This window comes from Trichosurus vulpecula, chromosome 8, assembly GCF_011100635.1.
Source record: "Trichosurus vulpecula isolate mTriVul1 chromosome 8, mTriVul1.pri, whole genome shotgun sequence".
Lineage (NCBI taxonomy): Eukaryota > Metazoa > Chordata > Mammalia > Diprotodontia > Phalangeridae > Trichosurus > Trichosurus vulpecula.
This window is the reverse complement of record NC_050580.1, coordinates 260,872,549-260,944,637: the sequence shown is the minus strand read 5'-3', so window position 1 is coordinate 260,944,637 and position 72,089 is coordinate 260,872,549.

Sequence of the window (72,089 nt, the reverse complement as noted above, 5' to 3'; positions counted from 1 at the left end):
ACACTATGATAAGAGAGTTGTAAAATAAATGCTCTAGTATGTGCATAGGGACGGAGTCTTTACTGACTGAGCATATCAGGGAGGGCTTCATATAAATGGCAGAAGTGTTTACGATTTTGTGACATTCCAGTTTTCCTTTTTATGGGGTCTTGATGATTTTCAGTGACCCATCAATCAAAGTTTTGTACCACCTTTGGTCAGTGAATTCATCTTTCGTTGGTGAATTGCCCCAGCATTTTCTGTCTTTCTATGTCTTTTCTTCTCCACCCTTCATCATATGATCTGGAAGTTTTTTCACCAATTCTTATTTCTGTACTTGGTAAAAATGTTGTTATTCTTTCCACTTTTGCCTCTTCCAGGACTATATATTTATTGCTATTAATGGATTCAGATGACTCTCCAAAATATATCGGGAATAAGTCAATAGGAGTCTTTCATATATTCAGATGTAAGATACCATATAATCATAATTGCTTCTCATTCTTTAACTGGTAGGATGCTGAACAGTCAAGAAGTACAAGCAAAAGCAAAGGCGTGTTGCTGAGTTCTGAAATAACAAGTGTTTCTTCTAATTACAGAAAGTTGCTGCATTTTTTTCACTCAGTCCTTTTCAAACTGCTGCTGCAGTAATGATGAGTGAAGAAATTGCATGAAGGCCAGACCAGAGTCAAGAACTCCTCATTGCCTTCAGGTACAGTTTTTCTCTACATACACTCATACTGAGGTCAGAAGGGTTCAATATCTCATGACATTAAAATAAGATAATTTCGTTGTACAGATTCATGGGGGTTATGTGGCATTCAGTCGATTATGTGGGGGTGAGGGACAGGAAGGATGTTCCAGTGCATTATTGCTACATGGAGCATGTCTGACCCAATCAAAATTAAGAATTAAACCCATATAACAAAATATAAAATTATCATTCAGGTCAAAAGTACGATAAGGTGTTTATCTTGACTTTTGCTAAATGGGCTAAGAACAGTAATATTATTTCATTACCTCACAGACAATATCAATTATCTAGGAGTGAGATGGGAGAATTCTTCCCTGGAGATATCCATGACATATGGCTCTTTGCTACACAGTCTTAACTAACATCAGAACTGGGCCTTGTTATAGTTTTATTCTTTTTCTTTACTTTATGTCAAGGGATGTATGAACATCCTTTTAGCAGTTTGATGAAGCCTATGGACCCCTTTTCAAAGAGATGGTTTTAAATGCATAAATCAAAATACATAGAATGACAAAGGAAACCAATTTTATTCAAATAAAGTAATTATAGAAAAGTTTGGTCCAGGACCCTAGGTTAGGAACTTTTGTCAAATTCCCTCCCTTCAGGTCCCTATAATCAAGTAAACCTTATTGACAATGTCATTACTTAATGATGTCAAAGCCTATGCTCAAGAGCCAAAATGGCATTTTGAAGAGTATTGGAAGATATTTCAATGTGAAAGCATATTGTTCTGATAGCTTCAGCTAGTACGATATCCCTTTATTCAAACAAAATACTGGATATTAGTTTAGATTTATAGATGGAACTTTTGGCAGATAATTAGGGACATGGAAGCTTGTGGGAAGCCAAGAGAAACCTCATTACCCACAGGTAGTTGACAAAGTGCTTTACCACCTGCATATTGCCTGTTAAATTTAGATCTAGATTGACAAAATATTTTTCCTGTGGTGCTCATAACTCAAAAGCCAAAACTCTTAAGACTTCCTTGTGCCCTAGATTCACATTTTTTTCTGATAAATCTTGTTTCATAAATTACTTTGTAGTGCAAACTTTTTTTAAAAAAATGGGTGTGTGTGTTTCATGACTGTTTGGAATACTGATTCTTACTTACAGCTACATGAAAGCTTTAAGATAGAATCAAAAAAGATGTGTGGCATCAAATTGAAAATGACCTTCCAGCAGCCAGAACTGAAAAATAAAAATAAAAAAGAAATAAAAACTGTCCTTTGAATCCCGCTGGTATTTGGTCAAATCTTCCAGTCCTAAAGAGCTGCGTTTTATTGATTCTACTGCCTTTATTGTAAAAGAAATATCATCTGTGAAGGTCTATACATTAAAGTCTGATTTTTCAGTTCCCTAGTTGAGAAGAATTCTAATGTTTCATTGATAGTTTTACTAATAAATAACTAACCAAATAAAGATTCCAATTATCTGAAGAAGTGATAGTAAGAGAAATCATTTATTTCCTTTGAACATTAACTCAAGTCATTTTATATAGTGTGTGTATGTGCATGTATACATATATGTAAAGTGTGTGGTTATAGAAATGAGTGGGCATATGAAGGCCTGCTACACATTTTGTGGTTTCCCTACCCATTGTTGCGAACTCGAGGATAAATTCAGATGAATGCATAGGCAAGGCAACTGAACACAAAAGTCAGAAAATAAACAAATCCCTTGTGTGGGTCCACTTCTGCTATAATATATTGCCATATTTCATACCTAAGCTTCTAGTCACATAAGCAAGTGGCAGGAATACACATTCCTCATCCAAGAGGATAACTTTTCAACATTCTCCTCACACACAATTCAGGGTGCTGCTGGGCACAAAAATCCCAGTTTTCATCTATGCTGGTAATCAGAGATTTTTTTTGTTGTTGTTGGAAGTTCTTAGGTCACTCTACCTCATCTGGGTCACTGAGCTCAGATACAAGCAGAACAGAATGTTGTTCTTGTCCCACTGGACTATGTTTTTAGTGCATGCTGCTTTTAATATTCAGCCTCTCCCTGGAATCTAACTGGGTTACACATTGAGCCCAGCTCAACTTAGCGGACAGAATGCTCTCACTCTGGAGGATCTTATGAGCTATAATAAAATTCAGAATGGGTATAAAATTATGAGGAATTAAAGGGAATGATACAAAACACCACTATAAGAACATTTGCTATGGAGATAAATTTAACAGATACGAAGACTGCAAGAAAGTTTAGCAGTTGAAGTATCAGCAGGCCCCTGCTGTTTGATAGCACAGAATAGTAGAATGTAAGATTCTTGAAGGCAGATAGTTTTTTCTTTTATTTTTGTCTTTGAACTCCCTAGTATATAATAAATAAGGGGGGATAAATATCCATGGTAGATAGAGTCATTCTCAAAGAATGGAATATCTGAGTTCAAGTACCACCTTTGTCATATACTGGTTGTGTGACTGCAACTGATTATTTCTCAATACCGCAGCAAACATTCTAAATTAAAGCACAGTTGGTGACTGACCTTGACAGATGGTGTTTCCTAATTGATTATTATCCATACCAGTAAAATCATTGATCTGGTCCAAAAATAATATAAATAAAATAAATAAACTGAGTTAGTGAGTTGGCAGTCCCAAAGGATTGGCTCTGAGAAAAGTGCTACAAGAAAGCTTTGATGCAATCATTTTGTATCTGGAGTGTTAAAAGGAGTAAAGAAAATACATCCCTAGCATAGGATACAAAAACTTTTTTTTTAATATTCTTACATTATATTTAAGGAAGAGAACTGAGAGATCATCTGGTCCAAACCCTTCATTTTGGAGATGAGAAAACTGCCACCTAAAAAGCACATGTTCAGAAGGCGGTTTGAGAATATTAATGTCAACAACCAATGTAACAATAGTCATCTCAGTAGGTGTTGGATTCAGTAATCAAATAACATTAAGCATTGGGTACATTTAAGGCAATATAGACAGCTTGACATAGTGGACTTAAGGACAAGAAGCCCTAGGTTAAAATCCTGCCTCAGACAGATACTTGTTATGTGAATCTTGACTAGTCATATAGCTTCTGTCAGCGTTAGTTCCCTTATCTGTAAAACTTGATAATAATAAAGCCCACTTCATAGGCTTATTGTGAGGGTCAAACTAGATAGGTGAAGAGCAAAGTACATGAAGTAGTTTATAAACCTTATAAACATAAATGCAAATCTTGAGTGGTTTGATACTTATCTTCATCCTCCTCCTCTTCTTCCTCCTCATCCTCCTCCTCGTTACCACTATCATCATTATAATTATTAGTAACAGACCTTAGATCAGTAAAAGTCATGCTGAGGTCCAATCTCTAACAAACATTAGCTGTGTTAACTCTTGTCAGGTCATCTCAGTGCCTTAAACTACTTTCTATGACTGAGTTGCTAAGCTTAAGTATAGAACATGTTCCTATCCCTAGAGTTCTGAAAATTGATAAAATCGTAGGCCTAGACCAAAAACAAAAACAACAGTAAAAAAGTTTAAAACTGAAAAACAAACATCCTTATATGATGATGTAGGTAATCATATGAGTACTTGGGAATGCACTTAAAGGCAAAATCCATTAACTTACCATCACAGGTCATTGCATAGAAGTGGTCTTAAGAAATTATATATTTTATCCCTCCAATATTGTTGAATACTACATTGAAAAAATATGTATTTAGGGAGAGAGAGAGAGAGAGAGAGAGAGAGAGAGAGAGAGAGAGAGACAGGGTGATACCACAACTGATTTCGGGTAGCTATTTTTGATAACCTAATGGTAAATGTTTTATCAATAAATCTATACATATTTATCAAAGTTTTCATCAACCAGAATTCTTTGTGCTGTGGTCTAAACCTATTTTGTTTTGTCCTATGGAAGAGGTTATGATAGATTATGATCTTCTGTAGTACAATTTTTCATATGTTTAAATTCATATTGGATCTGAATTATCTATTTGACCTGAGAGCTATAAATAAACAGTGATTCAGTTACAGATGTCAAATGTTCTTCAGTATCATAGTATCCCATGACAAATAAGGAATTCTGCAGGTCAGGTGTGACAAATACACTAGAGACAGTATGTCATCCAAAAAGAGTATTGGAGAGTCATCTATTAAGAATCATAGAAAATAGATAGACTGACTGCCTGCCAAACACAATGGATCTCATGAGATCCCTAACAGCCAGTCAGTTAGCAAAAATATGTTACACTGAGACAGTCATATAGCTGTTTGGACAAAAATGCAAATGGTGACCACAGAATTGTCAGTTCTGTTGCTCAGGTGATCTGTGCTCACATTATGACAAGAAGACATAGATTTAAATAGGAATATGAAAGTGACACAGAAGCAAAGTCAAGACCTCCTCTGAGTATTTCTCAGGTGTTTTGTCTAGAGGCAGACCACTTTAAAAAAAAATTCTCCTTTAAAAAACACAAATAGTCAACCAACTTCAAACTTTCTTTAAAACTGAGTCCTCAATTTATTTAATCCTTACATTCTTGGAAATCCTCCAACCATTTTCTATGACTTTATATAAACCAAAAGCAATATTTCTGATTTGTGCGTTGGAATCAAGCAGAAAGAGCTTATCACCTCCTTGTTTTAGGATGTTATGTCTCATCTCGCGCTACCCAAAATAGCATTGGCTTTAATCTCTGTTTTGTACTGTACTAATGTTAACACTGATATAATGGCTCATATCTGACTCATAGGCAATATATTTTTATTTTACCTTTATTTCAGTTATGGCCATTTAGGAAGTTATTAGCATTTGCAACATGATTTTTCACCCAAGCTAAATCCAATTAATTCTGCAAGTAAAATTAAGTGGCATATTGTACCAAAGCTTTTATTCAAGTTTAAACAAAATCCAGGCATGAATCAAATGATGTTCCTGTCATTGGTATATTATTAACTCTTATCAAAAGTTTAATTTTTTGTCATGGTTTCTTAAAAATAGCCTTATAGTGCATTCTTTATGTTTTAAAACTTCAATTGAGAGATCATCTGGTCCAAACTCTTCATTTAGGAGATGCGAAAACTCTGCCCCCTGAAAAGCACATATTCAGAAGTCAGTTTGAGAATATTAGTGTCAATAACCAACGTAATAATAGTCATCTCAGTAGCCGTTGGATTCAGCAGTCAAATAACATTAAGCATTGGGTATGTTTAAGGCAATATAGACAGCTTGACGTAGTGGACTTAAGGACAAGGAGGTCTAGGTTAAAATCCTGCCTCGGACAGATACTTGTTATGTGAATCTTGACTAGTCATATAGCTTCTGTCAGCATTACTTCCCTTATCTGTAACACTGGAATAATAATAAAGGCCACTTCATAGGCTTATTGTGGGGGTCAAACTAGATAAGTGAAGAGCAAAATACATGAAGTAGTTTACAAACCTTATAAACATAAATGCAAATCTTGAGTGGTTTTATACTTATCTTCATCAAACACATTTATACGTTTAGTGATTTATGGAAGATTAACAGTTTCTGAATCCTTTTCCTACCCTTTTTTGAGAGAACCAGGACCACATGTAATTATGATCTTGTTGCCCCATGGTTTACACCACTAGTCTCGCCTCAAACATATGCTCAAACAAGTAAATGTTTAAGGAGAAAGCTTAAATGAACAGTAGAGTTATAGGCATTGGGTTTTGCCACTGAATAATGTAGTTGTAACGTTCTCACTCACTCTTTCGGAGTCAGATGGCCACATATGCTCTTCAGGATCTAAGGGATTCTGAGATGGTTTAGGAGGCATCTTTTCTACTGACATTGGCTCAAGGCCCCATCAGCTCTAATCACCATGTATTGGATACTAGTAACTAGTTTGCTAGTTCCATTTAACCTCTTAAGATCAAATTCCTTTTACAAGGGTTTTTTTACTTTGAAGTTTCAGTGAGAAAAAAATGTACGAATATTTTCCCCCAAGACTTAAGGATATATCTCTGAGATAGTTTTTACATAACATTGACCCTGCCAAGTTCATGTTCAGTTGTGAGCTGTCAGATGATTTTCACCTTCCATGTGTCTGGATCCTGAACATTACTTCAAAAGATTATTCCTTTTTCTTTGGGCACCTATGTCAGGTTGGCTGCCATACCTGGAATCTGGAATCCTAGTACACTGAGGCACTGTAACACTCCAACTTTTAGAAACTTACAAGATCTAGGATTTCAGTTCTTTCACTTAGAATGGGGAAAAACCATGTGCAGAAGTTCAAGACTAAGTCCTATTTCTCAGCAACATGTTACCTTGAGAGAGAGAAGCCCTCAAACCCTATCCTATTATGGTACTGTCTCTCACTGGACACCATGAAAGAAGTCTAAAGATGAGTAAATCCTCTGAAAGGATTGACCCCCAAAATGTAAGATGCTAGGGAACCTGCTTCTTGGAGGGTCATGATGATATGTAATAAAAGTACAGCCACATGTAAGACTGTTCCAGTCTGCTAATCACACAGTTAGTACTATCCTTTTTTGAGGGGTTATAGAGCCAGAACTGGAGGCTGCCTTTTTGAAGATGCCCCAAGTTCTATCTACAGAATCAAGTGAAAAAATGGTTCTCCTAACAGTATCATTAGCAGACTGGAAACAGTTACAGATGGTCAAAATGTGATCAAGTCTCTGCAAAGCACTTTTTTTACACAGTTCCATGACTGTCCCAGAAGCAAGCTCTCTAACATTTCCATGTGGTAAAGTTGGATTAGTAGAACACTGAGCAGATCTGCATGACCATAGAATGTATGCAGCTCTAAAAGTGAGTCCTCTCTATGGCTATTGGAAGACCAGATATAAATATTCAGATTTGCTTTCGTTTAGTGTATTGTTTGCATAGACATAGTTACACTTAAAGGAATTGTCCATTTTCAAAAAGTATTAATTCTCCCAACTACTCCAGATTTTCTTCCTATAAAAAATATTATTTACATTATTTCTATGTATATGTAAAACTCCTTCCTCTCTCCCATGGATTACAGAAAAGTAAAATTTCATCGAGCTTAAATTTGCATAATCATGAATATCAAATTGGCATTAGCATCATCGCATTAATAAGAGTTTACTAACTACATACATTGATAGGAGGCTTGTTGGCCAGTAAGTTTTCTCAGCTTCATAAATGAAGCATTTCACCAAAGCCCATTACTGTAGTACCCAGGAGCATTATGGTCAAATTTGCCAAATAGTCCCTTCTTTGTTTTGTTTTTATTCAATAGCTATTTTTGCAAGGGCTTCATTACTTTCTCATTGTCCAAATTTACAGTCTTATTAAAGACTGATGTAAATAAGGAGTCTAATTTCTCAGCCACTTTGGTGTAATTATTAATTTCCTGCCCTTCCTCATTTATTAACAGCCTGTTATCCCTGTAGGATCTTTCTGTCCTCACACTGAAATATAACTAGATCTCCTTTTCTGCTCTTAGCTGAGTGTTTCATTTTCATTTCTAAATGCCTCTCATAGGCTATTCTCACTCTATAGCTCTGTCTGAAAAGCTAAAAATCTAGGGGCTCTCAGTTGCTTAGCCTGCCAGTAGTAAGGCTGATGACCCATAAATTTGATCTCCAAGAGAGACTAAAAATGTTTCCTCCCTTTCTCCTTCTATCTCTCCCTTCATTCTTTCCTTCTTTCCTTCCTCCTTTTTGCCTTCCTTCCTTCTTTACACCCTTCTTTCCTTTCTCCCTCCCTCTCTTTCCCTTCTTCCTTCCTGTTTCATCTTTTTTTTTCTTTCTTTCTTTCTTCCTTTTCCTTCTTTACTTTCATTCTTTCCTTTTATATTCTTCACTTTCATTTCTATAAGGGACTTGAGTAAGACTGCAATATCAGGATTATCAAAGCACACACTCTATTTAATAAATCATAGTAAGTATGAGTTTCAAAAATAGAGACTTAAAATTAAACAGTCAGAGATTTCCTATCATGAACTCCTGTGCTAAGCTTGTGGATGAAAAAAATATGGATTAATAATAGTGTCCTTTTTTTGAAGATAATGCTTTTCTTCTCCAAAGCTCAAAGAATTTTTATAAGCCTTACCTCATTAATCTTCACAATGTCCCCATAAGGTAGGTGTATAAGCATGATCTCCATTTAATTTATTGTAAACCAGGGCACAACACAGCATGAAGATAGAAGGGAAAGGCATGGGTTTAGGGAATATTGAAGAGTTCAGTGTGGCTGAAACATAGAGTTTGTGAAGGAAAATAGAAATACAAGGCAGAAAAAATAGTGTGGCGCTGGCACCCCTGCTATGATAAAGTGCCTTCAGTGTTCATCAAATTTAGGAACCAAGATCTGTTTACCTTCTTTCCTGAAATAAGAACAGAATAGGGCAACCTAATGTTCTATGGTCTACAGGTCTTGCCAATATAAATGATTAGCAGGGGCAAGGTTTATGTCCTTTAAACATCATCTTTTTCTTTCTAGGATCTAGGATGTTCTTTCCGGTTATCTCCTTTATTGGTTCCACTCTCTCCCCACTCTAGCACATCATCTTCTCAGTTGTCTCCTAAAGCACAAATATGACCATGTCATCCCCTATTGAATCAACTCTACTGACTCCCTCTCACCTCAAGAATCAATAGAAAAAAAAAAAAAAACCTGTGTTTGTTTTTAAAACTCTCAATACCCTGGACCTTTCTTTCCTTTCCAGTGTTCTAACACCATACTTCTATCTGCATATATGTGATCCAGTGACATGCTCCCTCTGCCCTGTGTTTCCTCATTTTTTCCTTATTCAGAGCATTTTCACTCATTGCCACATCTGTCTTGAACTTTCTCCCTCCTCATGTCTACCTCCTAGCATCTCTGTCTTCTTTAAAGTCTCAACTAATGTCTCACATTCTGCAAAAAGTCTTTCCTAGTCCTCCTTAACCTTATCTTCATTCTAAAATAATCTTCATACGCACACATATCAGTGTGTGTGTATGTGTGTGTGTATAATATATACGTGTGTGTGTATACATACATACACACACTGATATGCATCTATGTATATGTATGTATCCTGTTTTACATAGGTGTTTGCTGTTGTCTCCTCCTTAGAATGTGAGTCCTTTGATACCTATGCTAGCCCAGGGACCAGGACCAGGCACTGTTTGGCAACTCCATTGCCCCTGTTCACTTCTAGGTCACAGTTTTAGGGTGGAAAGGACCACCTTTGGTCATGAGGGAGCAGAGGCCCTAAGGAACAATAACACTTGTGGCTGCAAGGGAACCGGGACCATTCTTAAGTAAGGACCAGAGCACAGACTGGGAAAGCAGTGACCACACCTCTGCCAGATAACATCACCTTGGAATCACTGAAAACTTCTAAGACTCAAGAACTAGCTCAGAAGATAGTAGCATAAAAAAACCTACAGCTTAGGACAGTGCCCTCCCCTATAGCCCAAGCCCAGGAAAAGAGCCCAAATTTAAGATAAAGTGCATGATCAAGAAATAGGCTGGAAAAAATTAGCAAACAATAATAAAAAAACTTGACCTTAAAAATAAACTATGGTAACAGAGACACCAAACTCAAGATACAAAATTAGGGGATAATGATGTCAAAATAACTGTAATCAGAACCTCAAAGATAAAAATGTGAATTGGACACAAGTCAAATAAAAATTCCTGGAAGAACTAAAAATTATTTTAACTTTCATTAAAGGAAATAATTTCTTAAAAGTTAGAATTGGGCAAATGGAAGCTAATAAATTCATGAGCCATTAAGAAACAATTGAGCAAAGCTGAAAGAATGAAAAAATAGAAAAAAAGTGAAACATCTCATTGGAAAATCAACTGGCCTAGAAAATAGATCAAGCAGAGATAATTTAAAAATTATTGGACTACCTAAAAGCCATGATCAAAGAAAGAACCTAGACAAATATTTCAAGAAATTTTCAAGAAAATTGCCCATATACTTTAGATCCAGAAGGTAGTAGGGAAATTGAAAAAATCTACCAATCCCCTCCCCAAAGAGATCCCAAAATGAAAACTTCCAGGATTATGATACCTAAATTCCAGAGGTCCCAGGTCAAAAAGAAAATACTTCAAGCAGACAGCAAGAAATAATTCAAATATCATGGAGCCACAATCAGGATCCCAGAAGATTTAGTGGCTTCCATATTGAAGGAGCAGAGGGTTTTGAATAAGATATTCTGAAGTACAATTCTTCAAAGGGGGTGGGGTGATGTTCAATGAAATAGAAAACTTTCAAGAATTCCTGATGTAAATACCAGAGTCAAATAAACAAATTTGACATTTAGCAGAGGACTAAAGAGAAGCATAAAAGATGAACATGAAAGAGGACATTGAGAGTGAATATAAGGGACTCTATAAAGTTAAACTGTTTACATTCATATATATAAGAAGAAGATACGTGTAACTCTTAATAAAGTTACCATTCTTAGGTCAGTTAAAAGGAGTTTACAAAGACAGAGGGCATAGGTATGAATCAATTATATTGGAATTACCACCACTCCCCCCCCCCCCGCCGCCCATGCACACACACAAAGGAAGGGTGATATAGAAGGATGCAATGGGAAGAGGGAGAAGGAAGAGAAAAAAATGGGGAAATTTTTCCCACATAAAAGAGAAGTTGAAGGAAGAAGTTTTACAGTGGAGAGGAAAATAAGGTCAGGGCAAGGCAGGAAATGCTTGAACCTTACCCTTATTGGGACTGATTCAAAGAGTGAAGAATATATACACGAAGTTGTTTATAAAGCAAAAGGAGTGATGATAAAAGGAAGGGCAGGTTAAGGCAGGCAAAGGTTAGAAGAAAATAGACTTTTGAAGAAAGATAGGATAAAAAAGAGAGAGGAAGAAACAGAAGAATATGGTTTGGAGGAAAATATGCAATTAGTAATCATAACTGTAAATGTGAATGGGGCAACTTTGCCAATAAAACTGAAACAGACATCAGAATGGATTAGAAATCAGAATCCAACAAAATGTTGTTTACAAGAGACACATTTGAAACAGCAGTGCACACAGAAAGTTAAAATAAAGGTCTGGAGCAGAATCTAATATGTTTTAGCTAAAGTAAAAAAGGCAGGGATAGCAATTGTGATCTTAGACATAGCAAAAGCAAAAATAGACCTAGTTAAAAGAGATAATCATGCAGACTATGTTATGCTAAAAGGTACTACAAACAATGAAGTAATATGAAAATTTCATAGCAAGTTTTTTTCTGATAAAGTCTTTATTTTCCAAATATATGTTGAGTATGACAGAATTAAGTAAATTTTTTTAAAAATAAGAGTCATCTCTCAATTGATAAATGGTCAAATGATATAAACAGGCCGTTTTCAGAAGAAGAAATCAAAGCTAGCTATAGTTATATAAAAACATGCTCTAACTTACTATTGATTAGAGAAATTCAAATTAAAGTTATTCTGAGAAACCACCTCATACTTAACCACACAAAAGAAAAATTAAACAATATGTGCAGAAGGGGATATGTAAAAGTATGGACATTAATACATTGTAGGTGGAGTTTAAGCTGGTCTAACCATTCTGAAAAATGATTTGGAACTATGCCTACAGGATATTCCATATCCTTTGTCACAGAAATACCACTTCTTGGTTTGTATTTCAAAAAAGATAAAAGAAGATGGAAAAAGACTGTAGGTACCAAAGTATTTATAGCAACTCTTTTTGTGGTACCAAAGAATTAGAAATTGAGGGCATGTCCATCAACAGAGGAATAGTTAAGCAGGTTGAAACATATGATTGTGATAGAGTACTCTTCTGTTATAAGAATGAGAAGCAGAATGGTTTCCAAAAAACCACAAAGACTTATATGAACTAATGCAAAATGAAAAGAGAAGAACCAGTAACAGCAATGATGATTAACAATAGAAGACAGCTACTATGATTAAGACAATTCCAAAGCACGTCATGAGCTGACGAATTCTGAGTATAGATTGAAGCATATTTTTTAATTCTCTATTTCCCTTGCTTGTTTTTGTTTTTGTTATTTTTTTTTTGCAACATGGCTGATGTGGAAATATGTTTTGCATGGCTTCACATATATAATTGATATCATATTGATTGCCATTTCGATGGATGGAGGGGGATCAAAAAGAAGGAGTGAATTTGGAAGTCAATTTTTTTTATATTTTTTTTAATTTAAATTTATTTATTTAACATATTTGGTTTTCAGCATTGATTTTCACAACAGTTTGAATTACAAATTTTCTCCCCGTTTCTACCCTCCCCCCCCACTCCAAGATGGCATATGTTCTGGTTGCCCTGTTCCCCAGTCAACCCTCCCCTCTATCACCCCCCTCCCCTCTCATCCCGTCTTCCCTTCCTTTCTTGTAGGGCAAGATAAATTTCTACGCCCCATTGCCTGTGTATCTTATTTTTTAGTTGCATGCCAAAAACTTTTTTTTTTTGAACATCTGATTTTAAAGCTTTGAGTTCCAAATTCTCTCCCCTCTTCCCTTCCCACCCACCCTCCCTAAGAAGTCGAGCAATTCAACCTAGGCCACACATGTATCATTATGTATAACCCTTCCACAATACTCATGTTGTGAAAGGCTAACTACATTTTGCTCCTTCCCAACCCATCCCGCTTTATTGAATTTTCTCCCTTGACCCTGTCCCCTTTCCAAAGTGTTTGTTTTGATTACCTCCACCCCCATCTGCCCTCCCCTCCATCATCCCCCACCCCGTTTTATTTTTTTTTTATCTTCCTCCCTCTTCTTTCCTGTGGGGTAAGATACCCAACTGAGTATGTATGGTATTCCCCCTCAGGCCAAATCTGATGAGAGCAAGGTTCACTCATTCCCCCCTCACCTGCCCTCTCCCCTCCTCCCACAGAACTGCTTCCTCTTGCCACCTTTATGTGAGATAATCCACCCCATTCTATCTCTCCCTATCTCCCTCTCTCAGTATGTTGCTCTCTCATCCCTTAATTTCATTTTATTCCTTTTAGATATCTTCCCTTCATCTTCAACTCACCCTGTGTCTGCTCTCTCTCTTTTCCACACACACACACAAACACACACACACACACATATATATATATATAAACACATATATATATATACACACATACATACACATACATACATATATACATAGATATATACATACATACACATTCACTTATATATATATACATAAACATATATATATATATATGCATATTCCCTTCAACTACCCTAATACTGAGGTCTCATGAATCATACACATCATCTTTCCATGTAGGAATGTAAACAAAACAGTTCAACTTTAGTAAGTCCCTTGCAATTTCCATTTCTTGATTACCTTTTCATGCTTCTCTTGATTCTTGTGTTTGAAAGTCAAATTTTCTATTCAGTTCTCGTCTTTTCACTGAGAAAGCTTGAAAGTCCTCTATTTTATTGAAAATCCATATTTTGCCTTGGAACATGATACTCAGTTTTGCTGGGTAGGTGATTCTAGGTTTTAATGCTAGCTCCATTGACCTCCGGAATATCGCATTCCAAGCCCTTCGATCTCTTAATGTAGAAGCTGCCAGATCTTGGGTTATTCTGATTGGGTTTCCACAATACTCAAATTGTTTCTTTCTGGCTGCTTGCAGTATTTTCTCCTTGATCTGGGAGCTCTGGAATTTGGCAACAATATTCCTAGGAGATTTCTTTTTGGGATCTATTTGAGGAGGCAGTCGATGGATTCTTTCAATTTCTATTTTGCCCTGTGGCTCTAGAATATCAGGGCAATTCTCCTTGATAATTTCTTGAAAGATGGTATCTAGGCTCTTTTTTTGATCATGGCTTTCAGGTAGTCCAATAATTTTTAAATTATCTCTCCTGGATCTATTTTCCAGGTCAGTGGTTTTTCCAAGGAGATATTTCACATTGTCTTCCATTTTTTCATTCCTTTGGTTCTGTTTTATAGTATCCTGATTTCTCATAAAGTCACTAGCTTCCACTTGCTCCAATCTAATTTTTAAAGTAGTATTTTCTTCAGTGGTCTTTTGGACCTCCATTTCCATTTGGCTAATTCTGCCTTTCAAGGCATTCTTCTCCTCATTGGCTTTTTGGAGCTCTTTTGCCATTTGAGTTAGTCTGTTTTTTAAGGTGTTGTTTTCTTCAGTGTATTTTTCAGTATTTTTGGGGTCTCCTTTAGCAAGTCATTGACTTGTTTTTCATGGTTTTCTCACATCCTTCTCATTTCTCTTCCCAATTTTTCCTCTACTTCTCTAACTTGCTTTTCCAAATCCTTTTTGAGTTCTTCTATGACCTGGGGCCAGTTCATGTTTTTCTTGGAGGCTTTTGTTGTAGGCTCTATGATTTTGTTGTCTTCTTTAGGCTGTATGTTTTGGTCTTCTTTGTCACCAAAGAAAGAATCCAAAGTCTGAGACTGAATCTGGGCATGTTTTCACTGCCTGGCCATATTCCCAACCAACTAACTTGACCCTTGAGTTTTTCAGTGGGGTATTACTGCTTGTAGACTAACAAGTTCTATGTTCCATGTTTGGGGGGGAGGTGCCAGCTCTGTCAGACCCGCACTACTCCTTCCCCAAGAACCCCCAGCCCGGGCTGGGCTTAGATCTTCAGCAGGCTGTTGCACTCCTGCTCTGATCCGCCACTTAATTCCTCCCACCAGGTGGGCCTGGGGCCAGAAGCAGCAGCAACTGTAGCTGCCCCACCTCCGCTGCCCCTGGGGCTGGAAGCCGAACCGCGAACTCCTTCCACTCCCACAGCTTTTCCCATTAACCTTCTCTGCAGTCTTTGGTGTTTGTGGGTCGAGGGGTCTGGTAACTGCCGCAGCTCACATATTCAGGGCGCTAGGGCCTCCTCCGCCTGGCTTCTGGTCTGGATGGTCCACACTGCTCAGGCTGGGCTCTGCGCCACTCCGTTCCCAGCTCCCAGCTCCCAGCTCCGTGTGGAATAGACCTCACCCAGAGACCATTCAGGCTGTCCTGGGCTGGAGCCCTGCTTTCCTCTGCTGTTCTGTGGGTTCTGCCATTCTAGAATTGGTTCAGAGCCATTTTTTATAGGTTTCTGGAGGGACTCGGTACGGAGCTCACTCTAGTCCTTGCTTACCAGCCGCCATCTTGTCTCTGCCCCTTGCTAATGGAAGTCAATTTTTAAAAAATGAATGTTAAAAATAAAGAACAGTTTGCAAAAGAATAAGGGAACATAAGTGACCGTTTAATTGTCAAGTGTGATGTTCTTTGTTATTAAGTTTTGTGCAGGTGTGTTTGTAGGTATTGCCTTATGTTTCAGATTTTTACTATTTACATTTAATCCACCATCAATTTAAGCACAAGCAAAGGAATTAAGCCATTTGAATTAAATTTGCTGTGGCTAATATGCTACATCTTTACAATAAGAATGCCATTTTGTCTACTTAAAAAACAAAAGAATGTGAGGCCCTTAAGAGCAAGGATTATCTATTGTCTTTCTTGGATGTCTAGCCCTCCACACAGTGCTAGACCTGGAGTAGGAGCTTAATAAATGCTACTTGATTTTTTTTCATATTTACTTTGAGATGATAATACTTTACATATTTCATTTTAACAGAAGAGCCATCAGCTTTCTTTTCAACCCTGAGAATGTTCTTCTTTATTCAGTAATACTGATGTTTCCTACTAGTTTTCTATGCTCATTAATTCACTGTAATCACTCAAATTTGCTCTCTGAAAACTGAACACCTATGCCATTGCCCATTAATATATTTGTAATTAATTTGGCAAGCTATCCACATGTAATGGAAACCATGTTGGCACATTCAGGATGACTGCTAGCACAGGTTCTTACATCTGCTTTACTAGGAAAGATAGCTGTTTCATTGGTCAACAATCTTCTCTAATTACATAAAATACAAACAAAGAAAATACAGAAAAGAGAAATAAAGACCAACAGACAGGGCTCTACTGCCTGAATTAAAACAATACTGATATACATACATACATATGTGTGTGTGTATATATATATATATATATATATATATATGCATATATATATGTGTGTGTGTGTATATACATATATATGTGTGTGTGTGTGTGTATATATATGTATATACACATATATATATGTATATATATGTATATATTATATATATATATATATATATATATATATATATATATATATATATTACATTCACCACTGAATTGAGAGAGCCTTTACCTCTGAGCAGTCAGTGAGCTATGAATATACAGCCACCCAGAGTCTTGACCAGGGAATCACGAGATCCTTCTTGTAACCAAGCCCCCAAAAGCTCTCTGCTCAGAATATATACTCTTTCAGCTAATAGGCTCAGAGCCAGAAGGCATCATGACCCTCCTGACTCAGTGCCTAATTAGAAATTAGCAAAAGGTGTGTAATTCTTCCTACAAGCAAGCAAGCTTCCCTTAATGGGCTCCACATGAGGCCTATTGATGGGTGGGGAAGATCTTATTCCCCATTAACCTTACACCATATCAACTGAAATCATATATACATAGACCAAAAGAGCCTCCAGAATATTTCCATTGGATCTTTTCCTGATGAGAAAGGGAAACACCAATGGGAATGCTAACTCTGGGTGTGTCAACAGATAGAGATTCTGTTCCATGATTGCTTACAAATATATATAGTGAGCTGTGTAAACTTTAATGTACTCTATAAGTGTAATAAAAATGATGGTGATGCTTTTAATTTTAATAATTATATGAAAAATCACCTCATGCTTCTTATCTTTTATTTACTTAAAATGAAAAAGGGAGAAGAACTGTCTCATGATTTTTATCTTCTATATAGTTAAAAGGAAAATGACTCCCGGAAAAGTCACCATCTTGTTATTGTACTTTCATATTTGATGTTCTTTAGACTATTATGGAGATAGGTTAAATCACTGTGTTTTGTAATAGAATAAAGATATAAAGATGTAAGTTCATCTTTTGTAGGGTCATTTAGATCACCTATGAAATAATTTTAGTCACATACGGAATAATAGACACTTTGCCCTTTTCCCAAATAATTTTCATTTCTTCTGTCAGTTTTCTATATTTCAGAAGCTTTTAATTCCACAGTAGATGAGTGTTTCAGTGGATACCTGGGAATAGAGTCAGGACCTGAGTTCAAATCTAGTCTAAAATACTTACTGTGCTTCATTTTCCTTAACTGCAAAAATTGATAATAACAGCACCTACCTCACAGGGCAGGATCAAATGAAATAAAATTTATAAAGCATAGCACAATGCCCGGTGTATAGTACATGCTAAATAAATGTTTATTCTCTACCCTTTGCTAATTTGGAAATTTTTGAGTTTCTAGTATAGCAGCATCTATTAAAAACCCAGTTTTTTTTTAATAGGAATCATTTTTATGTTCCCAAAATGATGGTAGTGGGGGTAGTGGGGGTAGTGGTGGGTGCAGTGGTAATCATTATCTGGATTCAACCTTAAAAATCGATTTTTGTTTAGAAAAAAAATGAGATGAAAGAAGACAAATCCAAAATATTTATCATAGTAAAATTTTATTTATATTTTTAAAAGTATACCCCAAAACTCTTTGCTGCCAAAATAGCAATGTTGGATTGTAGAAGACTATTTACTTTATCACTTATTTTCCAACAGAAATATATTTTAAATACTTCAAGAAAATTAAAATTTCTCCTCCAGATAAGTGGTCATCTAGAAGCTTTTTCCTCTTCCATATGTTAAAGTTGGACCATATTTTCCAACATAGTTTCACTTTTCCTGTATGTGCTTCACAATGAAGTTATCGTTTATCAGTAATACAGTGACTTGGTTTGAAGGTTCTTCTCATAGAATTTCTCTATTCCTTCATCTTCTGAAACAAATGTTAATATATTACTGCATTTATCTTCTCTCTCTCTGGCTTGAGAGAGAGCATGGCATATTGGTTAGAAGGTTGGTTTTAGAGTCGATAGCATCATTGTTCAAGTATGGTTTAAGGCCTAAAGCTGTACGACCACTGACAAGTCACTTAACCTGTCAGTACCTGCATCAATTCTATAAAACTATAACTTGCAGAGAAGTTGGAGATCTGCTTTGGTGGAGAGAGTTTCCATAAGGGGAGTTTCCCAAACCAATGAAATGAAACATATAGACATATTTGTTTAATCCTTTTGCTTCTAATTATGATGAGCATTTTAAAGTGAGAATGGCAAAGTATCTCAAAAAATGATCACGTTTCCCAAGAAATGATGTGTCTCATGCCATAGAACAGATAATCAGTTCTGAAAAAGGAAGTCTATCTCTTCTGCTGTCAAGTCAGCCCATTGTTTGGCTGTTGTCTATTGTTTGGCTATCCTTACCCTCCTCTTTTAGGAAATACCCTATTTTACTTGACTGCTCTCTACAACTCAAACTTGTACACATACTCTTCTCTTTCATTATTACCTCATCATTGGACACCTCCACACCCAACCCCCATCAAGTCCTTTCAAGCTACATGTGACTCCTGCCCAATCAGATTTCTATATTCAGTCAAATGAATCATAATACTTTTGATTCACTTGTCCTCTTTATATTGTGTCATTTAATGTCATATAATTCCTTTAGTTCTAGGACACCCACACACTTCATTCCTTCTATTCCTGCTCTACAACAGGAAAAGAAATGACATGATAGGACTATGATAAACCTGCTAAAGATTCACGAAAACTAATTTTACCAAGTCTTCACTGATCCTTAAAACTTTCTATTATCATTACATGATGATTCCATAGCGTACTACCTACAAAAGCTACAGCATAGGTATCGAGCCTAGCTTCAATTCTGAGGAGAAATAAATGTGTAAGGGTATGGTCTAAATCACTCTATCTCATTTAGTCCTGATAGACTTATCAAATAAGAAATCTCATTATTTCTACTCTAATATGTTTACAGACTTTGCTGTATACTAGGTGTGAATAAACCTTGAACACCTCCCTAGGCACAACAGAAAGTCTGTTCAGAACGACCTTGGCCATGTCCTATTTATAAAACCATTAAAGTAGTTGAAATTAACAGACTTCAGGGTTCTGGCAGCAGAGAGGAAGAAGTGGGAATATCAAAATGTGAGTCAAAATGAATCACCAGTGCAGTAGCCATTGGTGAAAGGGAAAAATTAAGATAGTACTGAGCTGGAGCAGAGAAGAGAGAGGTCTACAGGCATCTGGAAGTAGATTTGTTTCTTTCAATGACCTCCTTGTAGTATATACCCAAAGCTGAATCACTAGATGAAGAACATGGAAAATCTAGGAGCTTTCCTAATATCATTCTTGATTGATACCCAGAATACTTAAACCAATCCCCATTTCCAACAGGATATTAGTGTGCCCAACTTACCACAGTTTCTCCATCATTGACTCTTCCCATTTGTGTCATTTTGCTAATTTACATGGTAGGTAGTAAAACCTTGTAGTAATTTTAATTTCAATTTATGTTTCTATTAGTGATTTAGAGCATAAATGTCAAAAGGTCATTTTTTGCTTGTAATTATTCTTTTTTTTATATCCACTAAAGCAGGGCTTCTTAAACTTTCCACTTCCAACCCCTTTTCCTGTTTCTGTCAAAAATAAGGGTACCTTGAAGTTGCAAGATGCAACAGGGGCAGGAGCTGCCAAAAATATCTTGGATTCATTATGCATTTGATTTTGAATGGATTTTTGGTTATTGGGCTTTCAGAAACCTTTTACTGTTGCCAAATTTTTCCTGACCCCATATGGGATTGAGATGCACAGTTTAAGAAGCGCTGCACTAAAGGATATGTCTATTGACTGATAGCCCTTGGTGTGAAATCTTTCTGTCCATTTCCTTTGTAATTTTAATATCAGATTTTTTATCATATATATTTAATGCAAACACATTTTTCCATCTGACAATTTCTTTTAATGGGCTGTATTTACTGACTTTTCTTATATGTATATATATTATTAAAAACAAAACTATTTTAGTCTGTGTACTCAAAACTCTATTTTGTCTTATCTTTTTTTTTTTTTTTTGGTTTAAGAAGTAGATGTGGTGTATAGTATAAGATTGTAGATCTTATCCTTATTTCTGCCAAACTGCTTTTCAGTTTTACTAGAAGTTCTTTCTTGTCAAAAAGCAATTTTTTTTCCCACAATAATGGATGATCTCGAGGATATTAAACATGGATCTACTGTTATTAATCACCTCCTTTTCTTATTTATGTTAGTTTTTGTTACTGATTTATATTTCTGGTTTTGAGCCAGTACTGAATAGATTTGATGACCACAGTTGTAAAATATAAATTGAGCACCATTAAACCTAAGCCCTTTCTATCAAATATAATTTCTATCCTTATTTCCCTTGAAATTTGAAACTTTCTATTTTTTTCCAATGAATTCGGCTATTTTTTGCCTACTTCTATAAAATATAGCACATAGAGGCTCTGAGGCTCACTCTTCCAATATGTAATACTTTGAACATATTTGAGCCGCAAAGGGTCCCCCTTCCACATTCCGAGGGTGAACTCTAAGAGGCTGGGGTATGTCTTTCTAGTTCTAAATAGCTAATGAACTGCTCTCCCCCACTTCTTCCCCATGAGTGTGCTTCCCACTCTGATTATTGGGTATATCAATCATCTAGTATGTCAATCAAACCTCTAATTAGATTTAGAAATGAGCAGTTACTACCATGTCATAATTCTTATAATTGAAGACAACTTTGCAAAAGTCTTCAACAAACTCACACAAATACATAGACAGTACAGGAGGAAACGGGCTCAATCTTAAAGTATATATGATGAAGTAACTCATCATTCCTGAAGGTCCTTAGTCTGGAAGCTTCAAGATATCCCTTAAGGCAAGAGTTTGTACTTTATGTCCTGGACCCATTTGGAAATCTGGTGAATCTAACATATAATATTTTTTAATGCAGAAAATACATAAGATCGTAGAACAACATACTATATAGGATGTCACAATAATGCCATAAGATCACAATACCATCTTAACTCCAAGAGCTTTGGGGTTAGGACACAGATTAAAAGTCATAAAATGTAATTGATCTTATTTCACAGATGAGGAAACTAAGACCCTAACAATAAAAATGAATTACCCAGAGTTGTACAGCTAGTAAGTGGCAGAACTAGTACTCGCTCAAACCTAGATTTCTTAACTCCTAACCTTGCTACTCTTTTCTTATCTCCCAATCTATGATTCCCATAACTAGAGGGTCTAGGGTGAAAACTACAACAACATATATGCATACACACATACATATTTATGATAAAGGCAGAATTTCAATCTTGGGATTGTTATCTGAAATTAATAGAGTAAGTCATGATATGAACTGAACAAAATAACCCATTAGATTCAGTTCATTCAAAAGTTGTCAGAAACATATCTTTTTTCTGATTTACATTCTAAATATATTATAGCCCTTGTTAGCCAAACATTTTGAAAGATTTGCTACCACAAAAGATCAAGTTTGGATATCTGAAAGTGGGCCACTCCTTCAATAATTTCTGGTATGAAAGAATGTAGATAACATTTTAAGTCAGAGGGCCTTAGTTTAAATCTTGTCTATGCCATGTATTACATTTATTATGCAGATGGGAAAATATTTTACTCTTTAATTCTCTTTTCAAGCTTCCCATACCACTGTCTCCTCTTAACCCTCAAGCAGAGGATCTTGCATCATGCTTTATTGAGAAAATAGAAGTCTGGCACCACAAGTTCTCTTATACACCCTTCTCTATGTTTAAAAATTCCTGTACATCATTTCACATAATGTCTTCCTTTAATCCATATCTAGGCTTTTCTTCTTGCTAGAACCACCTCTTCCACCTTTATTCTTAATCTCATTGCCTTTCATCTTCTCAGGTAGATGCCCCCCACCCCCAACACCTCCCTCTTTCTGTAATATTTGGACTTTCCTATACAACTTATAAATATGTGCAGATCTTGTCCTTAAAAATAATCTCGATTTGAACTTATCATGCCCTCAAACAATAATCTTTTCTTTCTTCTCCCTTTGATAGCCAAACTCCTAAAAAGAGAGAGAGAAAAAAATTCTACTCTCATTGCCCCATTGCTTCTCCTTTCACACATTTGTCAAGAATTCGTAGATCAGTTTTTGATTTCAACAGGCAACTCAAATGGCTGAGTCTCAAATGATCACACATACACACAAATACATACACACACTTAATATCTCGTTTCCCCCAATTACATGTAAAACAATTTTTCCATTGATTTAGAACCTTACAGTCTTTCTTGACTTTTCACCGTCTCTGATCCTATGTATATATATATATATATATATATATATATATATATATATATATATATATATATATATATATAAAATCAATTGCAATGTCTTCTTTATGTTATCTCCCAACACATCTCTTGCAGTCCCTTTGTCCCTTTTTTTTCTATACTTTCTTTTTCTTTATCCAACTGCCTTCAGTTTCTCCCCTCACCAAATCATTTTCCACGCAACTATTGAAATGTTATTCTTAAAGCATGGGTCTGACCATGCCAATCCACTGCTCAATAAATTCTAATTGCTTCCTGTTTCTCATGCAAACTCCCCTAGTTGTCATTTAAAGTCCTTCATGACCTGGCCCTAACTCACCTTTGCAGTCATCTTCTATAATACTTCCCTTTATATACTCTATAGTTCAGCCAAACTGTTTTCTTTTTTTCCCTTCCTCATAAATTATCATCAATTTCAAACTCTGTGCTTTTGCAAAAGCTGTCTCCCAGGTCTGGAATGTACTCTTTCCTTATCTCTCCCTCTTAGGCTATCTAGTTTTCTGCAAGGCTCAGTTCAAACACCATTTTCTCTATGGCATATTTTCTGAAGCATCCAGTGCCTTATCCTAAAAATTATCTTGCCCTTATTTTGTACATTTTGCAAAGTATGCAATATGTAAATATCCTCAGGTGATAGAATGCAAGCAGGGATTACCTCATTTTAGTCATTTTATACACAGTGTCTTACATAAAATAGGCAGTTGAGTTTTTGATTGGTTAATTGATTGCTTAATTAATTGATCTCTCTGGGTCTCAGTTTCCTCATCTGTAAAAGGGCTAGGTTAGATGAGTTGATGTCTAAGATCCCTTCTGGCCGTAAATTCATGATGTTATTATTCTATAGACTTAAGAAACACTATCTAAGATTCTTTACAACTGGGGTCATGAAAACCATCCAACAAAAGCAGTAATGGGACTTGCCTTTAAGCAACCTGTCTACTCCCTTATCTACTCCCCATCCCCACAACCCCATGGATGTACTCTCTGGTCATTACTGGAATTGCTCTATGCACTTCTAAAGATTCTACGCTAAGTAAGGGAAGGATTGAGGTGCCATATATAACTCTCTGTGCAAAGTACTCATGGCAAGGTACCGATGTGGAAATCTTATCAGCTGGTAACCTATGGTTTCTCGTGACCTCATGTCTGGCTTGTGACCTGAGATACTGTCTCTTCTTCTAGAAATTACTTTTATATATACCTGTTCATCTACATGTTGCCTTCCCTTAGTAGAAGGTAAGCTCCGTGAAGGCAGAGGCTTTTTCTTTTTGTCTGGTTTTGCTAGGCCCTAGCACAGGACTTTGAACACAGTAGGTACTTAATAAATGTTCATCTAATAAAATTGCATGGAAATTATCCACTACATTGAGAAGCATGAATTCTGAGCCCAGAATAATAGTTCAGCTGAGAACACCTCTCTACCACCATCAGCTAGGCAACCTACAGCCACTCCTCTCACTTTCATGAGCCTAGTTGGTAACATCAGGAAATTTATGAGCGATTTGTCCTCATTCCCCGGTTAGGGGTTCCGTTTTGGTGATAACTGCCACCCTCACTCAATATTCTCTACTTTCTATCGTGCTCAGTCATTTTCTTAAACAATTAACTCCTACATATTCTTGTTTGATCAGAGAGCTTTGGATCAGTGGTCTTGGAAATTGGACCAAGGGTCTACTTTATTTTCTATTTGGGGGCCATTTTATAACTCAAGTTACATATCTTCACAATAAACTGCCTCCAATCTGATGAACAAACTGCCTTGACAAATCGCACCCTAAATCAATGTAGCTAATGTCATGTGTTCCACCGCCAGGAAATTTGGCTTTTATTGGTATCCATTACTGAATTTTATTTTAACAAATTTGTATGTATTTAAACCACAATATATTCCCTTTTCTAAAATATTTTCCACCAACCTTAATTAACTCTCAACTTATTTCCCTGTCAATACCCAAATATCACACAAGTGCTCTTACAATGCAACCAAATACTACCAAATAAATGTTGGATATCCAGAGAAGCTTAACCAGGTAAGAGATAAGGTACAACTACCTATAAAGTACCTCTAGCCCAGGGGCAGGGAAGCCACAGCCTCAAGGCCACATGTGGCCCTCTAGGTCCTCAAGTGTGGCCCTTTGACTGAATCCAAACTTCACAGAACAAATCCCCTATAAAACTTGGACTCAGTCAAAAAGCTGCACCTAAGGACTTAAAAGGCAACGTGTGGCTTTGAGGTCCCAGGTCCCCCACCCCTGATCTAGCTTAACTGAATCTTTTAGGAACTAAAACATAGGGCCATTAGAATTTCTTGGTTTTTTGCCCAAAGTTCCTACTTTCCATGTAGGTAGGTACACCCCAAGTTTTCCTTGTACCAGTTCTGGAAGGTACATGAAGACAGGAACCAATGCCATCCAAGTCATGGTACATGGTTAGGAGGAATTTATTTTCTGGGATAGGTTCTTTTCCTGATGTAGTGACATTAAGTTCATTACTTGAGAATGTGTTTAGGGGCTATCCTCGTACCTCCATGTGCCCAATTTAGTTGGAATATTTTAATAGCACCTAGCATAGGAATTTATTTTTAATGTGCATTCACTAGATGTTTATTGAGTTGACCTGAATTAATTCTCGGCTTAATGTAAAGAAAGAGCCATTTGACAATTAGAACTTCCCAATAAGGGGCGGAGCCAAGATGGTGGCTGGAAAGCAGGGACCAGCCTGAACTCCCTGCCGAGCCCCTCCAAAAACCTATAAAAATGGCTCTGAACCAATTCTAGAACGGCAGAACCCACAGAACAGCAGAGGGAAGCAGGGCTCCAGCCCAGGACAGCCTGGATGGTCTCTGGGTGAGGTCTATCCCGCACGGAGCTGGGAGCTGGGAACGGAGTGGAGCAGAGCCCAGCCTGAGCGACTTGGACCATCCAGACCAGAAGCCGGGCGGAGGGGGCCCTAGCGCCCTGATTCAGTGAGCTGCGGCAGTTACGAGACTTCTCAACCCACAAACACCAAAGACTGCTGAGAAGGTTAGTGGGAAAAGCTGCGGGAGTGGAAGGAGTTTGCGGTTCGGCTTCCAGCCCCAGGGACAGCAGAGGTGGGGCAGCTACGGCTGCTGCTGCTTCTGGCTCCAGGCCCACCTGGTGGGAGGAATTAAGTGGCAGATCAGAGCAGGGGTGCACAGCCTGCCGAAGATCTGAGCCCAGTTCGGGTTGGGGATCCTTGGGGAAGGAGCAGTGCTGGTGCGGCAGAGCTGGCACCTCCCCCCCATACGTGGAACATAGAACTTTGTAGGCTACAAGCAGTCATACCCCACTGAAAAACTCAAAGGTCAAGTTAGTTGGCTGGGATTATGGCCAGGCAGCGAAAACGCACCGAGATTCAGTCTCAGACTCTGCATTCTTTCTTTGCTGACAAAGAAGACCAAAACATATAGACAGAAGAAATTAATAAAGTCAAAGAGCCTACAACAGAAACCTCCAAGAAAATCAAGAACTGGTCCCAGGCCATGGAAGAGCTCAAAAAGGATTTGGAAAAGCAAGTTAGAGAAGTAGAGGAAAAATTGGGAAGAGAAATGAGAAGGATGCGAGAAAACCATGAAAAACAAGTCAATGACTTGCTAAAGGAGACCCAAAAAAATACTGAAAAATACACTGAAGAAAACAACACCTTAAAAAACAGATTAACTCAAATGGCAAAAGAGCTCCAAAAAGCCAATGAGGAGAAGAATGCCTTGAAAGGCAGAATTAGCCACATGGAAAAGGTGGTCCAAAAGACCACTGAAGAAAATACTACTTTAAAAATTAGATTGGAGCAAGTGGAAGCTAGTGACTTTATGAGACACCAGGATATTATAAAACAGAACCAAAGGAATGAAAAAATGGAAGACAATGTGAAATATCTCCTTGGAAAAACCACTGACCTGGAAAATAGATCCAGGAGAGATAATTTAAAAATTATTGGACTACCTGAAAGCCATGATCAAAAAAAGAGCCTAGATACCATCTTTCAAGAAATTATCAAGGAGAATTGCCCTGATATGCTAGAGCCACAGGGCAAAATAGAAATTGAAAGAATCCATCGACTGCCTCCTCAAATAGATCCCAAAAAGAAATCTCCTAGGAATATTGTTGCCAAATTCCAGAGCTCCCAGATCAAGGAGAAAATACTGCAAGCAGCCAGAAAGAAACAATTTGAGTATTGTGGAAACCCAATCAGAATAACCCAAGATCTGGCAGCTTCTACATTAAGAGATCGAAGGGCTTGGAATGCGATATTCCGGAGGTCAATGGAGCTAGCATTAAAACCTAGAATCACCTACCCAGCAAAACTGAGTATCATGTTCCAAGGCAAAATATGGATTTTCAATAAAATAGAGGACTTTCAAGCTTTCTCAGTGAAAAGACGAGAACTGAATAGAAAATTTGACTTTCAAACACAAGAATCAAGAGAAGCATGAAAAGGTAATCAAGAAATGGAAATTGCAAGGGACTTACTAAAGTTGAACTGTTTTGTTTACATTCCTACATGGAAAGATGATGTGTATGATTCATGAGACCTCAGTATTAGGGTAGTTGAAGGGAATATGCATATATATATATATATATATATGTTTATGTATATATATATAAGTGAATGTGTATGTATGTATATATCTATGTATATATGTATGTATGTGTATGTATGTGTATATATATATGTGTTTATATATATATATATGTGTGTGTGTGTGTTTGTGTGTGTGTGTGGAAAAGAGAGAGAGCAGACACAGGGTGAGTTGAAGATGAAGGGAAGATATCTAAAAGGAATAAAATGAAATTAAGGGATGAGAGAGCAACATACTGAGAGAGGGAGATAGGGAGAGATAGAATGGGGTGGATTATCTCACATAAAGGTGGCAAGAGGAAGCAGTTCTGTGGGAGGAGGGGAGAGGGCAGGTGAGGGGGGAATGAGTGAACCTTGCTCTCATCAGATTTGGCCTGAGGGGGAATACCATACATACTCAGTTGGGTATCTTACCCAGCAGGAAAGAAGAGGGAGGAAGATAAAAAAAAAATAAAACGGGGGGGGGGAATGATGGAGGGGAGGGCAGATGGGGGTGGAGGTAATCAAAACAAACACTTTGGAAAGGGGACAGGGTCAAGGGAGAAAATTCAATAAAGCGGGATGGGTTGGGAAGGAGCAAAATGTAGTTAGTCTTTCACAACATGAGTATTATGGAAGGGTTATACATAATGATACACATGTGGCCTAGGTTGAATTGCTCGACTTCTTAGGGAGGGTGGGTGGGAAGGGAAGAGGGGAGAGAATTTGGAACTCAAAGTTTTAAAATCAGATGTTCAAAAACAAACAAAAAAAAAGTTTTTGCATGCAATTAAAAAATAAGATACACTGGCAATGGGGCATAGAAATTTATCTTGCCCTACAAGAAAGGAAGGGAAAAGGAGATGAGAGGGGAGGGGGGTGATAGAGGGGAGGGCTGACTGGGGAACAGGGCAACCAGAATATACGCCATCTTGGAGTGGGGGGGGAGGGTAGAAATGGGGAGAAAATTTGTAATTCAAACTATTGTGAAAATCAATGCTGAAAACTAAATATGTCAAATAAATAAATTTAAATTAAAAAAAAAAAACAAAAAAAAATCAGCTTCCTTCACCAAGAGGAAGAGAGGGGAAAAAAGTTAAAAGGTTAATAAAAAAAAAAAAAAAGAACTTCCCAACTTCCAAATAAGGAGTATTTTTCCTCTGGTAGATAATAATCTTCCTGTCACCAGAGAAATCCAAACAGAGACTGAGTAACAGCTGCCAGTGTTGCTTTAGAAGAAATTCCTTCACTAAGCTGGAAAATGAAATAGATTACCATTAATGTCCAACTAATTCTTAATTCTTTGATTTTATTTTCACATTTAAATCATTTTCATCCAATTTCTTGATGTGCTCAGGTCCCCTAACCTAACATTCTTTATTATCTAGAGCTATTACCAAGTGCTTTGTTCATTGTTTTGGAAAGTTAGAAAACAGACAGTAATTGCACAGACAGTTTTGATCATATCTATCCATTCCCTTTCCTTTCCCATCCAAAAAAATGAAGGGAAAATATCCTCTTATTTCTGATGAGTATAACTATTGCCTTAAGGTGTTGTTTGAACTTGATCTCTAAAGCATATGGTACCTGTCAAAATCTCTCATTATGTGTCCCAGTCAGAGGATTGTAGGATCATTCTATGAGATGTAGATGATAATACAACTGATTTCTTGGGTGCTAAGATTCATATGCTCTGATCAGGCTTGGGAAGAGACCAAATATATGCCACCTTAAAAACAAAACCGACAAGCAAAAAGAGTCCTTTAAGATCTGAACAGGAGAAAGGTACTAAGAAAACATCTAGTTTTCTTTCCCAAGTTGTGCCATGTAAAATTGAAGACATTTGTAAGTGCCTGTGGTTTCATTACCATACAGTATTTGGGATATGCTGCTCTTTTATTAGCCAATGTGGAATCAGTCTGTTGCACAGATGTCAGCAAAAAGGAGGGTGTAATTGGTAGAAGGACAGGCACCACAATGCCAGATGACTCTGAAAACAGGTTTGTACTTTTACATAAAACACACAAATGGGTTGTATAACATTCCAAACCATCTCAAAACTAATCTATTTTTTATTCCAGTGGCAGTTCAGAGACATTAAAGATCAAGATATTCACAGAAATGAAGGAGCAAAAATTGCCATTCACATTTTGCAAGAGGAGCAAATGAGGCCCAGAACAGTTTTTCCTTTCCTGAATTTAAATTTGCCTAAGAGCGTCACAAACTCAGAAGGTTGCAAATATGCTTCCAGTTGTAAAAGTGAAGAGATTCACATAGTGATGATAACTAAATCCAGGAACTTCCCCATCCTGAGCTTGTGGAACTGTATGGGAAGACAGTGAGTTTGAGTTCTCGATGTACAATCTAAGAGGGGGAATAGAGCATTGCTTTTATTCACTGTGTGTTCGTTCATGTTTTATTGATGTACAAATTTATTTTCAATTAGAGTGGTAGGATGAGAGTGCCTGAGGCCTTTCATATGGCTTTGCCAAGCCCTGGGATTTAACTTGGTTAACAAGGCTCCACAGACATCTTAGGGTTATATGCTTGCAGATGGGATTTGAGGTTAAGGGGATAAAGTGCTGGAGTAAATAATGAACATCCCAAGTCACAATTTTCAAGATTAGTAATCGGGTGATTTGAGATTAAGTGGTAGGGCAGTTTTTTATGGCTTAGAGCAATACATTTACAGCTGAGATTTGAAAAACAAATGGATAAGGCTATAAAAGGGCTTTTTAGACAGTTTAGGGCTATACCCTGATCTTGACAGAATAAACTACAAACCCCCAATCCCAGCTGTAGTTTAGTCTGGTGGCCACCTACTGTTTTTTAGGCAATCAGTAACTCAGGGAGCAAGCTGTCATCCTATTTTAAATTTAATCCTCAGCATGTCAATTCCAGATCCATTCTGACTTAAACAATGAATATGTGTAAAAGCCCCCATTACATACTAGGTATAGGAAGTACCATGAATGTATAGGGGAAAAAATGTATACAACATAGTCTTATTACTCCAAGTAGATAGTAAACTCCTCAAGAATAGGTCAATAGAAAAAAAATAGATAATAACACAAGATAGCATACAACTAAATTTTAAATTGTGTTATCAATCGACAGACATTTAATAAGTGCTTACTATGTGCCAGGCACTGTGTAAAGCTCTGGGAATAGAAAAAGAGTTAAAAGATAATCCCTGCTCCCAGAAAGCTTATGGTCTAATAGATGAGACAACATATAAACAAATATTCACAAGATAAGCCATATACAGAGAAAACAGGAAATAATTAATAAAGGAATGACACTAAAATTAAGAGGAGTTAAAAAAAGATTCCAGCAAATGATGAGATTTTAGTTGGGACTTAAAGGAAGCTAGGGAAGTCAGTAGGTAGAGTTGAGGAAGGAGAGCATTCTAGACATACGGTACAGGCAGAGAAAATGCCCAGAGTTGAGAGGTGGAGAGTCTTGTTCCAGGACTTAAATGATTAGTGTGAGTTCAGAAGAAGGGATTCAGTGAGAACTAGTATTATTAGTGAAGGCATTCTGAACAAGGTGACAGTTGAGCTAGGCCTTCAAGGTTAAGAAGGATTTATATAGACAGAGGGGAGAGGAAAAGGCATTGCAGTAAAAGAGAATAACTCAAGCGAAGGCACAAAGGAAGGAACAAATCATGTGTTTTTGCTTATTGGTTTTGGGTTGTTGGTTTTGAAATTTCACCAGTATGGTGAATCCCCAGGAGAGACATTCCTTTGATAAAGGCTGATGAACAACTCTTCTACAATAGTTTTATAAAGCTGTATGAGTCGCAGATAGTCGAATCATCTTTCCCATGATCACACATGTAGCTTCACGTCTTCGTGATTCCAAAGCCAGTCCTCAAACCAATACGACAATCTGGCTGTCAGGTTACCATCTATTAAATATAATAGTAAACCTTTGGTGCTGCAGCTGCTGAGCTTGTAGATGGTCCAGGGGTGCAAGAGCTGATCATTACTTCCTTGTGTAATACTTCAGTAGACACGACACTCTCCTGGTGGGTAGAAAGTTGTTTCTAAGACTGAGTTCCTCCCATGGTTGAATGTTTAAAAAGGCAATTATTGACCACTAGAGCTTAATGCAAGAGATGAACAGATTTGAAAAGATCAGATTCAGAGAGCTGTATTGTTGAGAAGGTTTGTTTGTTTAAAATGCTTGTTTTATTCCATAAATTAAAAATAAATTTAATAATGAACGAAAAAGAAAGAAGACCAAATATCTCTATACTTTTTTCTTCTAAGGATGCCAAAGCTTTTACCAACTCTAACATGTAGGTAGATAGGTAGACAAATAGAGTGTATGGATTGTATAAATAGTGTATATGTATATATGTGTATGTATGCATATGTATATATTATATGTGTGTATGTACACACACACACACATATGCTTCTAAGATAAAGTGCTGTTTTTGGAGGCAGGGAGATCTGAGTTCAAATCCCACCTCAGATACTTAGTTATGTAACACTGATAGATCAACTAATCTTTCAGGCTCAAGTTCATCTTTAAGTAGGGATAATTACAGCCCCTATATACAGAATATTTGTGAGGGTCAAATGCAATATTGTTTGTAAAGCCCTCTATCCATCTAAATGTGACTATCGAATGCTGAACAGAAGATAACTCTCTATTCAGAATTGGACTTTGGAAAAATCACTTAATTTTTCTGTGACTCAGTTTCTCCCTGTGTAAAATAAGACTGTAACGTCTTTGCCTCTGTTGAGAGATCAAAATGAGATAATTTATGTGAATCCTTTCATAAATTTAAAGTGCTATTACAAGTGTAAAATTCAGAGAATGACTATCTAGCTCTGAGTTTCTTCAATCCATGGAGGAGAGGTAGGAGCCAAACATGTGGAGAGCGATCAAATAATTGTCTTTCCTGGGGAAAAGACTAAAAAAGGGGTTAAAATGTTGAGTTTCTTTAAACTAAAAGAAAGTCAAAAGAATCCATATACAGATATTTTTCAAATATCATGATAAGATTTTGTATGAATGCTGCTTGTGTAACTGTTCTCTATTTCCAAGGACTGGAGAAGCAGGAAAGGACTTAAGCTACAGTAGAAGGCATTTAAAATACATTTGAGGAAAAAAAAAATTCTTTCTGTAAAGCATTTAAAATATTGGGGAACATAGCTAGGGGTAGGTATAGATTCTCTTTTGTGAATTTTTCAGGAAAGAGTATTCAGTTGCCTTTCTTGAATTCAATGTGAAATTCTGCCTAGAAGTGGAAGAATGGTCCAAGTGTTTTTTTTTTGAAAGGTCTCTTCTATATGAACTTATCAAAACACCAAAGAATGCCTAAAGAACATGAAGACATTTCCATTGTTTATCAATATAATGGATTCCTTGTAGATATTAAATATAGCAGTCCCACTATGGTACAGTACAGGAGAGGACAGTTCCATTACATTGAAACAAGCTCCATCCAGAGTACCAGGATCACCAGTCCAATTCATACAAGTATTAAGGAAGACAGGAGAAGAGAAAGGCACAAAGGAAGAGAGGTACCTAAATCAGCCAGTTCATCAGTTCACAGCTTGAGCTGTCAGAAACTGGGCAGACACATTCTTGCTTTACTTGTTGCTAAACTAAAATTAAGAAGACTGTGAGGGAAAAGAGTTCCTCCTGTGGTTGAATGTTTAAAAGGCTATTATTGACAATGAGAGCTTAGTGCAAGAGATGAACAGATTTGAGATCAGATTCTGAGAGCCGTATTGATGAGAAGGGTCTTTGGTTTGTTTGTTTGTTTTTCTTTACAATTCAGTGTTTTTATAAAGCTGAAATGGGCTTACATCCCATGGCAAGAAAAGTTTGCTAGCATCAGTCACTCTGACAATGATTAGTTTGTTTCCAATTATCATCTTTTCTTTAGTGTCATTATCACTCATCAGCTTCTGTTCACGTAATGCACTGTCCATCTTTCTGGGCAGGTACTGTAATTATCCAATAACCACCCAATATTGATTGGAGGGCTCTGTGTTCTGGCTGGCAATCCAAATTGCTCAAAACTTGGAACTTCAGCAGACAGAGTTGTTCCTAATGTACTTCCAAATAAAATGCCTCACAAAGGAAATCTGAAGTTTCTTCTTCATCTTTGCTACAGAGAAACTCCAGAGTTCACACAACTTTGTTCTTTAAGCACATCTGAACCTACATACCGGCTGTAGGCCTAAAGCTTTATAAAGCTTTGCCAGAAACCTGCAGAGCTCAGTGGGACCCAAGTTCTATCTGAGGTTCCCAAAGTCCTTTTAATAATGCAGCTGCAGTTTACTACCAGGATACCATATTGCGAAACATCAAAACACATCACGAGCAAAGCATTATGCAGCCCTGGACAGTGCCTTGGCAATGCTCTCATCCACTCATTGACAAACCTTTCATCTTGTGCTTCAGTTTCACTGAATCATCTCTCCTCAAAGATATTTTCACTGACAGTACTGAGGGATCAAAACCAAAAACAATGTGGGGGAGGGGAAGGACCCTCAATTATGGGCACAGTGATGACAGGTTGGATCTGCCATTAGCTTCCCAAATCTTGCAGCTGCATCCTTCTTCTTCTTCTTCTTCTTCTTCTTCTTCTTCTTCTTCTTCTTCTTCTTCTGCTTCTGCTTCTGCTTCTGCTTCTGCTTCTGCTTCTTCTGCTGCTTCTGTTTCTTCTTCTTCTTCTACTTCTTCTTCTTCTTCTTCTTCTTCTTCTTCTTCTTCTTCTTCTTCTTCTTCTTCTTCTTCTTCTTCTTCTTCTTCTTCTTCTTCTTCTTCTTCTTCTGCTTCTTCTGCTTCTTCTGCTTCTTCTTCTTCTTCTTCTTCTTCTTCTTCTTCTTCTTCTTCTTCTTCTTCTTCCTCTCTCAGAAGTCAATGGGCACTTCTCCAAAATGTATTCATATTCCCACCCATGATTTATTTGAATTGAATTTGAAGGCATACCTAGCTAACTTTTTCTGCCCTTGTGAGTCTCCCCCCCTGCACTTAGTCAACAATGATCCTGAAAGAGATATACACACATACACACACACACACAGACGCACACACACACACACACACACACACACACACACATATATATATATATATATATATATATATATATATATATATATATATGTACCATTGGAGGTCAAAGTCTGAACTTTTATTCAAGTCCTCTGCTTTCTATTACAATTATCTCTTCTCTCTTCTTCCCTTCCTATCACCATCAAAGGAAAAATAAAACTTCAAGTTGTCACCAAAATCTCCTCCAGAGGATCCCAATTCCCATTGGCATTTCCCTTCTGTGGGTTTACAAGCATCTGGGTTCAGAAGTTCTCTGTAAAGTAAAGCCCAGATTCTGTTTGTAGCAATTGTTACCCCTTCCCTCTAGCCCAGTCTTGGTAGAAATGGAGGACACCTGCTCACCATCAACTCAGAGAATCATCTTTCAAATATCTCAAGCCAATGATTAAAATCCTTCTAAATTGTCTTCTAGGTGAAGGAATTGCAAAAACTTTGCAGCAGAAGTCTAGACCTGCAAGACTTCCCTCTCCCCCTGTATCTGTCCTTTGTCATTTACAACGTGTCCCTGCTGCCTGTATTCTTTTTTCAAATTTTGTTTCCCTCTGAATGGGCTATTGCGCTGATGTCTTTTGGCAGCTGCAGAGTGTTAAACCGGCATGTAAAATCAATCTGCGGGACCAGAGTCACATAACAGTACCCACTAGAAATGATTTTTTTGCAACTTCCCAGTTACTATTATATTAGAGTTTTAGTGCAATGGACAAAGACAATAATTCATTTTGTTGTATGAAAAACCTCTTTCCTTTCAACAGTCACTGCTTTGTGAGTTCTAACCACAGGTTGGTTCCATTTTAGCTTCTCCCTTGGGTTAGATACAGCTGGTCCCAGGAATTAGGCAACCTGTCTCAACTCAAATAAGGGAATGAATAAAAGCAAGGGGAAAAGCACCCCATTTGTTCCCCTTTCAATGAAGTATTGAGAGGCCATCATGTAGGGCAGTTCCTGTGAGCAAACACCGTTTGAAAAAAATGAATGAATGGATGAATGAATGAATCAATGGAGCCTCCCTGAACCACACCAACCTGATGAGGTCTATGGAACCATGTTGAGGGTTAGGGATGCTCAGGACCCTGAAATACCGATATGCTGTGTCCTGCTCAAATGACTTTCACTCAAGCCTTCTTTCAGCCAAAAAAAAACCAAAGTTTATTGACGATTCACCGTAATAGGCAGACTCTTAGAGAGCCTGAGCACTTGTGATGTGAATGCCAGCAGGGCAGACTGAATGTAAACTGAGCGCCTCCATGGAGGCAGGATGAGACTTCTATGCAGAAACATTGTGGGAGCGATCTAGGGGTGGTCAAGTAGTCTGGGGTGATGGGAGGATCTTGGGGAGGAGTCTTGATGGGACTGGGGTGACTAGAGGTCAGACTCCAGGAACCAAAAGAATAGGATTTTGATGGGATCAATGGTGGGAAGCAGCTGGAGGCAATGTAACAGAGGTAACAGAGATCTGGGCCTAGTGACAATGGAAGGCTTATGGCCTCAGGAGAAGGTCAGATCAAATGGGAAGATTCAAGGATAGTTCAAGGTGGGCTCCCAGAGTCTAAACCCCATCACTGGGGTGATGGGAGGAGGGGTTTAGGAAGGACTAGGGTGACTGGGGTGAGGTCAGACTCTGGGGTGGGAAACAACTGAAGGCTACCTGGAGATGACAGACAATAGAGGACTAGGGTAACAGACCTAGGGTATAGATATTTTGATAGAATCCAATGGAAGGCTAGGCTAGGCTATTTGGGCATGAAAAGCCAGATCAAGTAGGAAGATTAAAGGGGGTTCCCATAGTCTAAACCTCTTCAAACCCACAAGATATTTTTCTCTTCCAAAGTACCGTAGAATTGAAGTCATGAACTTCTCATTCGGTATTTATCATAGCAGTAGTAAGCAGCGGATTGCATAGAGGTAATCATTGAGTAAAAACGCACTTTGAATGATGAACTGGATCACCACCAGGCTGTAAATAGGTAGGCACTCTGAAGACCCTTATAAAGTTGGGGGAAGTCCAGAACAGTAATTTTTATCAATGTGGGGAATTGTCAAGGAATTTTACATGAACACCAAACCAGTATATTTCAGAGAGAGGATTTGAACAGAGCTCTTCCTGACTTCAGTGCTAATGATATAGCCCAGGAGTTTTGAAACAATTGCTACAAACCTCTTTAGAAAACTTTTTTAAAGACTATGGGCCCTTTCACATAATATTTTAAATACATGAAATAAAATATACATAATTAGAAAGGAAACCAATCACATTGAAATACAGCTGTCTAAATATCTCCATCTCTATCTCTAAATGTATGTATGTGTGTGTGATGTTCATAGACCCCAAGTTGAAAGTTACTGTTGAGAATCTTTTGATTAAAAATACATACAGAGAGAAGATGAGAGATGATGAAAAAATCCATTGGACTTGCTTTTCAGTCATTTCCGACTCTTTGTGAGCCCACATTGGGTTTTCTTGGCAAAGATACTAGAGTCATTTGCCCTTTCCTTTTCCAGTTCATTTTACAGATGAAGAAACTGAGGGAAACAGGGTAAAGTGACTTGTCTGTCCAGCATCTCACAGTTAGCATCCGAGGTCTAATTTGAGCTCAGGAAGATGAGTTTTCCTGACTCCAGGCCCCAGGCTTTATCCATTATTCTGGGGATACAAATAAGAAAAATGAACCAGTCCCTGCCCTCAGGGAATTTGCAGTCTACTGGGGAAAGACAATACACAAAAGGAAGCTGAAAGTGTTTGTTGGTGGGAAGCTGTGAGGTGGAAGTCCTTGGGGGAAATGAGGGGAGAGGCAACTGCAAGTAAATTGAGAAAGTTTCAAGACTGAAAACCTACTTCTATAGAACTACATGCAACAAGTAGATATTAATTTAAGTTCAGTGTTCACATTGTAGGTGAATTAGTTTATGTTCCTTTTATTCTAAATAACAGAAATATAAGAGTGAGCCTTTTAAAATACTTTTCATTCCTAACATGTGCAAAATCATAATCTAAGCTTAATCAGAGACTGAAAAACTTCATTATGGCTAAACCCCAATCTCTAGGCTAGGTTACTCTTAACTAACCTAGCCTAGCCACCCATTGTCTGCCTAGTTTCCACCCTTGATCCTATCAAAGTGCCTATGCCTAAATCCATAACCCTTCAACTAGCCTAGCCCTACACTTTATCTATGATCTCCCAGTAGCCTTCAGCTACTTTCCACCCTTAATCCCTTTCTCTTGGTTCCTGAAGTCTGACCTCACCCCATTCCTCCTTAGACTCCTCCTGAAGACCCTCCCTAAACCCCTCCTCCCATCACCCCAGGACCACCCTAGATCCCTCCCACAATCTTTGTGTATATGAGCTCCATCTTGCCTCCATGTAGGTGCTCAGATTCAATCTATCTGAGATTGGATCTGCCCTGCTTGTGAAAACGATCATCACAAATGGTGAGATTTCTTAAGACAACGCAATACGGTGAATCTGTAATAAACTTTGTTTTTCTTTGGCTATGAGAAGGCTTGAGTCGAATTAATTTAAGCAGGACCCAGTGTGTGATATTTTGGGGTCTTGAGCACCCCTAAAAACAAGTAGTTCTCTAACCTGATCAGGATGACATACTAGCTAGGTCAGCCTTGGAATCAGGAAGACAGGAGTTCAAGATTGTTGATAATACTGTACATTCATCTAGAATTTTGGGGTAAAAATGAGGAATTTACTTAAAACATCCAGGTGAGTACTATCTAGAACACAGGAGGCTCATCTCTTTCTTTTGTATTCACCAAAATAATTCAGAACAGTAGCTTCTATGCAGTAGGCATATAATAGAAAACTGCCAATTCATTCAAGGGACATGCAGCATGATAACATTTTTACACAAATGTGCCAATAAATTGACTCTGAGGCAAAGGAATTTTGCAGATAAGTACAAGTGAGCTCCACTATACCAAGGCTTATGGGACAAATAAATGGCCTTAAGGGTGGAGATAATAAGTCTGTACTTCAAGAAATGTTGCAGTAGTTCCTAGTTTATGAATCCTGAAAGTACTGAAAGGATTTTGGAATCAGGGAATTTCTCCTTGTATCAATTTCCTTGTTCCCTTTTCCAATCCCTGATGGACTACAGTTCACCAGGCATCATTCACACATTCAAGGTCAAATCCAACAATATTAAGCAGTAAGCCCCTTCTATGCATAACAGTACTTAGGTAGTAGAAATGCAAACATGAACAATGAAGCAATTTTGGCACATAAGGAATTTAAAATCATAAGACCTCAGAAACATAGAGATACAACTTAGAAGTGATCATGGGGGTTAGGGGGACAAGTAACCCAACATAACCTAACAGTAGTCTTCTTAACCAAAAACCTCACATATAGTTATCAAGACTTTGCTTGAAGGTCTCCAGTGAAAGGGAATCCTCTCCTTCCTAAGGCATCCCCCTCCACTTTAGTATAACTAATTGTGAATAAATTTTCATGGACATGAAGCCTCATTTTGCCTCTTTGCAATTTGTTTCTATCTCTGCCTTGTGGGGCCAAACAGAGAATGTCTAATCTTTCTTCCAGGATGGCTATCAGACCCCTCTTCCTCTCAAGTCTTCTATTCTCTAAACTGAACGTCTCTAGTTCCTTCAACCAAGTCTCATATTGCACAACCTCAAGGCCCTTCTTTAATATGATCACCCTAATCTGGACAGATACACCTTTTTGTTTCATGTACTTTTCATTTGTGATTTCTTGAAATGTAGCTCTGGAAAAAACCAGAAACAGGCTTGGAATTCAAGTGTATCTGCTTGACTATTCCTTTAAACCCGAATCTCTCTGGTTTTCACTAATTGGCCAATAATGGGCCCCAGCCCAAGTCTTACTTGCTCACTGTTTGGACTTGGATGGCTCCAACAGCAATTATTTTTGTTCTGGCCAAAAATTCTGAGGGTCTTCCCCTCCCAGAATGATTCTTTGTGAAGGCAAATTAGGGCATCTTTTGCCTCAATTCATACTTACCCTTTCATTACTGAATGGGTATTGCCTCGAAGAAACTGAGGCCTGGAAAGGACCTTAGCTTAAGAGGGCCAAGGTCTCCCCCTGTATTGGGGGCCATCTCCAGTCATCCTGACCTATGTCTTGCCAATGGACTCTGATGACTCTGGAGGAGAGAGTGAGGCTGATGACTGCACAGCTCTGCCTCACTTGAATCCAGTTCTCTCGCACCTGATGCCATTGATCCTCTTTGGGAATGAAGGATGAACAACAATTTGAGGTCCTTCCTTCCTGAAATACATCAGACTTTGCCTCCATCCATTTATTATCCTTCTCAAGCTCTCTATAACATGATGCCGATGACCATACTTCTCTTCCATATGCTAATTCTCAGGGCTTTTACAATACTGCTCTCCCCATTTTCCCTTCATGTTTAACCCATCCTTTTAATTCTTCTTCTCAGGATGATCATCTCAATGACTATGTGCACACTCTTAAGATCCCAGCCTGTGCTATGTGTTTTTTCTCTCCATTCTCATACTTAGTAAGGTTATTAGATTCCATGGGTCTGTTATCATTACAAAGCAGATGACTCCTGGATCTTTAAAAACTTTATTAAGCTTTTTGGGAAATTCTGTTTACCCATCCTTTGATTCTTTCCTCAGTACCAGTCTTGCATAACCTAATGCTATAGGACATTTGGAACTAGATACCTCAGAGTTATCTCAAACTCAATATATTTAAGACAGAATTCATTACGTCCCATCACCTAACCCAGTCCTCTTCTGAGCTTCCCTATTGCTGTCAAGAGTGCTGCATCCTTCTAGTCACACAAGTTCACAACGTCCTTGTCATCCATGACTCCTCATTCTCCTTTGCCTCATGTAGGTAAACTGCTGCCCAATGTTGTCAGTTTTATCTCTGCAGCCCTTCTCCTATATGTCTCCCCTGTACTTATGTAGTCATCACTATATTTTGTGTGCTTAGCTGGACTCTTATAAAAGCTTTCAGTTTTGTCCCTGCTTCAAATTTCTTTCTACTCCAATACTTCCTCTATGTAGATGGCAAAATAATTTTCTTAAAGCACTAGTTTGACTACATCATTTCCCTAGTCAGTAAACTCTAATTGTTCCTTATTGCCACTAGGATCAAATATAAACTCCTCTACTTAGCGTTCCAATCTTCTTATGCATTACTCCCCTGTATACACTCTATAATCCATTTATACTGGCCTACTTGCCATTCCTTTCCCATCTCCATGCCTTTTTTCTGGCTGGCTCCGTACCTGGAATGTACTCTGTCTTCCACTCTGCTTCTTGGAACCCCCTAGCTCAGGGGTAGGGAACCTGTATCCTGGAGGCCATGTGTGGCCCTCTAGGTCCTCAAGTGTGGCCCTTGGATTGAATCCAAACTTCACAGAACAAATCCCCTTAATAAAAGGATGTGTTCTATAAAACTTGGACTCAGTCAGAAGGCTGAACCCAAAGACCTAGAAGGCTACCTGTTGCTTTGAAGCCACAGGTTATCTACCCCTGTCCTAGCTCCACAATTATCTTCTACATAAAACCCTTCTTGATTTTCCCTCCCCCTCCAGCTGCTAATGTACTGCCTCCCCCCAAAGTATTGTGTATTTATTTATGTGTGTGTATATATGTATAGAGTAAACGTATGATGTGTCTCCTCTACTGGAATACAAGCTCCTTGAGGGCAGGTATTATTTGACTCTTCTCTTTGTATCCCCAGGACTTAACACACACAGTACTTGACTTCATTTATTAAGTAGGCACTAAGTAGATACTTCTTGATTGATGGTTTAGACATTAATTCTCTATTAATGATTTTTTTTCATTCTATCCTATCCTGTCCAAAGATTATTCTCTCTGGTAGAAAAAAAAAATAGTAAAATAGTGGTTGAGTAGCATTGGACTTTTATCATCATCTGTTTTCATTGTCAAATCCATCTCAGTTATTGGGCTTTTTCTTTTCCCTATCTGCCATGCCATAGTTCCTTTCTACTACTAAGCCATAAATGTGTATATACATATGTTTACACGTGTCTATGTGTATATATATATATATATATATATATATATATATATATACATATAATGTTTATGAATACATGCAATATGTGTCTTCTCATCTACAGGCTAAACATTCTAAATGCCTAATACAATTATCATGAATAATTTGACCTGGGTATGCTGTTGTCTTGAGGCCTTCACCGTTCTGATCTAACCTCCACTGGACATTATCCAGCTTGTTAATGATACTTTTTAAAGTTCAGTATGCAGAAATGGTTATAATACTTCAGATGTGATCTGAATGAGGTATTAGCATAATCACCTTCTGTGTTTTGGACTTATTGATGGAGCCTAGCATTGCATGAGTTTATTTTTTTTGTTTTCTTCTGCTTTTAGTAGCTATGTTGCACTGTTGATTTTGTTGAGCTTGTAATCCAACAAAATTACCAGATTTTTTTTTAAGCTGAATTGCTACCCAGCTATATACCTCTCCTATCCATCATGTAAGAAGTTCTTTTTTTTTTAATTTTCTTTTGTACCCAAGAGTAAGACTATATATTTATCTCTGCCAAATTTCACCTTAGGTTTGACACATCATTCTAACCTGTTTAGAATTTGCTCGATGACGATTGTATTGTCCAATGTACCAGCTATGCTATGCTTCCTGATTTGAGAGTCACCTGAAAATCTGCCAATTATTCCATATATCTCTTCACTCAATTCATTGAAGAAAAGATGTTTCATAGCACAGGGCCAAAAAGAGATCACAGGTAGCATGCATCAGAGGTAGCATTTGAACACACATCCTGTGACTCAAGAACCCATAGTCCTTCTGCTGAACCATTCTGCCTCCCTAGCTCTTACCTCACTAGGCAAATCATTTAACTTATCTGAAACTTACCTTTACAGTGGAAATAAGCATAGTAAATATCTAGAAATGTTGTGAAACTCAAATGAGAATGAATGCAAAATGTTTGCAAACTATGAAGTGCTGTATAAATGAACTAGTATTGCTGCATTTAATAGACTACATTATATATGGTTACTAGTAGTTGTTGCAGTCATTGCCAGTCTAGGATTAATAAGATAACAGGGCAGAATCTGGGAGAGAGTAAAGTTTCAATCTGTTTTCTTTGTTAGGGTGGCTTTTTTTTTCCCTTCGTCCTGTCAGTATCTTAAATTTCAAGGTCCTGAGCCAAACTCAAACAGATGGTATTTGGGAAAAAAAAAAGTTAATTCAATAAAACCAAATTCATGTAGTTTATAACCCACTTCCAAAGCATGAAGCATAAACCATTTTATTTTTACTCAGTGGCATCCGATCACTGTTCTGCCATAAAGGTCAGTCCAGAAGGTCAAATAACTGCACAGCCTCTTTACAAAATGACTTTGCCTTGAGTCAATACCTTTCACTTAGTGGGTAAAGAGGTGAGTACAAAAATAAAGAGTCTTGAATTATCATTCTGAAGCTTAAAGCCAAATGGTCCAAAGTGACTCTAAGGATTAAAAATGCTTGAAATAGAAGAACTAAGAGCATTTAAGGCATCCAGAGGTTAGCAGACTTCCCAAATTTTAGAGCTATTTTTACCTTGTGCTCTGTTTCTCCCCATTCTTTGCCCTAACAATGATTCTTTTCTCATTTCTCTTTCACTCCATTCAATTTCTGTCAATTAAGGACCCGGAGCATCACTCGGGTTGGATAGTTATGGTCTTCAATCAGCAACTACATTGACTTGCAGCACAGTCCCACGTTTCTTCAGGAAATATGGACTCCCCAGGTGCTAGCAGGTGGTGTTACATCCGGCAATGGCCATGAAGAGCAGGATGGATGGTTGGATAGGGAGCAAGCCAGTGCAGCTAAGTGACTTTGGAGGAGGCAAGCAGTTACAGTAACCAAAAGTTTGCTTTTATTTTTTTAAGAGAAAAAAGAAATACAAAAAATAATAGAATGTCCTTGAAAGATCAAATCCTGACCGAGGAAAACCCCATGGACAGCATTTTTTTTTTCTTTTTCTTTTAATGCTTTTAATAAAGGGGCTATTTCTTCTTCAACTTTTGTTGAGGTAGGTACATTTTAGAAAGCAAGATGTTCTGATTGATCTCAACACATGAGAATTTGAATGGCTACATTTCCTAAGACCCATTTCGGAACAGGAAGGAACAGCAACTGACGTATTTTTTATTTCTTCTGATTTGCCCAGAGACATTTGACTTATTGCAGACATGAGATGGGGCTGTTAAACTGCGATGTCTCTCTGGTTTTTCTTTCTTTTCTTATTCCAAAATTCTCAAAGACTAGGCTTGTTCACTATTTGGGGCCCTAATTGTCACTGTTCGATGAAGGACTGGAATAAATCACAACTGGGAGATACTGATGAATGGAGATAGATTTGTATAAGGAAAGAAAGGGTCAAGAAGTTAGTCACAAAGTTCATACAATATTTCAAAGTCCCATTTTACATTTTCTTATTTATTATGTATATTCTGATGTCAATTAATCTTTAAAATGGAAAACTCAATCAAACCTTTTGTTGTTGTTGTTAAAGGTAACAGGTAAAGATAATAGCAGTGTGAATGAACATGGGTTGGGGTTGGGGGTGGGTGGGAGGAAACATTACTAACATCCGCAGTATCACCAGTCAATCAGGTCAGGCTGTTTTTGAAGCTAATGGTCTCTTCTATGTTCCCCTTTCAGATGAGAACAAATCAGAGTCAATGCAATGGTTTTTCACAGGGGAAACCATAATTTTATTGATGTGCTTCAAGGTGGCTTTGTTTTCAATTCTAAGAGCAGATCGATAGACCTAATGCCAGTTATCTCATAAGATTTTTCTTTCCATGTTCATAGTTAGGAGACCTGATACCAATTTAACTGATTCAGTGCTGTGTGAACACAGTTGATGGAGGTTCTGTATTCCCTAAAGGGGAGGGAGGAATGCAGGAGCAGGGCTGGAGAGAGAAGCAAAAGGAATGACATAATGCTATACTGTTGTTGCTTTGAGACTTCATCTTGATACGGTGAAAAAAAAAACAGCATCAAAGGAAAAGAGTGAGAAGAACAAGAGAAAGAATGGCCAGTGATTTGAAAGCCAGCCATTGCATTTGGGTATTGATGGGAGAAATGATGGAATCCTGAGGAGAAAGAACAGGCTTTTGTTACAAAATGGAGAGTGAATGTTGTGTGCTGTAATTACTTCTAGGGTTCTGGAAATGTCTGTCTCTGTTCCTGGGGGGACATGGGGAATACAATTCAGTGTGTGTGTGTGTGTGTGTGTGTGTGTGTGTGTGTGTGTGAGAGAGAGAGAGAGAGAGAGAGAGAGAGAGAGAGAGTGTGTGTGTGTGTGTGTGTGTGTATGTGTGTGTGTGTGAGAGAGAGAGAGTGCGTGTGTGTGAGTGTGTGTGTATGTGAGAGTGTGTGTGTGTGTGTGTGTGTGTGTGTGTGTTTAGAGAAATGCAGAGAAAAGATAGCAAACAACTCAGGATAGATAAGCCAACAAAATTAAAGAGAGGGTGGTTAATATTTTCTACTCTGTACTCTTTTAAAGTATTTATTACCCTCACTTAAAGAAAATACTGGTGTGGTACAATGGAAAAGGAACCAGATCTGGAATTTTAACCTTGGCATCACTAGACCTGAGTTTAACTCATGGTTCTGTTACTTGGCGCCCATGTGAAACTGGCCAAATCATCTGACTTCTCCGGCCTCAATTTCCTCATCTATAAAAGAAGAAAATGACAGCATGAAGAACTTGATGAAGCCTTAGACTTGGAGCCAAGAAGATATAGGTTCAAATCCTGATTTGGATACTTACTAGCAGTATGACCTTGAGTAAGTCCCTTTCCATCTCACTGAATTCTTCTGTAAACATAAGGGGATTGGTCTCAATGACCTCCAAGACCCCGTGCAGTTTATAATCTAGGACCCTGTGATACTATGGCTAGATTCTAGATCCAGCATCCTTGTTCTTCTCCCACTCTTCTCTAACATGAACCCTCTGAGGTCACCAAACCAATCTCCTCCACCACGTGTATCATGCTCCTTCTTGGCTTAGCTCAGACAGTTTCCTGAATACAAGTCCTCCTTATCTTTACTTCCTCATATCTTTTCTCCCCAGTTCTATCACAATTCAGTGAGGAAGCAGGTTTTGGCTAATTTTCATTGCTCACCCGGCTACACAACTGTGGGACTTCCCTGACTTCTACACCGTACCCTAGCAAGCTCATTAGGGGGAAACAAAACGAACAATACAAACGACTAAAACCATCAAACAGCAACATCCCATAAGATTTGGTACTCCATCTCACCACTACCCTCTTTCCCCTTTGATTGGAAGGTAGAGCCATGAATGCCAAACCTCCACTTAAGAAGAGAGTTCATCTCGGATGTCTCCTCCTTTCTTAACCAGCCTCCACCACTTTGGGACTTCACTAACTTCTCCACCATGCCCCACACCTTTTCCTCTTTTGCTCTGAGTGTTGATCTCCCCTATCAGACTGTAAGCTCCTTGAGGGAAAGATTGTCTTTCTTTTTTATATTTTTATCTCCAACACTTGGCTATGCCTGGCCAAAGTAAGTGCTTAACAAATGTTCCTTGACTATTGACTGTTAAAAAACCACAAATGGAAAATTATTTTTCACTTTGCGTATACCATAAAATCAAGCTCTGAAATAATTCTTAAAGACTCTCTCTCTCTCTCTCTCTCTCTCTCTCTCTCTCTCTCTCTCTCTCTCTCTCTCTCTCTCTATCTATATATATATATATATATATATATATATATATATAATATACACATATGTATGTGTGTATGTACATATGTATAAATGCATTTAAACTATCTCTTTCCCTTAGAATGAATAGATAATAATTTACTTTGTTAATTTAAGGTTTTTTAAAGCACTCTCCACAACTCCCTGAGAAATTATTATCATTCGCATTTTACAGACGAGGAAACTGAGCTTGACAAAAGCCAAGCAGCATGGCCACTGCCATGTAGTCAGCATCAGAGCCAAAGATCAAACCCGAGTTTATTGATATCAATGCTAAAATTCTTTTTATTGTACCACGTTGATTCTGCATAAAATATTCCCCTTCCCACCAGTCACTGTCATCTTCATAACTCAATGAAGTTCCTATGTTTTGAGAGCCCTCTCATTTTGTCTTAATTTTCCATCTTGGCATGTACAAGTTTGCTATTGGGGATATTTTATAGGAAAATAAGTTCTGACAGTTTTTAATTAAAATCTCTTGGTGAGGAGGGTTACCGATTTGAAGATACATGAGCTCCACAAGATTATCAGTATTACTGATTGTTTGTGAAAATTATGTTCATCAAGATAGGAATATTCATCATGAATAGAAATAATAATAATTCACACTTATAGTTAATTTAATTTAATAACCACATTAGCCAATTATTATTTGCAAAGCACTCCGCTAGGCATTAAGAATTCAAAGAGAAAATAGCAGTCCCTAATTTCAATGAGTTTACACTCCACTAGTGGGTGTACACGTGTAGGGTGGGAGGAGAATGAAAGTCATAATCTGAGGTGGGCAAGATTGGGGCAAAGGAGAGCTCCAGACCAAGCCCTCTGGAGAAAGAGAAGAGGGGGAGAAAGATTTTAGTGGAGAGAAGACCAAGAACGGATTCACAGACAAGGTTAAACATCATCTGTGAAGGAAGAGGAAGATTCGACGTGATGAAGAGGAAATAATACATTCCAATCATGTGTGACATCTTGTGCTTACGATTACTAGTCAACCAGAGGGTATAAGTAGGTCAAAGCAGAAACATGTAACTAAATAGCATGACTATAGTACTAACCAAATAACATTCCTACCCATCCATACACATGGGCCTTACTATCCCACAAATACCCATGCCTTCATTGGGAAGAATGGGCATTGATAGGGATTAATTATAAAACGTGAACACATGCAGAATACATGTGGCCAGGGCACGCACTATAGGAGGGTGGGGGTTGGGGTGGGGGATGTTTTAGTTGGGAATTCTTTTTTTTCTTAGAGGACCACAGATGTTGCTATTCAGTCATTTAGTCATGTCCAACTCTTTGTGACCCCACAGACTGTACTATCCGTGGGGTTTTCATGGCAAAGATAGATACTGGAGCGATTTGTCATTTCCTTCTCTGGTGGATTAAGGGAAACATAGGTTAAATACCTTACCTTGGGTCACCTAGCAAGTAAGTGTCTGAGGCCAGATTTGAACTCAGGTCTCTCTCGCTCGAGGTCCAGGACTTTATCCACTGAGATATCTAGCTGCCTCCTGTAGGATTATAGTACTATCACATGATTCTTTCAGCCTTTTCCTAGATCCTCAGCTAATTTTCTGTCCACCATCCACTGGAGTGGGGTGGGATTGTTAGGGATGGAGTTCTGTGGTTAGTAAGCCTCTTGCCTTCAATGGAGAACCACAACTCATTGCCAATAGCTATGTACACCTTCCCCTCAAAAATGCTGCATAAGATGTTTATGAATGCCCAGGACAAAATGACATATGCTCCTAGCATTTTACTTTCCTTTTTTATCTCCTCTGATTCTTTCATCATCTGACTTATATAGTCAAAGCTCCTTTTAAGTTCTTAATTCTTAGCACATAATAATGAACAAGTATTTTTACTCAGCATTACAGTTTATCAAATGGAAAAGGAACCGAGTGAAACTGGGATGAAAAAACTGATTTTACCACCTCCACCATAATGTCCCCCAGTTCTATGCAAACCATAAAGGTTGGGCTGGTTGGTCAAGACTGGAAAGGCTAGGAATCTTCATCACAGACCTTAGAATCAAATTCCAATCTGGTTTCTCTACAGAGGAGTATTAAAACAGCACAGTCTGGCAAAGATTATATTGAAAGTAAATTCATAATCAAAGTAAATATTATCATAAGCCAAGTAATTGAGTTTATAATATTTTGACTATTGTAGAATCATATGAAACAACAGACCCAGGATTTGATACAATGAAGAAGGGTTGAATACATGTTTCAGCTTTTTTTGTGCAAAATTACCCCTACCTCCTTCTGATACGTTCTTTTTTAAGTTTCATATTTGTTTTCTTCAGGAAGATTCAATACAACCCATTTCTGATGCGAATTGTGATCTTGATTTTTACATTCATTCTTATATCCTGTTTATTAAGTCACCAAAACTAGGATTTTTAAATTCCAAATAAGAATTTTGGAATTTATGCGACCAGAGTTTCTTGGATGTAGGTAGGTGATATCTGAAGCAAAAGGTGAATGCATTTCAAAGCATTATCAGAGGTTCTCAACAGCTGTGTCCATTACAACACTGAAGGCACTCAGAATTTTTCAGCCAATGTCACAGGTTACTCACTTATATTTTCTGCATCCATTTTTTCCTTAAGTTGTATCTGTATTTCAGCTTGGAAATTTTCTAGCATGTCATCAATTTCCTTGCTATTTAGTTCTTGATTTGTCCATGAAATAAAGGTCTGCACTCCCCCAAGAACATCTTTCTACTTTCTTGATGTTGCATGTAACGCTTTGATTGTTTCTGAAATCATTCTCTGGGCCTCTGATATGGCTGTGCCACTTCTTGGCAGTCACTTTGAAAGCATTCTAGTTGAGCTAAATGTTTTCAAAAATAAATGGGCAGTAAATATGATTTCAAACCGGCCAAGCAATCACTAGTGGCTCATAGGATCATGGATTTAGAGCAAGAAGGAACCTTAGAGGCTACTGAGTCCAACCCTTTCATTTTATGGAAGGAAACTGAGGCAAATAGAGAGTAACAAACTTATCCAGAGTGAGAGTCAGTGAGTATCTGAGGCAGGATTTCAATTCATGTCCCCCTGGCTCCAAATCCCCTGCCTTCTTTATTATATCATGCTATTTTTCACAGTCCTATCTTTTAATGAATAGCTATACTTCTCCTCTCCTATTTAACTTAACATTGTCATTATTTTCACAAATAATGGACTAGATAGTTTTTTAAGGATCTTTTCTGTAAGTTTTATCCTTGTCAAGTCTGTTTCTCTAGTGACAAAAAATATTCATTCAGTCTCCATGCCAAAATATTAATTTTGTATGAGTTGAGCACAACAATTTGAATTGCAAGAGGTGAAAAACCCCTCTTCTTAGAGTCCTAGTAATCAACTCTTATCACATTTAAACTTTTTGTTAGCATCATACATCAATTTAACTAACTCTTTAAGACTACTCAGCAATTATTCTGCTTATTAATATTAAACAATAGACATGTCTCCTACATATTTAAATACACAGATCATTTGCTTCTCCACGTTGGCAAAACTCTGAAAGGCGCTGGCACATGCCGATATTCCCTATTACTGGGGAGACTTAGGCTCAGGAGTACTGAGAATGGTACAATGGAAAAAAAAAATTGTAGCCACAAGACCTCAGTTTGAATTCCCACTCTGCCACTTAATACCCAGGGGGCGTTAGGCAAGTCACTTCATTTGTATGAAACTTAATTTCCTCTGAAAAGTAACTGTTAAATTAGATGACCCCTAGTACTCTTTCTGGCTCTAGTTCTATGACCAATCTGCAGGGTATGGATTCAAATTGAAAATATGACTGCTTTATTAACATCGTAAACAAATTGGAACCCTTTTTCTTAGACCTAATAAAACATTATTTTCCCTTTCAAATTACTTATTATTATTGTGTGTGTGTGCGCGCGTGCGTGCGTGCGTGTGTGTGTGTGTGTGTGTGTGTTATATCCCTTGCTTCCTAAGGACCGAATGCAAGTCTTGCTGATCCATACACACAGCTGTGCCTAAGAAACGTTTCTTGAGTTTTTAAAATTTATTGACAAAATAATTTTGCTTCATGATATATAAATACACATTCACTGAAATTTTAAGAGTGAGTTCTTCTGTTTTTTTCAAGTCCCTATCTAACTATTATGAGTTTCATGATACTCTTAAGTATAAAGTCATGGTTTCTTGACATAAGCACAACTTTTATGAACTACGCAAAACATTATTTTTCTGCTAGCTCATTTATCTCTTAAAATTGAGTCCTTCCTCAACGATAACTTTAATTTTATGACATTCTTATTTTTAAGGTTTTTTTTAATTTCTTTATCCTAAAGATTTTCAAACAGAGATTTATTGAGAAGAAATTCCTGCTTGTTCACAGTTCTTTCTAGGTGAACTGATAGGGGGCCCATCTAACTCTAAGATTATATAATTCATCAACATTCATCTTTCCTTGTTAACATGTGAGCTAATTGAGAGCAAGGACTGCTTTTGCCTTTCTTTGTATACTCAATGCTTACTTAGCACAGTATTGGGCATAACAAGTGCTGAATAAGCAAGCCCTTGTTGACTCGAATTCTTATTGCTAGGACTCTTTTAATTGTTTTCGTCTTTCATTGTTATGAAGTTAAATTGCTTTTCCCATATATACATACACATACACACACATATATGTCATGCTCAGTATCATTTTTACTTAGTATGTTATCCATAACTTCATTGTTGTTGTTAAATCAGGACAGGGAACTGAAGGGCTAAAAGAGTACTTTGGAAGGGGATGATGTTTGAAAACTACCAAAGGAATCTGAAACCTGCAAGGTAGAAACCTAACTGGGATACATAGCAATGGATTCTTGGGACCTGCAATCAATGGCTTTACTAAATTAAGTAAAAAGAATTTTTTTGGGGAAATCCCTAGTAAGGAAGTCAATTATAAAGACTACAAAATACTCAAGTTTGGAATCTACATCCCAAGTAATTCATAGGACTCAAGAAGGCCTGACATCTGAGAAGTCAAGTCAGCAAAAATGTAAATACCTACTATGTGCTACACACTGTGCTAAGCACCGGGAAGTGAAAGGAGTAGCTGGGACACCCGTGCTGAGAGACAGAGAAAAAAGAAAAGCTAAGATCTTGTCCCAGGCTATCCAGAGTTATGAAGCATGAAGTGGAAAAGGATAGGAGAGCCTGGTGTGAAGGGTTATCTAGAAAGCAAGTGTCTGGAGTGATACGCTTTTGGGTATGGTCATGTTTAGTAGGAGCTTTTCTTGGTTCCTTAGTCCCAACTCCACTAAGTAAGATGTAAGTTCTTCGAGAACAGGGGCTATTTCATTTTTTGCCTTTGTATTACCATCCCTTTAACAAGACCTTGTACAGAGCATGTGCTTAATAAATAATTGTTGAGTGGAATCACATGGGGCCTAGCTAGATATGGTGCTCACATTCAAGTTCTGAAAAACTAGATTGTGATTTTCTTCAATTCTTTGCAACAAAACATCTTTCTATAATGATTATGCTACTTTCTTTTTCCTCCAGCTTTCTAGGGCTAAATGCACATAATGCTCACTTTTAAGGGCATAGTGCTACCCCCAATTGGCCTACCAATCTATGCAAAGGAGCTGTGATGGTTTTAGGCTTGTGTCAAGGGTATAGCAGTCAGTCTCTGTAGCTTACTTCCTCTGAAGAGAAAGAGATGAGAAATGATAATGCATGTTGCAGGGATGTAGGCATGCCTAGCAAACCCTTCTCTACATGCCTGTATACTGCATGGCCTGTTCTGACCATATAGACCAAATCCAGTCTATTGATCATGGTTCAGTGGGAAGAATGCTAGAGGTGAGGTTAGTGGATCTCAGTCTGTATTCCAGTCATACCATTTGATACCTTGGTCAAGCTGTTTTATCCTTTTGGGGTTCAGTTTCATCTGTTCGACGAAGAGGTTGGAAGAGGTGGACTCTAAGATGCCTTTAGGTTATAAATCTATGAATTATATTATAATATTATGTATGTATATATAAATTATAATTCTCCTAAAGAAATCCATTCCTTAGGCTCTCACGTTGGCTTCCTGGCCAGTACCTCAGTTCTTGGAGGTATGGGATGCTGCTTCATTCTTACCAGTCCTCTTAAGCACTGAGGTCTTGTCTACCAATCTGAAGTGCCTGTGATTGGTCCGCGCAACATAGTGTCAGATTCTTCTGATGCTACCTGTCTCTGTGGACTTCTGACTACTGCCAAACTGGGCCAGATACTTCTCTATCTAGACTTACTGTTCTTCCCATGAATCGGATCTTCCCATTCAATTTCTGTAGGTCTGTTGGCTCTTCACATTGCTTTTTTTTTTTAATTTTATTTTAGACTCAAGGTCTAGAACACAAATATAGAAGAGAGAAAAGAAATAAAACATATCATAAACTTAAATATTGAAACTTAAATACAAAATAAGAAAGAAAAAAAAGCATGCCATATGCATAGAAGAACATAAGAGAGGATTCAAAATATGTAACAATAAATTTTCATTTCAAGAAAGCCTGTATGATAAATAATACACATTGTGTTGAGAATTGTCCATCTTTTTGTGAGTTTTCTTTTGTTCTCTGCTGTGCACTTTTTTACTTGGTTCTTTTTTTCCCTCCCTCCACCCTCCCAGAAGGCTACAATAAGGTTTAGATATGCATCTCTACAGCTATAGATATATACATACACATATACATATATACATACCTATATAGACATATACTTTCCCAAACATACTCTACTCCTGATCTTTGTTTTTATGTTTGTGCATATCTCTTGTTTCCTATCCTTCTTGCTTCCTCTACCTTACTTCTACTTACTACCTTGCCCTCCTATTACTTGCCTACCCCCCTCCAAGGATCCCTCCCCTATCCTCCCATTCCTATAAATCTAAACACACTTCTATATTCCTCCCTTTTATCTATTCCCTCATTCTCCCTTCTAAAAATCCCTCCCTTGTCCTTTCTTCCCTTCTTACACCACTGCCATTTTATTTCTTCTAAATTTAGAAGACTTTTATACTTTTCTAAATATGTATGTATTGTTCCCTCTTAAATCCATTCCCAATGAAAGTAGGTTACCAGAACTACCAGCCCTTCTCCCCCGTCTCATTCCTTTGTAGCCATTCTTCCTTTGCACCTCTTTTGTATAAAAGAATTACTGTTTTAACTGTTCCTAAATGGTTTTACCTTTTAAATTCATATCATAGGTTTACCCCAATCTTTCTTATGAGCTCATCCATTATTAATAAGAATCTTAAACATGCATTTTACATATATAAAAGGTAAACAGTTGTCCTTACGAATCCCTTATAATCAATCTTTGGTATGTACCTTATGTTTCTCTTGGTTCTTGTATATTGAATCTTCTATTAAGTTCAGGATTTTTTTTAACAAAGTCTTGAAAGTCTGAGAGTTTATCAAATGTTTATCTTTTTTCATTCAAGATAATACTTAAATTTGCAAGGTATGATATTTTTGGCAGACACCCCAGGTCTTTTGCTCTTCGATATATTGTGTTCCAAGACCTGCGGTCTTTTAGTGTCTCTGCTGCTAGGTCTTGTGTAATTCTAAATGTGGCACCATCATATTTAAATTGCTTTAATCTTGATGCTTTTAATATTTTATCCTTGAGCTAGGAGTTTTAGAATTTGACTATAATATTCCTATGAGTTTTCCTCATAAGATCTCTTTTAAGTGGTGTTCGATGGACTTTTTCTATTTCTACTTCCCTGCCTTGTTCTAATCTTTCAGGACAATTTTCTTTAATTATTTCTTGTATTATTGTATCAAGATTCTTTTTTTGATCATGACTTTCAGTTACTCTGATTATTTTTATACTTTCTCTTCCTGATCTAGTCTCCAAATCTTGTTTTCCTTATAACATGTTTCACTTTCTCTTCTATTTTTTTATTATTCATATTTTGCTTAATTATTTCTTTATCTCTTATAATTTCACTGGCTTCACTTTGCCCAATTCTAATTTTCAAGGTGTCACTTTTCTCCTTGAGATTCTGGATCTCCTTTTCTAATTGGTTGACTTTTTTTTTATACCCTTCTTGTTTTTCTTGGATTATTTTTATTTTTAGTTTTTTTAGTTTTTCCTCCATCTCTGTCATTTGATTTTTTAAAATCTTCTTTAAGATCTTCTATAAGTTCTTTTTGGGCAGGTGACCATTTGACGTTACTCTTTGGGGGTTTCTTTACTTCAATATCCTCCTCTGAAGATGAACCCCGGTCATCTCTATTCCCATAATAGTTTTCTATGGTTGGATTCTTTCTCTTTTACCTGTGCATTTGTGTGTGTGTGTGTGTGTGTGTGTGTGTTAATAACTTGATTTTTGTAATCACCTCTAGCCTTGGGGTATGGGAAATGGTGCTTCTTGCCCCAGATTTTCAGTTCTTCCTTCTAGCCTGGAACCAAAGTCAAACTTCCAACTTCCTGTAAGTGCCCATAGCCAGGGGCTTTCAGCTCCACTGCTTCTGCACTCACCAGTCATGTGCTGGTTCCTTCTCACCCCCACTGTTCTTTGGAGCACAGCTGGGTCTGGCATTCCTCATCAGCAGAGGTTGCCTCAATCTTCCTGGGCTCAAATGCCCAATTCCCCTCACTGTCCTGGGGTGAAAAGTTCCTGTGGCTGGGGTGGAGGCAGCCTCTCAGAGCAACTAACCCCAGGACTTCCTGTTTAGTGGCTTGCCACTTGTTATTAAAAGGAAATCTAGCCTGGAGATGTTTTCTCTTTTTAGGGACCAAACCCAGTCCTGGGACTTTTCTTTGGATCTTCTCAAATTGTCCCAGGAAGACCCTGGGAGTATCCCTATTCTTCTTTGTCTCCACCCACACTTTGTTCTCCCTAAGGTGCTATTTTAACTCTTTTGTGGGGGAAAATCTTGAGAACTTGGAATTTTCTGACCTATTCCACCATCTTCCCAGAATCCTCTCTGCTCTCCAGACTTCTGTACATCACTAATTTCTACTAATTTTCCATCAAAGAAAGAGCTCTATTGCTAATGTTGTGGGGAAGGTGCCAGAGAAACAAAAATTGAATTCCCTATGGTTGAGGAGCTTACAATCTAGTTGGAAAAATAGTAAAGATATTCTCAATGCAACCTACCAATATATGGAAATTAAAATTATGCAAATGTAAAAGGTAGTGTGATCAGAATATTGAGGGGGTTGGAAACAAAAGGAGGTGACATTGAGATCATGCAGCTATGTGGTTGCATACTGCATAAGGCATTGGATTGGGGTGAAAGGAAGACTGGGATTTGAAATCTAAATCAGACACAAACTAGTAGGCTGACCTTAGTCAGGATCAGTCATTTGATTTCCTAATCTACAAAAGAAGAATAGGTTCATTATAGAACCTGTCACAAGTTTCTTATGAAGATTCAATGTGATAACCCATTTAACATGTTTTGCAAAGCTTAAAGCACTGTATCAACACTAGACAGTATTTTGAAGGAACTGGCATGTTCGTACTGAAGAACATAAGATGTAGGGGGGATGTGACATTTGTTTTCAGGTATTTAATGGACTGTAGAAAAGACATTATACTTGCCCTGCTTGGTCCCAGCAGGCAGAACTATTAGCAGTTGGTAAAAATTACAAGATGGAAAATTTTGCCTTGATATGAATCAAGGAAAAAGAAAGGTCATTAGAAGCACCCAAATGTAGAATGAATTGGGATGCCATGATATTGAGTTCTCCATCACTGGGCCTTTCCAAATGGAAGGTAGGCAACCACTCACTAGAGTTACAGGAGAAATATACCTGTCCAGGAATGGCTCATCCTAGAAGTCCTATGATAATCTTTCCAATAATGCTAGTCCATGATTTTAGATAAGTACAGAAGTGACTTCAAGTGAAGAAGGAACCAGAGTTAGGTAGGATTAATCTGTAATTCAATTGAATAAATAAATATGAAGCACTTACTGTATGCAAATCCCTTAGGCACAGTGGTAGGAATACAAAGACAAAATTAAAAATAGCCCAGCCCTCAAGGAATTTACAATCTGCTTTTGTTTCTGTATGCCTACTTACTCATACTCCCATCCTGTCTGGATACCCTTTCTAATCCCAACCTTCTACATGCTACCACGTAGTAACTGATTACCTTCCCAAAAGCTTTAGCGACTCTCTCTTCCCTTCCCCTCCCTTTATGATTTACTTCTGCCACCAGTAAAAGGAGAAAAGGATAGATGTTTCACTTGGTAAAGTTTGGTCCGGCCTAGGCCAATCTACATGCACTGCTTCCCTTCCTGCTTTCATCTCCTCTAGCCCTTTCACCTTTCTTTGTACAGTCATATGAAGTGACAAATTAATGACATAAGGTATGCTGTCCCCATTTTTTATGCTGGCATAGACAGGACCCATATATGTAGAATATGCAATAATTATAAACTATTATTTGGGGACTGTCAAAATCCTTCTGCTTAAATATACCATACCTGATATGCAACTCCTACCGTAATACTCAATACCTAACATATTTGTTGTCTCTAGACTTATAGAACACACCCAAACATAGCATACTATCTGGCATTATGATATGGCATACCATTCTATGTTATTCTATGCTATATTATGCTATTCTTTGCTAGGCAAACATAGGCTAGATTAGATTAGACTAAACTCAACAGGAGTTCATACTATCACGTATGGTATTTTCTTAAGAAGGCCAATGTTAAAATATGCATGTGTTATCTTTGAGTGAAGTGCAGCCCACTCCCTTTGGCATATTAGCATAAAGTAGAATATTTTAACAGATTAGGGACTTGAATGGACCAAAACATTATGTTTTAAAGCTAAAGATGGAATGCTCAGCATTCAAGTCATGTGGCAAATGTCTCTTCCCCCTCAACCTGTTACATCAAAGGACATTACCTCTAATTAGGTTCAACTATACAAAAGAACAACTCCACAAGAGATTGGAAATTTTGCCAGGATTTCTGTAGTATTCCTGAAACAGAACAAAAAAGTCTTGGAGCATAGCAATGATCCATTACTTATAATTATTTCCTGGCACTTTCCATTCAAGTACCTGCCATTTTAGGGGAAATTTGTTTCTGAAGAGTCTCTTGATTTATCTGTTTGTCCTTAAATGTCCCTTTTATCCTATGCAGGAAACAGCACATGACTTCAAAGAATCACAAGGTACTCACTTGAGTAATGATTTTGGATGTGGATCACCCTCTCTGAACTGCATACTGGTTTCCCCCCATCAGAACATAAATTCCTTGAGGGCAGGAACAATCTCACTCTTATCCTTTTATTTCCATTGTTTAACACAGAGTAATTAATACTTGTTGTTTGAGTGATCCATTGTCCAGGGACAACTTTTGTCTTTAGAAATACAAAGAATTCAGTTTTTTTATTTTTTTTCTGTTGAACTTTTATTTTACTATGGTCACTGTGTACATTGTTTTCTTAGATCCTACTTTTTTTTTTCCACTCAGGCTCAGTTTATTTAAGTCTTTGTATGAGATGGAAGAATTTTAACTTCATAATTTAAGTTGTTTTCTTAATTAAGGGGAAGAATTTCCTGATACTAAGTTTGTGAGCTGCTAGCAAAAAAAAAAAAGTAGAATCCCTTTCTCTGGAAATTTTTAAGACAGCATAGGATAAGTATCTTCCCAGAATTCTTTGAGCAGAAAACTTTCTGGAGACAGAGAGATAGACTAATATGGTCATTTAAAGTCCTCTCCAAACCCTATACTTTCATGAAAATAGACTGTACTATATCAGTGGTCTATGGACCACTTGGAAAATGACAAACAATAAAATGCCTAACAACTCAACTTTAAGGGATGAATAGTAGGTACACCACAAAGACAACTCACAGGAAACCCTTCTTAGTTTTGCCACAGAAGAGAATTTTACTACCCTTCCAAATCCCTCCATTTTGTTATACATTAGCAAAGAAACACAGATCTGCCTTTGTTTCCTTGGAAGCATGACTCAGCTTTGCCATAACAAAGAACCTATAGCGTGGAAGATGGTTAGCATGATTGAAGCCTGGATGCATTCAAATATATAGATTCATAGGATGATGGAAATCATATGGTTAGAAGACAGCTTATTGGTCATAAAAAAAAGCCTTCTCATTTTATAGATAAATAACCTGAGGCCCAAGGCATTTAACTAACTTACCTAAGGTTATAGAAGTATCCAAAGTACAATTCTAATTCCAAAAACTAGTCTGTAACCCTCTCCAGTACCCCAAGGACACACACCAGCCCCAACATTAAAAGCATTTTGTTTTCTGTCTCAGTACTTAGGCATGTCTTCAGGGGCAATCCAGCATACACTTAGATGCCCCTGGGTGGGAGGCAGTATAGAGTGAAGGATGAACAGCGGGATAAGGTGAACAGATACTCTTTTCTTTATTGCTTTGTGGGAGAGTATAAATTGGATACCAGTTGCTTTGCTTGGTCCCAAACAAGGCAGCAAATCAGGGGGAAAACAAAAGCATTCTTATTTTTCCTTTAATGTCTAAGACAAGATTCCATTATAAGTGGAAACTGTTATAGAAAGACTTGTATTTTCAATTTATTGTTTATATTCCTCTTTGGCTGCAAGTGGAGAGATAAATTTGAGCCAGCAGCAAGGGTAATAAGAATATTTGAAGCGTATGGCAAAAATCTCATATGCGGAAGCCTGATTTATCCAGAAGCGCAAAGCCTGCATTATACACCTCCCACTTACTCCAAATTGAACTGCCCACATCTTTGTGGGGCTGCCCACAAGGTGCCTAATGAGTTATATGCCAGTGCTTATTTAACAAGAAAAGAAACTAAATAGAGCGTAACTGAAACCTGGGTACATTTTGTTTTTGTTTTGTTTCACAGAGCTGTCAGATATCTCGGCCCAATCTCCAAGTTGTTGCCTCCCTTTATTACAAGCAGACTTCAGAATTTTAGTTACCTTTTGCTACAAAAGGTTTCAGTTTATGGGGTGGCAGAGAGAATGAAGATCGATGGTTGCTGGGGCTGGTTGGTCATACCAATTTGTACTGCAATCTAGGGGCTGCAATCTCTGAGATTTGAGTTTAAATGTGTGCTCGGCGGCTTTAGAGAAGAAGGATGTGGGGTGCATGCAGCTGTACATCAACTCTGCCACTTCATCTACAGGATATTGCATCCATTTTGAGAGAACTGCTCACACACACGGGATATAACACACACACTTTGGAACGGAAGGCATTATTAGGAAAGGAAAGGGAGGAAGGGAATAGGAGAGAAGAAAATAAAAGGAAGAAAGTAAGAAAGAAGGATTAAAACTCATTGATACATAATTATAGTATAGAAATAGATTAGAAATAGAAATACTGAAATGTGTACATGATGAACAAAAGCATGATCTAATGGATGGAAATTTTAAAAGCTCTCTCTGAGAACTGGGCTCTCCTGAGCATATGGAATCATGCCTTTTTTTTTTTCTCTTCTGCAATGTGGTCCCCAGTGAAATATCTGCTCTTAAGTCTTAATTCAAAAGTAGTTGTTCCTTACCACCCCACCATCACTTAGATAACTCAAATATATGTGTCATATATCATTATAGTAATCTTTGGTTAATAATATACAAATATTTCCCTAAAATGAAAAGAGAGAGCATGTTAAAGTTGATTATGGAGTTGTCCTTGGAGTTAGGAAGACCTAGTTTTGAGTCTCTGACACACACCAACTCAACTCTCAAATATCTATTTTTTTTTGTTCTTTCCCTTAATGGAGCTCACAGGGCATGTTATCTTTTGAATCTAATGATCTATTTTCAAACAACTGCTACTGACAAAATCACTAGGTTTTAAAAGTTGCAAGTGAAAATGTAGTCTAACCCTCATCTGAAGAATAAGGACTTCTTCAATATATCCTCCAAATAGTCATCTATCCTCTTCTTGAAGAGCTCCAATAAAAGGAAAACCATTACATCCTCAGTTAGCTCAAGCTATATATCCAACTGCTAGAAAGTTACTTATTTGTTTTCTGAAACTGAGATTCAATTTACTTCTTTGTAAGATCCACTGATTGTTCAAAGATCTGCCCTCTGGTGCTAACCAAAATGAGTCTTAATCCCTTTCCAACTTTTAGCCAAATGCTTGGATGCAGCTATCATACTCATTGAATCTTCTCCAGGCTAGACATCTCCAATTCTTCAAATAATCTCTATATGGCATTCACCTCCACCGTGCTGGATGCCCTCTCCTACTCATCCAAATACTTCTCCAAGTGCAGTACCTAGAACTGAACACAATGCTCTAATGTAGTCTGCCTGTGGCATACCAAAGCAAGAAATCACCTCTCATAATGTAGGTGATGGCCACGTTAATTTGCTCTGCTGCCATATCACACAGTTGACCCATATGAAGATTTTAGTCCACCCAAACTTTCAGTATCAACTCAATTTAAAGTCTAAGATTTTGATTTACCGCTCTTCAATTTCATCCTGTTAGATATAGCTAGAGAAGCTAAGTGGCATAATAGAAAGAGTGCTGGGCTTAGAATCAGGAAGACTCATCTTCATGAGTTTAAATCTGGCCTCAGACACTTACTGGCTGTGTGACCCTTTGCAAGTCACTTAATTCTGTTTGCCTTATTCCCTTATCTGTAAAAATGAGCTGGAGAAGGAAACACCAAACCCCTCCAGTGTCTTTGCCAAGAAAACCCCAAAATGGGGTCACAAAAGAGTTGGACATGACTGAAATGACCAAACAACAACAAATTTGGCCCAGTGTTCTCATCTGAGTAAACATACACACAAACACTCACATGCACATACACACACATGTGCACAGACCTGCATGCATGCATGCACAGAATGATAAATAGATTTTTTTCTGAATTATGTAAACTAGTAAGCTTGCATCATATGAAAATTTGGCACCCTTGTATCATGTAGAATTTGTGTAGTATGTAATTTATTCCTTTACTCAATTTATCAATACGAACATTAAACAGAGAGCCAAACACAAATCCCTGGGACTCTCCACTCAACACCTTTTGGTAAATTTGACATTGAAGCTTCAATGACTATTTGGATGCCCAGCGAGCTGGTCTGAATCCACCTAATTGTGCTGTCATCTAGTTCACATCTCTACATCTTTTCTGTAAGAATAGCAAGAGGGGCCTTGCAATTAACATTAGTTAAAATATATCTAAGACACTTTTTGTTGTATATTTGTTTGTCTACCATCATCTCTTCTTAACGAATACATGCAGACTCTTTATGGTGAAGGCTTCATTTTTCAGATACCCATTAATTGTAACTTTAACATTAAATTCTAGAATTTTCCCAATAATTCAAGTAAAATTTCTTGACTTCTGGTGTGCAGATTTCATTTTCTTTTTTCCCCCCAAATTGAAACATTTTCTTTTCTACAGTCAGTAGGTACCTCTCCATTGTGACAATAGTACAGCAATTATGCATATAAGCTCTTTTTGCATTTTTCTGATTGTTACTTAACTTTTTTTCTGATGGTTGCTGATAATTTGCCTTTCTTCTTTTGAAAACATTGCCAACCTGTCTCAATTTTTTCACCTAGAAGGATCACTCCACCTCTGAAGTTCTCTCTTCCCTTTGGTGATTTATGCCTACAACCTCCATTTTGAAAAAAGTTCCCAATCCAGCCATCTTTCACTCCTTTCCCAGCTCCCCTCCTAATTCTCCATATTTCACCACATGCCTCCATGCAGGCACCTTCTTCCCCCACTGCTGACTTTTCAGATTGAACTTTTGTGTTGTTTTCCCTCATCAGAATGTAAGCTCTTTGAGGGAAGGTGCTATATGTCTTTTTTATTTGGATTTGTATTCTCAACAGATGTCGTAGTGCCTACCAACACATAGTAAGTACTTAATAATGCTTGATGACTTGAAAAAATATTTAACCAAATTTCTATTGGTTCTTAATCTTATAGATTTATTTGGTTCCTGAGAGATAAATTCTCATGTCTCCTTTTTTCCCTCACATCCCAGTAGAAGATAAGGTCACTGAGGACAAGGACAATTTCATTTGTATTTTTAGATCTTCAGAATCTAGGACAGTGCATGGCACGTAGTGAGTCACGGGGGCATAGATAAGAGTTGTAGGAGATATAAATGTTCAAGTCTGACCTCATAATTTTACAAGAGAAGAAGTTGAATAACGGGGTAAATGACTTGTCCATGGTCATAATGTGAGAGTCAGAGTTCAAAAGGACACTGACTCCAAATTCTATAGTTAGTATATAGTATAAATGTTTCAGGAATCATATCAAATACCTGGGCAGTATTTAGAATGGGACAGTCAGGTGACTTGAACTCATTCATGGAAGTGAGATGCTCTGTTCCTATTTTCTGACATTTCTCAAGTATCCACACATTATTAGTCATCCTCCCCCTCCAATCTAAAGGTTGTGTTTTGTTTCTCTTTTCCTCAAGAAAAATCAGTGAGAAAAAGGATCATAGAATTTGTACTTAAAGTAAGGGTAGAGTGTGAATAAAATCACAAAGATTTAAAAAAGAAAATAATTCAGAAGATTAATAATTAATAAACCCAAAGTAGGGTACAAAGTAAATTCAGATAAATTGTCAGCATTTCTAAGAAGAAAAGCAAACAAATAATAGGTATTCCAAAATTCACTTGGAAATTATTTATCAAGTCACATTCATACTGTACATTAACATGGTTACATAACCCTCTTTAAAGAAATAAAGAAGAATGTAGGTAAATGAAAGAATAATCATTGTTTATGGTTAGGTCTCACTGATAGAATTAAGTTGATGGTACTACCTAAATTAATGAAGAAATTTGGCTCTGTTATGTTAATTTAGAAAGGGAGTATTTTATAGAACTAGACAAAATAATAGCTTAATTCATTTAGAGAAGGAAAAGGTCTAGACTTTCAAATGAAATGATTAAAAAAAAGGAGGAATAAAGGCAGAACAGAATTTCAAGACTGTAAATTACACCATAAAGTAGTCATCATTAAAGTGATTTATTAAAAAGAGCAGATCAATGGAAAATACTGGAAAAACAAAATCAGAAAGAACTTTGGCCAATAACCCTGTATTCAGAAACTCAAGAACATATCCTGCTTGAAGAAGGATTTTCTATTCTTCAAGAATTGCTCCAAAACTTAGAAAGCCATCTGAAAGAAAAGAAGTTTAGACTGGAAGCTTTCACCACGTATAATCAAGTTTTAAATAGATCTCTCTCTCTCTCTTCACACACACACACACACAAACACATACATACATGCATATATGCGTATATGTATGTATGCATACATGTGTGTATATATACACATATGTGTATATATGTGTGTATAAATGGAGGAAAATACATGGAGGTATCATTCACAATTACAGCAAAGGGAAGAATTCTCAATTATCTGAGGAATGGATAATTTATGTGTTGTCTTTATTAGAAAGTAAGTTCCTCAAGTTTAGTTACTGTCTTTATTTTTGCTTCTGCTTGGATCCTCAGTGCTTAGAACAGTGCATAGAACATAGTAAGTACAATGTAAATGCTTGTTAACTTGACTACCAACTATATTAAATTAAAAAGTATTTTCATCATCATCTATGCAGCTGGGGTAAAAAGAGAAGCCGTCTACTGTGGAAAATCTGCATGAAATATTCTTTGTAAAGCTCTGATATCAAAGGAGCCAACCAAGAACTATTTACCCACTTAATAAAAGGATATGGACATTCAATTCTCACATAAACATTTACCAACTATTTACCACCATAAAATATCTGCAAAATGTTTACAACCATATGAGAAATTTCTCCAAATGACTTTTTCTAAGAGAAATACAAATTAAAACTACTCTGAGATTTTGCCTCATATTCTGAAAATTGGTAAGAATAAAAGTTGGCAATAGTGAATGTTGAAGTATTAGTCGTAAGCTATGCACACTAATATGCATCTAGCAGAGCTATGAATTGGTTCTGTCATGCTGGATATCATTTGGAGCTATGTCCCAAAGTAAGTAAATATGCATAGTTTTGGACACACAACTTGTGCTGTTAGTCATAAACCCTACTAATGTAATCCCAAAGATGGAAAGAAAAGTCCCATATATACCAAAATAGCCAGAAGAGCATTTGTGTAATATTTTTCAATTGCACCATAAGAAGACCCTATGAACAATTTATAGAAACAGGAAAAGGCTTCTATTTACTGCTGCATTGTAAATGAAGAAGAGCCAGAAAATCAATATATCCAATGGGTACAAAAATATAAACAGAAGAACCAAAAACTGCTTATGTGCCATGACCAAGACTGGCCCCAGAAAATAATTGTTTCCTCCCCTCATCGGAGAAGAGGAAGACTACTGAAATAGAATGCTGCATAAGCTTCCAGACATGGTAGATGTATTGAATAACTTTGTAACATTTTTCTTTCTTTTTTTAATCTTTTTTTTAACAAAAGAAGATATGATGAATAGTGAAATAGGGAGAGATACATTCAAAATAAATGTGATTTAGAAACAAAGTGAACCAATAAAACAAGCAAATAAAAAGTAATGGGAAATTCAAAGCCCCTTTTATAAAGATGTCATGTAGAGATCATTCATTGACATCATAATATTTATTCCTGAAGGCTGGGAGAAGGGAATGGCCATTGATAGTCTAGACTTTTAACTGCTCAATAAATCTCAGATTTGGATTCCTGTTGCCAAATAAAGCAGTCTATTTGAAAGGAAAGAATTTTTCTAGTAGCACTGGGACAGGAGTTTAAATTTAATTAATGAAACTGATTGTGGCCAATAACAAGAACTTCCGGAAAGCAGAAAGTCAAGAAATATGTATGTGTATATATATATATATGTGTGTGTGTGTGTGTGTGTGTCTGTATATATATATATATATATATATATATATATATATATATGTGTGTGTGTGTGTGTGTGTGTGTGTGTGTGTGTGTGTGTGTGTGTGTATGTATCTCTTTGTTCTTTGTTCACTTTCATAAGGGTATAGATAAGAACTGGACGTATGATTTCATTAATAAAGGAAATTCCCAGATAAGAAAACTCTCTCTACCTGTTCAGGTTGGCACCTTTTCTGTAATGGATAGTTTTAGTTATATGGAACATTGAGAGATTAAATGAATTGCTTAGGTTCTCACAGTTGAAGGCGAATCTTCCAGGCTCCAATGTCAGTGCTTTATCCATTTTGCCGTTATGTCACTCTAATTTGCGTGTCAGATAGCAAAAATAGCAGCAGATTGTCTATATTGAGATTGATAAGATGTTTCATTTAGGTCATTTCCTGACCAGGAAAGTCCATCTTTTTAAACAAACACTATAGTTTAAATAAGGGCAGCCAGGTGGTGCAATGGATGGAGCACTGCCTTAGCATTCATCTTCATGACTTTAAATCTGGCCTCAGATATTTACTAGCTGTGTGACCCTGGGAAAGTCACTTAATCCTGTTTGCCTCAGTTCCTCATCCGTAAGAATGAGCTGGAGAAAGAAATGGCGAACCACTCCATTATCTTTGTCAAGAAAACCTCACATAGGGTCACAAAGAGTCAGCTATGATTAAGTCAGCAAAACAAGAACACAACAAAAATGCTGTGTGATTTAGACCACTTCCTCTTCTTTTTTGTCCTTATAGAAGATGGAACGTAAAAACTTGTCCTCTTTTTTTTGGCAAATTTCAAGAGCTTTTTAAAAGTCCAATTATGTTTTTTCTTCTTCCATCTAAATTGCAAAGTCAACACCACAGAACCTGACTTTATGTCTTACAAATCTTAAAATCAGAATGGTTCCCAAGAATTTGTTTTCCCATAATTGGGGAATGGCCAAGTAAGTTGTGGTATACAAATATAATGGAATACTATTGTGCTATAAGAAATGGGGAACAGACTGACTTCATAATAACCTGGAAAGACCTATGTAATATGATGCTGAGTGAGAGGAGCAGAACCAGGAGAACATTATACATGATTACAGACACACAGTATCTGTGATGACTAACTTCGATAGACTTGGCTCTTAATAATACAAGGTTCAAAGACAGCTTCAAAAGACTCCTGATGGAAAAAGCTATCCACATAGATTTACAAAGTCTGAATGCAGATTGAGGTAAACTATTTGCTCTCTCTCTTTTTTTTCCTTCTTTTTTGGTTTTGTTTCTCTTTCTCATGATTCATTCCGGTGGTTATAATTCTTCTTTACAATTTGACTATTGTGTAAATAAGTTTAATGCAAAGGTATATATAGAACCTATATTGGATTACATGCTGCCTTGGGGGGGAGTGAGGCGGGGGAGGAGAGGGAGGTGGAGAAAATTTGGAACTCAAAAACTTTGTGGAACTGAGCGTTGTAAACTAAAAATAAAAAATAAGTTTAAAAAAAGAATTTTTTTTAGTAGTCTAAACTCAACCTAAAATATGGATTCTGTCTACAACACAACTGGCAGGTGATCTTAGACTTTCTTCTGGAAGAATTCTGATGGGAAATGAATTAGACTTCAAGGCAATGTATTCCATTTATGAAGAGTACTAATTTTAAGGAAGTTCTTCCACAGCTTGGGTTGCGTCCTTTAACCTGCTTTCTCAGTTTTTATTCTTTACTATCTTTCCACTTGCCCTGGTATCAAACAGACCCTTCCTATTGAAACTTCTTCAACTATTTACTTATCAGTTCTTCTCTCTCTATCCTATTCATTTATACCTTCTGGCATAGTCAGTAATCATCTGATAAATGTGGATGACTAAGCAAGCTTTTTTAAAAAATCAAAGTTTGTTTTAGCTAATCTCATACCACTCATTTCATTAATTTATTCATTCAATCACTCAATATTTATTAGCATCTACCTGGTTTATTCAAGGTTTTTTGCTAGGTGTCATAAGGAATACAAAATGCAGAAGATATGCTTTATAGCTTCAAGAATCTTACAGTCTAATATATAATATAGGCTACATATCTAACCACATAAAGTATGATGCAAAGCATTTTATAATAAACTCAATACAGGGCTAAAAGGCTATAGAGTAAGTATTATAGCTACCTAAATTCCTTTCTAAGTGTGTGACTTCCTCCTGGTCCCAATTAAAGTCCCACCTTCTGCAAGAAGCCCTTCCCAGTCTCCCTTAATGGCAGTGCCTTTACCTCCAATTTCTATTCTATTCCTTCTATTATCTCCAATTTATCTGTTCTAAATCTTATTTGTAAGTAGTTGTTTGAATGTTGTCTTCCCTATTAGACAGTGAGCTCCTTAAGAGCAAAATTTTCTTTTTGCCTTTGTAAGCTCAGGAACTTGCACAGAGTAGATAGTTAATAGAAGTGTTCAATTGAATTGATTAGAAAGTGGTGTGGGGAACCAGACATGCAGGCAAAACAAAAGATGATGGTTGGACAGCTTAAGTATGACACTAGTAGCCTCTCTCTCTCTCTCTCTCTCTCTCTCTCTCTCTCTCTCTCTCTCTCTCTCTTTCTCTTCCCCCCTCTCTCTCAGAAAGGAAGCCTCTGGTCCTTTCAACATATCCTGTGCAGAGAATTTATAAAGAATTTTTGAACAGATTTTTGTACAAGATAAGCAAGCATGTGCTGTGGGCTGTAATCTGAACCACGGGAAAATACTACTTGTACTAAGGATCTGTTGAAGTATCCATATATGAATCTAGTGTAAAATAAAGAAATTAAAAGCATTGGAGCTAAGGGCAATTATTAGCATGGTATCAATTTAATATTGTGCCAAATTAATCCTTCATGGTTAGGGCATGTAAGCCAGTGAAGATGAAACATCAAGGCGCCCTGAGGGAGAGACAGGATGCAGCACATATCAGTCAAGTCAAACACTGCTTCCTCCCCAACACCGACACCACTGTCTCTTCTATGTTGGAGTCAGCCTAGGACTCTGCACTCAAGAACCTTGGGAATAGCAATGCTTCCATTCCTGTGTCCACAGGCACCATCTTGGGAAGGAACCAATGGAGAGGGGAAACCTGGGAACTTGTCGAAGATCCAGAAAAGAAAATTCTTGCCCCCAAAATCCACGATAATGTTAAATAGTTCAATATCCAAAACCAGTATGATTTTATCAGTGGAAATGACATTAAAGAAGAGACATTACCATCTGTATTGCCACTGCACCCTAAGGACCGTGAAACCTTTCCATCTGGCATGCAGCTGAGACCTTTCATAGCTGTTGTATCTCTCATTAGAATATGAACTCCTTGATGGCAAGAACTGTCTTAGTTTTCTATGTGTATCACCAGGGTTTATCAGAGTACTTTGAAAGTGTGAGCAAAGTATTTGTAAGTGTTTAATAAATATTTTCATCATTTGTTCTGAGCCACCATCCTTAAAACACCCAAATTCCTTGCATTATCATTCTTTATCATCATCATATAGAAAATATGTTTTGTGTGATCTTTAAGTTATTTAAAAAATTCTCTTCATAACATCATTCTTTTGAAGGTGACATATGTTTTTGTTTCCCACCCTAGGTATAAGATTAAAACTCAAGGAGAATTTGCCTTCAGAGTTGCATTTAGTGATAGATGGAGAACTGAATTCCACAGACCTTTTTTTAGAAATTCCACTGCCCACATTTGACAGAGATGATGGACTCATGGTGCAGAATGAATTTGTTTTGCTTGACTGCATATTTGTTACAGGGGTTTTGGTTTTATTTTTCTATTTTTGGGGGGATGTATGAATGGGAGAATAGATTTTTGTTAATTGAAAATTTAAATTAAATTAAAGAAGTAAATAAAAAAGAAACAAAGAACAGAAGGGAAAAAAAATCTATTGGACCACATCAGTGTCTCCACATTCACAATTCAGCTCCTTCTCTTCTCCAAAGCTTGAGAATAATGCTTGCAACCTGCATCCACAAAGCAAAACTACTCAGTGAACCTGTTTGCTGTTGCTGCTATCTCTGATTTTAACATTGCTGCAGTCCTAGCATTTAAAGTTTAATCTGCTTCCTCTTTTCCACATCTACTTAAATATTTTAATTAGGAAACATTTTAATAGAAAATTTAAATTGCCTAATAAAGTCTTTAAACAATAGGCCAAGTAAAGAAAAAAGAATGTCTCTTTTAAATGAAACTGTCAGCCCAGCCAAGTATTTGTAGTAGCTGAGAGAATGGTGCCGCTCTGATTTAGCTCTTTAATTTCTATGAAAAAACATTACATTGAGTAAGTTAAATATCTCTGTTCCTAGTTTAAAATGGAAATGGAAAAAAAAATGAAAGGTAAAAAAATGGAAGCAAGAATTACAGGGACATGACATTTTCATTTGAATAAAGGTTCCTTTCTCCTTACCTTGGTTTCAGGATCTATCCCTTTGACAGAGAAAGCAGATGAGTGTTACTGTGAATGGAAGGCAAGGGGTGAGATATAATCATTTCATAGATAAGCTTATTAATTCATGTACATTCTGGAGATTTCAACTTAGGATCCCTTAGAGCAATTTATCTCCAACAACTATGGAAGAGCAGAATTAGTAATCCACCACTTTTACTTCTCTATCTGAAATTAATTCCTCGCTCTATTATTATAAGAGAGTGTTTATGAAACTGCTGTGATTAAGTCAGTCTGGTCAGGAATTCATCAGGACTGATGGCTACTTTGGGGTATTTTTTAACAACTCCTGTTCTTCTCTGTGTTGGTAAGTGATGTTTCATTTTCCATTAGATCATTATCTCCTGATAATAATGTGACATATATATGATTACATGTGGGAGAGAGGGTAAAAGAAATGATTCCTTGTTTCCCAGGGAGATATCCTAATGATCCCCATGCCCATTACTAGAGTGTGTTTGTTTGTAAACTCTCGCTAAAGTGATATAATTTTCACTTATTTTGAAGATACACTCAAATGGATGATTACTCCCCAAGTTACTACCATGTAGAAGTTTTAATAAATTCATTCACTTCCAGAATGCTCCAATGACCCATTTTTTTTTCTTTTACTAATCCTCCTGGCAGGCAGTAAAGAAGAGGTTAATTAAAGTCTGAAATGTCATTTTCACAGAAGAAAACCGTTAAGAGCTTTGAGTTGGGGGAAAGGTATGTGAGTTATCTGGCCACAAGAGGGCAGCAGATGGTCTGAAACTAATGAGCTGAGCTAATGCATAAGTAATGTCGTGGGCAGGCTGGTTTTGCACCCAGGGAAGAGTAATTTCTAATGTCCCTTTGGGGAGGGGAGTGTGGGAAGGGGGGGCGGTGAGAGACAGGCAGACAGACAGACAGACAGAGACAGCGAGAGACAGAGACTGATACAGACACACTCAGAGAGACAGACAGAGACACAGACAGATGCAGACACAGAGAGAGAGAGAGAGAGAGAGAGAGAGAGAGAGAGAGAGAGAGACAGAGAGCGAGAGAGAGACAGAGAGAGAGAGAGAGACAGAGACAGAGACAGAGACAAAGGATGAGGGCAAGGAGTAGGAAGAGATGAGCCCAGGACAATATAGATTGTTTTTTAAAGAAATTATGGAGTTGTTTTTGTGTAAGACCTCTGAACTCCTAAGTCACTCTAGGATCTATGTGGAACCAGGACAGACCTCATTATCTCCAAGAGGTAAGAAAGAGCAAAATGTTGGACTGCCCCAGTCCTGACCAATAAAGGAACACATTGAAAGTTTACCCTCTTCAGATGGCCATTCCTCACATACTTCTTTTGTTTCTTCCAAATGATTAGCTCCTCCATCAAAACTCGGGGTGTTTGGGATCAAGATAATCAACCTCAAACTACCACCAGCTTTTGTTGTTCTGACCAAGTACTTTGAAAGCCTCCACTTCACTTAACCTTTCTTTTGGGTCTTTATCATTTCTGACAACTTCTTTCCTCCAACTCTCACTTGCCTGCTGTAGACAAGAAAATAGTAAAGAACAAAGGATATGTATTTTAATGATTCATCCTATTGAATAGATTCATAGTAATACATCCTCCTCATCCTCATCCTCATCATTTTAACTTTGTTCATTTTTTCCCTATTAAGCTATTTATCAGCTACATGAACTGAAATGCTTCCATATATTACTCTGAAAATGTGAATTAGGACTTGAGACCTAGAGAGGGGACTTTGTAACTACTTGCTACTAGCCAAAGACACGTACAACCTATTTCTCATAAGGGAAAGAATCTATACCAAAATGATTACAGTCTTGCAAGGGTGGACTATCTGAACACACTGACACAACGACAGCCCTTATCTAGTCCCAAAACTTTGTTCTCCTTTTACTAGGAATTCCAGGGAAGCCCCAGCTCCAAAAATTCATTACGATCACATTACAGCAACAACTTTGGAACACAAAATGTGTTAATAGCTCTCAGTTTTCTGCATTTAGCATGAAAAAGGAATAGAAAGAAAGAGAGGGAGTGAAAAATGAAATGTCCAAAATATTTACAATCTTCAATCGATCAAAAACCATTGATTAGGTACCTAAATAGGTACCAGGTATTACTCTAGGTGCTAGATATAAAGATACAATGAATGAAATAATATCTATTCATAAGAAGTTCATATTCTAAAGAGAGAAACAAGTTTATACATATCTGTATGTATATGTGTGTGTATGTATATACGCATATACATACACACACACATATATATGCATGTAAGTTTGTATGTGTATGTAATTTTAGAAAATAAGGAAAATTGATAAAGGTTTTACTTCCTCTTTCTTGCATCTGCTCACTATGTGATGGTTGATAAGCATGGACATAAAGGATTTGGAAAGATATCAGAAGAGTGAAAAGAACCCATAAAAGGTCAATAGAATGCGTTAACTAA